Raw genomic sequence first — 72,089 nt, 5'->3', positions numbered from 1 at the left:
TAACTGAGAGGCTGGTTGAGAAGATACAATGAAATGTACTAATCAGAACACTATGCATTCAGTATGTAGCAGTCAATCAATAAGGGCAACTTGTTATAATTAATATATTAACAGGCCATTGTATAGTTTTAATACACGGGCTTCACAGGCTGAAATTTGACTTGAGGCATTAGCTCCTACAACTAATTAGCTGAGTGTACTGGGAGGTATTTTCATAATTCCCAGGGCCTTTAACGCTTCATTTTTAATGATATTTAGCTGAAAGCATTCTGGGATTAAACAGACAATATTCCTATGTTATGAACTAAATAAACACAGATATCATTACCTTCACGTATCCTAGCTTGATGTATTCCTTTTTTCAACTTTATTGAAATATAACTGGCATATAATTGTAAGTTTAGGATGTATAGTGTCTTGATTGGATACTATTATATTATATATTACAAGGTGATTACCACCATAGAGTTAACTCACACTTTCATCATGTCACACATGATTTAAAAGATATCTTTTTTTGTGGTGAGAGCATTGAAGACCTACTCTCTTAGCAACTTTGAAGTGTATAATACAGTATTGTTAACTATAGACACCAGGCTGTATATTAAATCTCCAGAATTTATTCATCTTCTAACTGAAAGTTTGCACCCCTTGACCAACATCTCCCCATCTCCCCCACCCGCAGTCCCTAGTAACCATCATTCTACTGTCTATTTCTAGAGTTTGGTTTATTTAGATTCCACATATAAGTGATATCATATTATATGGTATTTGTCTTTTTCTGACTTACGTAGATAAACACCCAGGCGTGGGATTGCTGGGTCACATGGTAGTTCTATAGCTAGATTTTTTAGGAACCTCCATACTGTCCTCCATAGTGGTTGTACCGCTTCCTTCCCTTTCATGCAGCTATTCTCAGTTTGGTTCTACTCTGTTGCTGAAGTTTCCCATGTGGACCCCTGACCTCTTCCAGAGTTGTTTTTGTACATGGATAGCTGTCTAATTGTTGATCGTTGTGGGGTTACAAAGGCTGGGTTACTCCTACTTTACAATCTCAGTGATGTCATTGGCTTCATACCAGTTAATGACAAATTAATCTCAAAATTCCTCCTCCAGGGACCTCTGCATCAGGAGGACTGCATTAGTAGAATGTGGAATGTTGCAAGGGATCATTCCCCTACTACTCACTTTATTAAATGGAAAAAAATTAACAGGCCCATAGCACATATACTTAAATCTCTGTGAATACAAACTGATCTAAAGAAAATAAATTCTGGAACAGGATGCGCTCTTCCCAATGAGAAAAATCAGGATTCCCCTAGGGATTTTTGCTGTATTGAGGGACAGAAAGGCTGTGGCTGTCAATGGTGCGACCTTGGTGGTGTAAGAAAAATTACGTTGGCTTTTTCAAACTGCCTATCCTGAAACAACATGGTGAGGTCTGCAGAAATACCAAATCAGAGCCAATTTCTTCCCATATGCCAGTTCTTCTCAACAGGGAAACTTGGCTGAGACAGTTGTGGTGTAATGAGTTTAGGACAATGTTGAGAAGCAGAGAGCTATCTCCAGTGTCCTGTGGTGCTTAGAGACCAATGTCCTGATAAAGATGAGGCTGCATGGTAGGCAGGCTCTAATGTGCTCCCAATAACCTCCCGCTCCTCTATTCATGCTACGGTGGAAACTCATGTCTTGAGTGTGTCATGGGACTAGAGATTTGTTTTCAAAGCTTTCAATAGGGCAAAACTAATGGGATATCACTTTTGAGATTAGGGTGCAAAAAGACTGCCTCTCCTCTTTCTGACCCTTGTTTCTCCATCTCCTTGTCTGCTTCATTTGATGGAAACCAACTGGCAAGTGTGAGCTTCCCCATGAGAGATCCATGAGGCAAAGAATGGAAGAAGGCCTCTGGTCCACAGCTCACAGGGAACTCCATCTTTCCAAAGGCTACATGAGCAGGCTTGAAAATAATTCTTCTTCCAGTGAAACTTGGAGAGGACTGCAGCTCTAGCTGACACCTTGATTGGCACCTGTTAGATACTCTGGTTTCTTCAAGAGAAGTAGCAACTTAAAAATAAGTGTATAAAGTCCATAGTTTTCTAATATACCAACATCCATCAATTAAAGAGAAAAATTACAACTTGAGCCATCATTTAAATGAGCAAAAATCCCCTAAAAAGGGGACTAGAACATTCCTCTTAGAGACATAAACCCTAACTGAGAAAAGAGAAGTAACTTCAGAGCTCATTACACAATTATCCTTAATTTATTGGATTGACACAATGGATTTGGAGATGTCAAAGTCAAAAAGTCATACATGAAATTTTTAAAAAGAGGCTGCACGTTAAGTTAGGATGCTTGAAGTTGGAATGCAATTCAATCTGTACATTGAAAGAGTACAGATGAGCATTCTCTTGAGGAGAGGAAGACTCCAGAATGCTCAAAACACATTTTGTTTTCTTCTTTTGTTAATATTAGGAGGTCCTTAGAGACTGGGATAACATGGACCAACTTTGTTAATGAGGAGCTCTGTGCATTGAGTTTTTAAGGCAATGTAGGAGTAAGTAATAATTAGCCAGTGTCTCCAGCCTTTCAGGGTACCATTCTCAGGCAGGTTTTATATGTATCTTCTCCTCCCAGAGTCATTATCTGCATAAGGGGATTCATGCCTATGTACGTCTTCCTCAGTTCTGAGGACAGAGCCTTTGCCCTCATTATTCATCAGGCAGAAGAGGGCAGTGGATCCAAACTCCTAGGTCATGATGCAGCAAAGATACAACATGGACCAGTGAGTACCCAGGGAGGTGGTGGATGGGGGAGGGACTGTTGGGAGTTGTTTCCTCATCAAGACAAGGAGAGTGGGTGGGGTAGTTGGGTGGGAGGACACTGGTATGCTAGTTTCAGCTCAGTAGCTGATGAAATCTATGTTCTGTTTTTCTCCTGGGGATTTCAGAACTTGCATTCAGAATTCTTCTCTCCTCCATCACCCATTCTAGCATCCATAAGCATCATCCACAAGAGAGAAGGCAGTATATCTCTTTGAACCATCCTTTAAGCACTACAAGATCATCTTGGAGGAGTTTCCACTGTGGCACGGTGGGTTAAGAATCCAGCTTCAGTGGCTGAGGTCACTGTGGAGGCACGGATTCGATCCCTGGGCTGGCTCAGAGGGTTAAAAGCAGCTGTGGCCCATATTCATTCCCTGGCCCAGGAATTCCCATATACCACCAGGTGGCCATAAAAAACTATGATGTTACATGTCATCATTATGATCATGTTGGTGATTAAGAGGGTAGCCATAATATCACAAGCTTCATCAAGGTTTTCCTGTGACAGGCTCTTAGCTATGTGCTCTGTAGCCTTCAAATTTCCATCTACACAATTACCAACAAGATAGAGGTACACACATTATTGTTTTTTTTGTTTTTTTTTTTTACACTTGAGCAGAGTATTCTCATTTAAATTGGTCTTGGGGTAAAAAGGAGTGAACTCAGGTTTGGATCTGAGCAGTGAGAGTATTCACAGGGTACAGGAGAGTGCCTTTCTGTACCGTTTAGTTTCATGTGGACCCTTGAAAAGTGGCTAGTCCAAACTGAGGTAGGTTTTGCAGGCTTTATATATGTGCATAAATCGGGTTTGACATAACTCTTTCATTGTACTACATAGGTGTCATGGATGTTTCTCCCTATAATCACAGTGATCTAGTTCTTTGTTGTAACAAAGGCATGGGCAATGGTGGCAGCAGTGGTGTTTAATGTTTTTGGTCTTTTTATGATGCAGATGACAGAAAATACACAATACCAGTTTTTTTCTTCTCTTCTTTTCTCTCCCACCTCCTCTCTCTTTCCCCTTCTCCCTCTATCACAATCCTCTGCCTTCCACCCTCATGAGCAACCACATAAGGTACCTATATCTTCCACAGGATATCCTCTTTCCCCTGAGCACCCATGTTGGCCACTTCATGCTTGAAACACATAGCCAGTCAGTCCCCTGACCCTAGTGTCAGCCATAGGTTTATTTGAAGATGTACAGACAGGTCTGGACTGAGATACATTACCCAGGGCCACATTAAGGGAAGACACAATCCCAAACTCTTGCCTCAAATGGCCAAATAATTAGTGAAACTCCTATGCTAGATTAGCTACACCTCTAAGAGAGGATTGGAAGGGCTCAATGTATGCAGCTCAGTGCAGCATAGTCTGAAGGACAAGCTTGCCAGGAGGCAGTTGCCAATGTGTGTGTTTGCCATCAGGCAACAAAGCGAGTGAGCAAGCTGCAGCATGAGCAGAAAGACCTCTGAGGGTGGTGGTCATTGTCCCAGTGCCTCACTTGTTACACTGGACACTCTGCAGAAATAGCACAGACTCCCATGCCAGATTTGGCTTGGATGGTGTGATGTACAATGCCACACATACAAGAGGGTGTAATAGGTTTTACTCCTCAGCTGAAGATCTTCCTGTCTGGGGAGTGCAGGGAAGGTCCTCTAAGTGAGTTTGCAATGGCTGAAGAGTTCATGAAAAGTAGCCTGTTTGAGGGTTAAAAAAATTTTTTTTAATTGTGGCAAGAGTGTAATTTCTGAGTGAGAGTTCCTGCCTGTGTGCTCAAGGTGGCTTGGTTTGAATTTTCCAGCGTCACCAAAGGAAGGGGGACCTGGAACTTATAAACTTGCCCACAATTTGAGCCGGAGGGGAAGAGAGAAATGTATAGCTTAATGCTACTGTATAGATTGTCTAGGGAACTATATCCAATCTCTTGGGATAGAACAGACGGAAGATAATATGAGAAAAAGAATGTATATATATGTATGACTGGGTCATTTTGATGTACGGCAGAAATTGATGCAACATTATAAATCAATCATACTATAATTTTAAAAAATTAAAAATGGCAACTGCCCCCAAACACCAAAAGAGCAACAGCGGCAACAATGGCAAAAAAGACACACAAAAAATATGGCTTAAAATCTGCCAGCAACCAAATATCACATACAGAAAATAGACCCACATGCTTTATTGCATAGTTCTTAGGGTTTTATAAATGGTTCAAATCAAGGAAGTTAATTATACCTCATTTGGATAAAATACAGTATATATGACTGTCTATTACTGGCCTTCAATTAGGATTTTTTTTTTCTTCAGAGGAACGGATATTTCTTTTATTTTATTTTTTTTTATTTTATTTTCCCACTGTACAGCAAGGGGGTCAGGTTATACTTACATGTATACATTACAATTACAGTTTTCCCCCAACATTTCTTCTGTTGCAACATGAGTATCTAGACATAGTTCTCAATGCTATTCAGCAGGATCTCCTTGTAAATCTATTCTAGGTTGTGTCTGATAAGCCCAAGCTCCCGATCCCTCCCACTCCCTCCCCCTCCCATCAGGCAACCACAAGTCTCTTCTCCAAGTCCATGATTTTCTCTTCTGAGGAGATGTTCATTTGTGCTGGATATTAGATTCCAGTTATAAGTGATATCATATGGTATTTGTCTTTGTCTTTCTGGCTCATTTCACTCAGGATGAGATTCTCTAATTCCATCCATGTTGCTGCAAATGGCATGATGTCATCCTTTTCTATGGCTGAGTAGTATTCCATTGTGTATATATACCACTTCTTCCGAATCCAATCCTCTGTCGATGGACATTTGGGTTGTTTCCATGTCCTGGCTATTGTGAATAGTGCTGCAATGAACATGCGGGTGCATGTGTCTCTTTTAAGTAGAGTTTTTTCCGGATAGATGCCCAAGAGTGGGATTGCAGGGTCATATGGAAGTTCTATGTATAGATTTCTAAGGTATCTCCAAACTGTTCTCCATAGTGGCTGTACCAGTTTACATTCCCACCAGCAGTGCAGGAGGGTTCCCTTTTCTCCACAGCCCCTCCAGCACTTGTTATTTGTGGATTTATTAATGAGGGCCATTCTGACTGGTGTGAGGTGGTATCTCATGGTAGTTTTGATTTGCATTTCTCTTATAATCAGCGATGTTGAGCATTTTTTCATGTGTTTGTTGGCCATCTGTATATCTTCTTTGGAGAAATGTCTATTCAGGTCTTTTGCCCATTTTTCCATTGATTGATTGGTGTTTTTGCTGTTGAGTTGTATAAGTTGCTTATATATTCTAGAGATTAAGCCCTTGTCAGTTGCATCATTTGAAACTATTTTCTCCCATTCTGTAAGTTGTCTTTTTGTTTTCTTTTGGGTTTTCTTTGCTGTGCAAAAGCTTTTCAGTTTGATGAGGTCCCATGGGTTTATTTTTGTTCTAATTTCTATTGCTTTGGGAGACTGCCCTGAGAAAATATTCATGATGTTGATGTCCGAGAGTGTTTTGCCTATGTTTTCTTCTAGGAGGTTGATGGTGTCCTGTCGTATATTTAAGTCTTTCAGCCATTTGGAGTTTATTTTGGTGCATGGTGTGAGGGTGTGTTCTAGTTTCATTGCTTTGCATGCAGCTATCCAGGTTTCCCAGCAATGCTTGCTGAATAGACTTTCCTTTTCCCATTTGATGTTCTTGCCTCCCTTGTCAAAGATTAATTGACCATAGGTGTCAGGGTTTATTTCTGGATTCTCTATTCTCTATTCTGTTCCATTGGTCTGTCTGTCTGTTTTGATACCAGTACCACACTGTTTTGATGACTGTGGCTTTGTAGTATTTCTTGAAGTCTGGGAGAGTGATGCCTCCTGCTTGGTTTTTGTTTCTCAGGATTGCTTTGGTGATTCTGGGTCTTTTGTGGTTCCATATAAATGTTTGGATTGTTTGTTCTAGTTCTGTGAAAACTGTCCTGGGTAATTTGATAGGGATTGCATTGACTCTGTAGATTGCTTTGGGTAGGATGGCCATTTTTACAATATTGATTTTCCCAATCCAGGAACATGGAATATCTTTCCATTTCTTTACATCTTCTTTGATTTCTTTGATTAAAGTTTTATAGTTCTCGGCATATAGGTCCTTTACCTGTTTGGTCAGTTGTATTCCGATGTATTTGATTTTGTGAGGTACAATTTTAAAAGGTATCGTATTTTTGAATTCCTTTTCTAATGTTTCATTGCTGGTATACAGAAATGCAACTGACTTCTGAATGTTAATCTTCTATCCTGCCACTTTGCTGCATTTATTAATCAGTTCTAGGAATTTGGGGGTTGAGTCCTTAGGGTTTTCTAGATATAGTATCATGTCATCTGCATACAGTGACAGTTTGATCTCTTCTCTTCCTATATGGATGCTTTTGATTTCTTTTGTTTGTCTAATTGCTGTGGGTAGGACTTCCAAAACGATGTTGAAGAACAGTGGTGAAAGTGGGCATCCCTGTCTTGTTTCAGATTTGAGTGAGAAGGCTTTCCGTTTTTCCCCATTGAGGATTATATTTGCTGTGGGTTTATCATAAATGGCTTTGATTCTATTCAGGAATGTTCCCTCTATACCCACTTTGGCGAGGGTCTTGATCATGAATGGATGTTGTACTTTGTCAAATGCTTTTTCTGCATCAATTGAGATGATCATATGATTTTTGAGTTTTTTTTGTTAATGTGGTGTATGATGCTGATTGATTTGCGTATGTTGAACCATCCTTGTGAACCTGGGATGAACCCTACCTGCTCATGGTGTATAATTTTTTTGATATGTTGTTGGATTCGGTTGGCTAAGATTTTGTTGAGAATTTTTGGATCTATATTCATCAAAGATATTGGGCGATAGTTTTCTTTTTTTGGTGGTATCTCTCTCTGGTTTTGGAATGAGGGTGATGGTGGCCTCATAGAATGTCTTTGGGAGTATTCCTTCTTCTTCAACCTTTTGGAAGAGTTTAAGGAGGATGGGCACCAATTCCTCTTTATATGTTTGATAGAATTCACCTGTGAAGCCATCTGGTCCTGGACTTTTATTTGTAGGGAGTGATTTTATGACCTCTTCAATTTCATTTCTAGTGATGGGTCTGTTCAGTTGGTCTGTTTCTGCTTGATTCAGTTTTGGCAGGCTGTAAGATTCTAGGAAATTGTCCATTTCTTCCAGATTGTCAAACTTGTTGCCATATAGTTGTTCATAGTATTCTCTTATGGTTTTCTGTATTTCTGCTGTATCCGTTGTGATTTCTCCTTTTTCATTTATAATTTTGGTGATTTGGGTTCTTTCTCTCCTCTTTTTAGTGAGTCTGGCCAGGGGTTTATCAATTTTGTTCACCTTTTCAAAGAACCAGCTCTTGGTTTTATTAATTTTCTCTATTGTTTTTTGAGTCTCTATTTTATGGATTTCTTCTTTGATCTTTATAATTTCCTTCCTTCTGCTGACTTTAGGCCTTTTTTGTTCTTCTTTTTCTAATTCATTTAGGTGGAGGGTTAAGTTGTCAATTTGGGGTCTTTCTTCTTTTGTGAGAAAGGCCTGTATTGCTATAAATTTCCCTCTGAGCACTGCTTTTGCAGCATCCCATAGATTTTGAGAGGTTGTGTCTTCATTATCATTTGTTTCAAGGTAGTTTTTAATTTCCTTCTTGATTTCCTCATTGACCCATTGGTTTTTTAGTAGCATGTTGTTTAGTCTGCATGTAGCAGGTTTTTTCACTTTCCTTTTCCCATGGTTGGTTTCTAATTTCATGGCATTGTGGTCCGAGAAGATACTTGAGATAATTTCTATGCTCCTAAATTTATTGAGATTCACTTTATGTCCCAATATGTGGTCGATTCTTGAGAATGTTCCATGAGCATTTGAGAAGAATGTGTATTCTGCTTTTTTTGGATGTAGTGTCCTGAAGATATCAATGAAGTCTACCTTTTCTATTGTTTCCTTTAGGATCTCTGTTGCTTTATTGGTTTTCTGTCTAGAGGATCTGTCTTTTGATGTGATGGGGGCATTTAGGTCTCCTACTATGATTGTATTCTCATCAATATCTCCCTTTATGTCTGTTAATATTTGTTGTATGTATCTGGGTGCTCCTATATTTGGGGCATATATGTTGATGATAGTAACATCCTCTCCTTGGATGGATCCCTTAATCATTAAATAGTGTCCTTCCTTGTCTTTCTTTATGTCTTTTGTTTTAAAGTCTATTTTGTCTGATATGAGCGTTGCGGCTCCTGCTTTTCTGTCATGTCTATTGGCGTGAAATACTTTTCCCCAGCCTTTCACTTTCAATCTATATGTATCTTTTGTCCTCAGGTGAGTTTCTTGTAGGCAGCATATTGAAGGTTTTTGCCTTTTTATCCACTCAGCCATTCTGTGTCTTTTGATTGGGGCATTCAGTCCATTGACATTTAAGGTGATAATTGATAGATGATTATTTATTGCCATTTGAACCTCGTCTTCCAGTTGATTCTATGGTTCTCCATTCTTCCTTTTTTTTTTTTTTTTTTTTTTGGTTGGATGGTCTCCTGTTATTATCTGCTTGAGTGTATTTCTTTTTTCATTTTTTGCAAATGCAATATTTGGTTTTGGCTTGTGGTTGCCCTGTTTTTGAAGTATGCTAACCCCTTCCCATAATTGTGTGTTTTAGCCTGATGGTCCTGTAAGTTCAAACACTTCATTACTATATTAAAATTAAGAAGAGAAACATACATACAAACAAAAAGGGTTATTTACTTCCTAACATCCCTTGCCCACATTTTATGGTTTTGATGACTCTTTTATTTTTTTCTTTTTAATTTTATTTTGTTTGAAGCATGTTCATGATTAAATCTGTATGCTGGCTTATTTGAGTGACTGCTCTCTGATTGCAGTTTCCTCAGTCCTAGTTCTTCCTCTTCTTCTTCTTCTTTTCTTTTTTCTTTCTTTTCTTTTTTCTTCCCTTTCCTTCCTTTCTTTTTGGTTTAGAGAAGCCCTTTCAATATTTCCTTTAACCTGGGTTTTGTGTTGCTGTATTCTTTAAGGTTTTGTTTGTTGGGAAAAATTTTTATTTCCCCTTCTATTTTAAATGATATTCTTGCTGGATAGAGTATTCTAGGTTGAATATTTTTTCCTTTTAGCACTTTAAATATCTCTTGCCATTCCCTCCTGGCCTGTCGTGTTTCTGTAGAGAAATCAGCTGATATTCTTATGGGGGTTCCCTTGTAGGTAACATTCTGTTTTTCTCTTGCTGCCTTGAGGATCCTCTCTTTATCACTAACTTTTGCCATTTTTATTATGATGTGTCTTGGTGTGGGTCTGTTTGGGTTCAGTTTGTTTGGGGCCCTCTGTGCTACTTGTGTCTTGAACCCACTATCCTTTAGATTTGGGAAGTTTCCATCGATAATTTCTTCAAATATATTTTCCATTCCCTTCTCTTTTTCTACTCCTTCTGGAATTCCTATTATGCGTAGATTGGCCTGCTTTATATTATCCCATAGGTCTCTTATATTTCTTTCCAGTTTTTTGATTCGGTTTTCTGTCTATTGACCGGATTGAGTGATTTCCATTATTCTATCTTCCATATCACTGATTCGTTCTTCTGCATCATTCATTCTGGTTTTTACTGCCCCTAGTTCAGTTTGCATCTCTGCAACTGAATGTTCTAGTTTTTCTTGGCTCCTCCTTATAGTTTCTAGCTCCTTTCTGAGGGTATCTGCATTACTGTTCATATCTTCTCTTCATTCCTTCAGTATTTTAACTGTTTCTCTTTTGAATTCCAGGTCTGTCTGACTGCAGAGATCTGTTTCATTGTTGACTGTTTTAGGTGAGTTCTCCTGTTGGTTTGACTGGGGGTGGTTTCTCAGCTTCTTCATCTTGCTTGTTGTTTTCTTTCTCCTGAGGGAGTTGTACTCTCCATGATCGGGCAGTGTTTGCCTTGTCACTGCCGTGGAATATTTCCTGAGGGCTGGCATTGTTGGTCAATCTTTTTAGAGGCAGTGTGGCTTTTCTGGAGTGTTGATTGGGCTAACAGTGTTTCTTTGAAGCAAAGGATGGCTTCCTGAAGGCAGACAGGACTGGGAGGTCCACCCCACAATGGAGGCAGATTTCACTTGGTCATGCAGAGCTTGCTCTGGTGTTTTTAGGCTGTGGGGTTCTTGCAAGGAGTTGGCAGTGTTGGGCAGCTGCTCCTCAGGGGTTCATCACCCCCTGGGGGAAGGAGCAGCTATCTGGGTCACTGAGAACCTAAGAGGCTCTTCCCTAGGGCAGCCCATCTCAGAAGGACAGCCTGAGAATGTAGGCGGATCTTTTCACAGTCTGGCTGAGCTTGTTGCAGCTTTTCTGGGGTGCAGGGGCTCTTCCAGGGGGCTGGTGGTGCTGAGCAGTTATTTCACGGGTTGGGGCACCCCCTGGGGGCTTCGGCGGGTAGCAGGGCCATTGGAGACCCAAGAGGCTCCTCCCCAGGGCAGCCCAACTCAGAAAAACCGTCTGAGATCTTTTCCCATCTCAGCCAGGCTTGTTGCAGTTTTTCTGGGCTGCAGGGGTTCCTGCCTGGGGCTGGCAGTCCTATGCAGCTGGTCCACTAGAGCATCCCCTGGGGGCTTGGGCGGTAGCAGGGCCATTGGAAACGCAAGAGGCACCTCCCCAGGGCATCCTGATTCAGAAAAATCATCTGATAATTAGGCCGATCTATTCACAGCCTGGCTAAGCTTGTTCTAGCTTTTCTGGGCTGCAGGCCTTTTCCAGGGGGCTGGTGGTGTTTGGTGCTGCTCTGTGGAAGTGTAGCCCCTCCAAAGGGCAAGCAGGCCTGTGCAGGGACAGCCCCTGCGGTTGTAGGCTTCAGGCAATTGTTGAGGCCAGCCCTCCTGGATGGCAGGCAGCCCCAGGTTCAGTTTAGAGCGTAGGGGGTGGCGGGGGTGGGGGGAGGGGATGCACTGGGAAGCACAGCTTTCAGCTAGCTAGTGGGCCTGTAAGCTTGCTGTCGTGTGGGGGGTATTCTATGGGGACCCACCCCTTCTTCTCTCCCCTCCTCAGCACAGGCGCAGACCAGGCTCTTCTCCCAGGTTCCCTCTGATGCGGCTTTCCACTTCCCCGCTCCTAGAGTATTGCTCCCTTCCTCTGCAACAGTTTTGTTTTCTAGTCTCCCAGGCAGTGTCTGCCCCATCAAATGGTTTCTAGACCTCCCAAGCAGTTTCCGCTCTTCCCCGCCCCCCTAGCCCGGGGACTAATCTCTGGAGCCGAGGTCTTGATACCCAGCCTCCCCCCAGGCGTCACCCGGCCCTTTCTTGGGGATTAACCTTCGGCGGCGAGGTCACGGTGCCCAGCCCACACCCAGGCGTCTCAATTTTTGGTGACTCTGCCCGTAGTTCAGATGGTCCGTTGGGTTCTTGATCGGCTTTTCCATACTCCAACTTACTGCTACACTCTTCTCTGCATCTGGAGATTCCTCCGGTTCGTTTGATCTTTCCCCCAGTAGGTGACTTTCCAGGGCGCGGGATCACTTTCTCCTCCGCAGTTCCCTTTCGGGAGCGCCCGTCCTGCTCAGATTCACCTTCTCTCACTCTCCTCTTTTCTCCCGTTCTGCCCAATAATGTCACGAACATCTTGCCGTTATTGGAGTTTAGGTTCCTCTGCCAGTGATTGGTTGCTGTTCTGTGTGAGTCATTTATCCTGTATATGTGCTTTTTTTTGTTGTGTTTGTGGGATAGGGTGAGTGTGTCCCCCTACTCCTCCGCCATCTTGTCCTCTCTCAGAAAGGATACTTCTTATTCCTCTGGTTTTCTTGAAAGGATTGGAACTGGTATTTCAGTGTTCTTATGGTGTTGTTTTAGGTTTTAAAGTTTTATTGAAGTATAGTTGATCTACGAAGTTGTAATAATTTCTGACATACAACAAAGTGATTCAGCTATACATGTACACACATCTGTTCTCTTTCAAATTCTTTTCCCACATTGGTAATCACAGAATATTTGGTTGAATTCTCTGTCCCTGTTGGCCATTCATTACTTATGGAGGGTTTTTTTGGGTCTCTAAATATCCTTACTCCTCCTCTAAGTTCTTTAGCTTATTTTTTTTCAATATGATACATATACTAACAGATGAATGGAGAAAAAACCTGGGAAAAAAGAATTTCATAGAAGGGTGTGTTTGTTATGACAAAGAAATATTGCTAAAGGGCTGTGGTCCTCAATTGAATATTTTATTTATGAACTGCTTGGCTCTCAAGCAGAGACACACTGATGGGTACATGTATACTTGTTTCCTTTTATATCAACTCTCATTTATTTTTCAGAAAGTGCCTCTGCTCCATGAAACCACAGAATTTCACCGGTGTCTTGGAATTCCTCCTCCTGGGGCTCTCAGAGGATCCAGAACTGCAGCTTCTAACTTTCCTCCTGTTCCTGTCCATGTACCTGGTCACCGTGCTGGGGAATCTACTGATCATCCTGACCATCAGCTCTGACTCCCACCTCCACACCCCCATGTACTTCTTCCTCTCCATTCTGTCCATGGCTGACCTCAGCTTTACCTCTACCACAGTCCCAAAGATGCTTTTGGACATTCAGACTCACAGCAGAGTCATCTCCTATGTGGGATGCCTGATTCAGTTGACTCTCTTTAAACTTTTCAGGTGTTTGGACAGTGCGCTTCTGTGTGTGATGGCTTATGATCGGTTTGTAGCTATCTGTTACCCCTGCACTACCAGGTCATCATGAACCCCCGCCTCTGTAGCCTGCTGGTCCTGGGGTCTCTTCTGTTCAGCCTTTTGGACTCCCAGCTGCACTGTGCGATGATGTCACATCTTACCTTTTGTACCAAAGTGGAAATTCCTCATTTCTTCTGTGACCCTCCTCAACTCCTCAAGCTTGCCTGTGATGATACCTCCACCCATAAAGTAATGATGTACTCCATTGGTGCCATCTTTGGTGGAATTCCCCTTTCAGGGATCTTTTTCACTTATTCACAAATACTTTCCTCCATTCTGAGAGGCCCCTCATCAGGTGGGAGGTACAAAGCCTTCTCCACCTGTGGCTCTCACCTGGCTGTTGTTTGCTTATTTTATGGAACAGGCCTTGGGGTGTACCTCAGCTCAGCTGTCTCACATTCTCCCAGAAATGATGCAGCGGCCTCAGTGGTGTACACAGTGGTCACCCCCATGCTGAACCCCTTCATCTACAGCCTGAGGAACAGGGAAATCAAGAGGGCCTTACAGAAGCTCTTAAATAGAACAACCTAATTTCAATACTTGCCAAGTTTTTTTTTTTAATTTATTTTTTTTTTAAATTTTATTTTCCCACTGTACAGCAAGGGGGTCAGGTTATACTTACATGTATACATTACAATTACAGTTTTTCCCCCACCATTTCTTCTGTTGCAACATGAGTATCTAGACATAGTTCTCAATGGTATTCAGCGGGATCTCCTTGTAAATCTATTCTAGGTTGTGTCTGATAAGCCCAAGCTCCCGATCCCTCCCACTCCCTCCCCCTCCCATCAGGCAGCCACAAGTCTCTTCTCCAAGTCCATGATTTTCTCTTTTGAGGAGATGTTCATTTGTGCTGGATATTAGATTCCAGATATAAGTGATATCATATGGTATTTGTCTTTGTCTTTCTGACTCATTTCACTCAGGATGAGATTCTCTAGTTCCATCCATGTTGCTGCAAATGGCATGATGTCATCCTTTTTTTATGGCTGAGTAGTATTCCATTGTGTATATATACCACTTCTTCCGAATCCAATCCTCTGTCGATGGACATTTGGGTTGTTTCCATGTCCTGGCTATTGTGAATAGTGCTGCAATGAACATGCGGGTGCATGTGTCTCTTTTAAGTAGAGTTTTTTCCGGATAGATGCCCAAGAGTGGGATTGCAGGGTCATATGGAAGTTCTATGTATAGATTTCTAAGGTATCTCCAAACTGTTCTCCATAGTGGCTGTACCAGTTTACATTCTCACCAGCAGTGCAGGAGGGTTCCCTTTTCTCCACAGCCCCTCCAGCACTTGTTATTTGTGGATTTATTAATGAGGGCCATTCTGACTGGTGTGAGGTGATATCTCATGGTAGTTTTGATTTGCATTTCTCTTATAATCAGCGATGTTGAGCATTTTTTCATGTGTTTGCTGGCCATCTGTATATCTTCTTTGGAGAAATGTCTATTCAGGTCTTTTGCCCATTTTTCCATTGATTGATTGGTTTTTTTGCTGTTGAGTTGTATAAGTTGCTTATATATTCTAGAGATTAAGCCCTTGTCAGTTGCATCATTTGAAACCATTTTCTCCCATTCTGTAAGTTGTCTTTTTGTTTTCTTTTGGGTTTCCTTTGCTGTGCAAAAGCTTTTCAGTTTGATGAGGTCCCATGGGTTTATTTTTGCTCTAATTTCTATTGCTTTGGGAGACTGACCTGAGAAAATAGTCATGATGTTGATGTCAGAGAGTGTTTTGCCTATGTTTTCTTCTAGGAGTTTGATGGTGTCCTGTCTTATATTTAAGTCTTTCAGCCATTTGGAGTTTATTTTTGTGCATGGTGTGAGGGTGTGTTCTAGTTTCATTGCTTTGCATGCAGCTGTCCAGGTTTCCCAGCAATGCTTGCTGAATAGACTTTCCTTTTCCCATTTGATGTTCCTGCCTCCCTTGTCAAAGATTAATTGACCATAGGTGTCAGGGTTTATTTCTGGATTCTCTATTCTGTTCCATTGGTCTGTGTGTCTGTTTTGATACCAGTACCACACTGTTTTGATGACTGTGGCTTTGTAGTATTTCGTGAAGTCTGGGAGAGTGATGCCTCCTGCTTGGTTTTTGTTTCTCAGGATTGCTTTGGCGATTCTGGGTCTTTTGTGGTTCCATATAAATGTTTGGATTGTTTGTTCTAGTTCTGTGAAAACTGTCCTGGGTAATTGGATAGGGATTGCATTGACTCTGTAGATTGCTTTGGGTAGTATGGCCATTTTTACAATATTGATTTTCCCAATCCAGGAACATGGAATATCTTTCCATTTCTTTACATCTTCTTTGATTTCTTTGATTAAAGTTTTATAGTCCTCGGCATATAGGTCCTTTACCTCTTTGGTCAGGTGTATTCCGAGGTATTTGATTTTGTGAGGTACAATTTTAAAAGGTATCGTATTTTTGAATTCCTTTTCTAATGTTTCATTGCTGGTATACAGAAATGCAACTGACTTCTGAATGTTAATCTTCTATCCTGCCACTTTGCTGCATTTATTAATCAGTTCTAGGAATTTGGGGGTTGAGTCCTTAGGGTTTTCTAGGTATAGTATCATGTCATCTGCATACAGTGACAGTTTGATCTCTTCTCTTCCTATATGGATGCCTTTGATTTCTTTGGTTTGTCTAATTGCTGTGGGTAGGACTTCCAAAACGATGTTGAAGAACAGTGGTGAGAGTGGGCATCCCTGTCTTGTTCCAGATTGCAGTGAGAAGGCTTTCCGTTTTTCCCCATTGAGGATTATATTTGCTGTGGGTTTATCATAAATGGCTTTGATTCTATTCAGGAATGTTCCCTCTATACCCACTTTGGCGAGGGTCTTGATCATGAATGGATGTTGAACTTTGTCAATTGCTTTTTCTGCATCAATTGAGATGATCATATGATTTTTGAGTTTTTTTTGTTAATGTGGTGTATGATGCTGATTGATTTGCGTATGTTGAACCATCCTTGTGAACCTGGGATGAACCCTACCTGGTCATGGTGTATAATTTTTTTGATATGTTGTTGGATTCGGTTGGCTAAGATTTTGTTGAGAATTTTTGCATCTATATTCATCAAAGATATTGGGCGATAGTTTTCTTTTTTTGGTGGTATCTCTCTCTGGTTTTGGAATGAGGGTGATGGTGGCCTCATAGAATGTCTTTGGGAGTATTCCTTCTTCTTCAACCTTTTGAAAGAGTTTAAGGAGGATGGGCACCAATTCCTCTTTATATGTTTGAGAGAATTCACCTGTGAAGCCATCTGGTCCTGGACTTTTATTTGTAGGGAGTGATTTTATGACTTCTTCAATTTCATTTCTAGTGATGGGTCTGTTCAGTTGGTCTGTTTCTGCTTGATCCAGTTTTGGCAGGCTGTAAGATTCTAGAAAATTGTCCATTTCTTCCAGATTGTCAAACTTGTTGCCATACAGTTGTTCATAGTATTCTCTTATGGTTTTCTGTATTTCTGCTGTATCTGTTGTGATTTCTCCTTTTTCATTTATAATTTTGGTGATTTGGGTTCTTTCTCTCCTCTTTTTAGTGAGTCTGGCCAGGGGTTTATCAATTTTGTTCACCTTTTCAAAGAACCAGCTCTTGGTTTTATTAATTTTCTCTATTGTTTTTTGAGTCTCTATTTTATGGATTTCTTCTTTGATCTTTATAATTTCCTTCCTTCTGCTGACTTTAGGCCTTTTTTGTTCTTCTTTTTCTAATTCATTTAGGTGGAGGGTTAAGTTGTCAATTTGGGGTCTTTCTTCTTTTGTGAGAAAGGCCTGTATTGCTATAAATTTCCCTCTGAGCACTGCTTTTGCAGCATCCCATAGATTTTGAGAGGTTGTGTCTTCATTATCATTTGTTTCAAGGTAGTTTTTAATTTCCTTCTTGATTTCCTCATTGACCCATTGGTTTTTTAGTAGCATGTTGTTGAGTCTCCATGGAGTAGGTTTTTTCTCTTTCCTTTTCCCATGGTTGGTTTCTAATTTCATGGCATTGTGGTCCGAGAAGATACTTGAGATAATTTCTATGCTCCTAAATTTATTGAGATTCACTTTATGTCCCAATATGTGGTCGATTCTTGAGAATGTTCCATGAGCATTTGAGAAGAATGTGTATTCTGCTTTTTTTGGATGTAGTGTCCTGAAGATATCAATGAAGTCTACCTTTTCTATTGTTTCCTTTAGGATCTCTGTTGCTTTATTGGTTTTCTGTCTAGAGGATCTGTCTTTTGATGTGATGGGGGCATTTAGGTCTCCTACTATGATTGTATTCTCATCAATATCTCCCTTTATGTCTGTTAATATTTGTTGTATGTATCTGGGTGCTCCTATGTTTGGGGCATATATGTTGATGATAGTAACATCCTCTCCTTGGATGGATCCCTTAATCATTAAATAGTGTCCTTCCTTGTCTTTCTTTATGTCTTTTGTTTTAAAGTCTATTTTGTCTGATATGAGCGTTGCGGCTCCTGCTTTTCTGTCGTGTCTATTGGCATGAAATACTTTTCCCCACCCTTTCACTTTCAATCTATATGTATCTTTTGTCCTCAGGTGAGTTTCTTGTAGGCAGCATATTGAAGGTTTTTGCCTTTTTATCCACTCAGCCATTCTGTGTCTTTTGATTGGGGCATTCAGTCCATTGACATTTAAGGTGATAATTGATAGATGATTATTTATTGCCATTTGAACCTCGTCTTCCAGTTGATTCTATGGTTCTCCATTCTTCCTTTCTTTTTTTTTTTTTTTTTTTTTTGGTTGGATGGTCTCCTGTTATTATCTGCTTGAGTGTATTTCTTTTTTCATTTTTTGCAAATGCAATATTTGGTTTTGGCTTGTGGTTGCCCTGTTTTTGAAGTATGCTAACCCCTTCCCATAATTGTGTGTTTTAGCCTGATGGTCCTGTAAGTTCAAACACTTCATTACTATATTAAAATTAAGAAGAGAAACATACATACAAACAAAAAGGGTTATTTACTTCCTAACATCCCTTGCCCACATTTTATGGTTTTGATGACTCTTTTATTTTTTTCTTTTTAATTTTATTTTGTTTGAAGCATGTTCATGATTAAATCTGTATGCTGGCTTATTTGAGTGACTGCTCTCTGATTGCGGTTTCCTCAGTCCTAGTTCTTCCTCTTCTTCTTCTTCTTTTCTTTTTTCTTTCTTTTCTTTTTTCTTCCCTTTCCTTCCTTTCTTTTTGGTTTAGAGAAGCCCTTTCAATATTTCCTTTAACCTGGGTTTTGTGTTGCTGTATTCTTTAAGGTTTTGTTTGTTGGGAAAAATTTTTATTTCCCCTTCTATTTTAAATGATATTCTTGCTGGATAGAGTATTCTAGGTTGAATATTTTTTCCTTTTAGCACTTTAAATATCTCTTGCCATTCCCTCCTGGCCTGTAGTGTTTCTGTAGAGAAATCAGCTGATATTCTTATGGGGGTTCCCTTGTAGGTAACATTCTGTTTTTCTCTTGCTGCCTTGAGGATCCTCTCTTTATCACTAACTTTTGCCATTTTTATTATGATGTGTCTTGGTGTGGGTCTGTTTGGGTTCAGTTTGTTTGGGGCCCTCTGTGCTACTTGTGTCTTGAACCCACTATCCTTTAGATTTGGGAAGTTTCCATCGATAATTTCTTCAAATATATTTTCCATCCCCTTCTCTTTTTCTACTCCTTCTGGAATTCCTATTATGCGTAGATTGGCCTGCTTTATATTATCCCATCGGTCTCTTATATTGCTTTCCAGTTTTTTGATTCGGTTTTCTGTCTATTGACCGGATTGAGTGATTTCCATTATTCTATCTTCCATATCACTGATTCGTTCTTCTGCATAATTCATTCTGGTTTTTACTGCCCCTAGTTCAGTTTGCATCTCTGCAAATGAATGTTCTAGTTTTTCTTGGCTCCTCCTTATATTTTCTAGTTCCTTTCTGAGGGTATCTGCATTACTGTTCATATCTTCTCTTCATTCCTTCTGTATTTTAACTGTTTCTCTTTTGAATTCCAGGTCTGTGTGACTGCAGAGATCTGTTTTATTGTTGACTGTTTTAGGTGAGTTCTCCTGTTGGTTTGACTGGGGGTGGTTTCTCAGCTTCTTCATCTTGCTTGTTGTTTTCTTTCTCCTGAGGGAGTTGTACTCTCCGTGATCGGGTAGTGTTTGCCTTGTCACTGCCGTGGAATATTTCCTGAGGGCTGGCGTTGTTGGTCAATCTTTTTAGAGGCAGTGTGGCTTTTCTGGAGTGTTGATGGGGCTAACAGTGTTTCTTTGAAGCAAAGGATGGCTTCCTGAGGGCAGACAGGACTGGGAGGTCCACCCCACAATGGTAGCAGATTTCACTTGGTCATGCAGAGCTTGCTCTGGTGTTTTTAGGCTGTGGGGTTCTTGCAAGGGGTTGGCAGTGTTGGGCAGCTGCTCCTCAGGGGTTCATCACCCCCTGGGGGCAGGAGCAGCTATCTGGGTCACTGAGAACCTAAGAGGCTCTTCCCTAGGGCAGCCCATCTCAGAAGGACAGCCTGAGAATGTAGGCGGATCTTTTCACAGTCTGGCCGAGGTTGTTGCAGCTTTTCTGGGGTGCAGGGGCTCTTCCAGGGGGCTGGTGGTGCTGAGCATTTATTTCACGGGAGTGGGGCACCCCCTGGGGGCTTCGGCGGGTAGCAGGGCCTTTGGAGACTCAAGAGGCTCCTCCCCAGGGCAGCCCGATTCAGAAAGACCATCTGAGATCTTTTCCCGATTCGGCCAGGCTTGTTGCAGCTTTTCTGGGCTGTAGGGGGTTCTGCCTGGAGCTGGCAGTCCTATGCAGCTGGTCCACTAGGTCTCAGCATTCCCTGGGGGCTTGGGCGGGTAGCAGGGCCCTTGGAGACTCAAGAGGCACCTCCCCAGGGCAGCCCGTCTCAGAAAAACCATCGGAGAATTAGGCCGATCTATTCACGGCCTGGCTAGGCTTGTTCTAGCTTTTCTGGGCTGCAGGCCTTTTCCAGGGGGCTGGTGGTGTTTGGTGCTGCTCTGTGGAAGTGTAGCCCCTCCAAAGGGCAAGCAGGCCTGTGCAGGGAGAGCCCCTGCAGTGGTAGGCTTCAGGCAATTGTTGAGGCCAGCCCTCCTGGATGGCAGGCAGCCCCAGGTTCAGTGAGAGCGTAGGGGGTGGCAGGGGTGGGGGGAGGGAATGCACTGGGAAGCACAGCTTTCTGCTAGCTAGCGGGCCTGTAAGCTTGCTGTGGCATGGGGGGTATTCTATGGGAACCCACCCCTTCTTCTCTCCCCTCCTCAGCACAGGCGCAGACCAGGCTCTTCTCCCAGGTTCCCTCTGATGCGGCTTTCCACTTCCCCGCCCCTAGAGTATTGCTCCCTTCCTCTGAGACAGCTTTGTTTTCTAGTCTCCCAGGCAGTCTCTGCCCCGTCAAATGGTTTCTAGACCTCCCAAGCAGTTTCCGCTCTTCCCCGCCCCCCTAGCCCGGGGACTAATCTCTGGAGCCGAGGTCTCGGTGCCCAGCCCCCACCCAGGCATCCCCAGGCCCTTTCCCGGAGACTAACCTCTGGAGCCGAGGATTCGGTGCCCAACCCCCACCCAGGCGTCTCAATTTTTGGTGACTGTGCCTGTAGTTCAGATGGTCCGTTGGGTTCTTGATCCGTTTTTCCGTACTCCGACTTACTGCTACACTCTTCTCTGCATCTGGGGATTCCTCCGGTTCATTTGATCTTTCGCCCGGTAGGTGACTTTCCAGGGTGCGGGATCCCTTTCTCCTCCGCAGTTCCCTTTTGGGAGCGCCCATCCCGCTGGGATTCACCTCTCACTCTCTTTTCTCCCATTCTGCCCAATAATGTCATGAACTTCTTGCCGTTATTGGAGTTTAGGTTCCTCTGCCAGCAATTGGTTGCTGTTCTGTGTGAGTCATTTCTTCTGTAGATGTGCTTTTTTTGTTGTGTTTGTGGGAGAGGGCGAGCGTGTCCCCCTACTCCTCCGCCATCTTGCCCTCTCTCCCCAAGTTTTTTTTTTTTTCATCTGCTGTTTAAAAATAATTGCACACAAAACATCTGTCATTGGCAGATATGTTTGTTGGGTTGCATAAGTTTTGTAGCTCACATTATTTATTCATCATATTTATAATAACTTAATGTCACCTATATGGGCATTTGTTTGATGGGATTAAGAGACATTCTTGATTTATTTAAAGTTTAATTTTATTGAGGTAAAGTTGATTTACCATGTTGTATTAGTTTTAAGTGGGTGAGAATAATATATACACGCTACTGTATAAAAAGATGATTAATGAAAACCTACTGTGTAGCATAGGAAAATCTACTCAATAGTTTGGAGTAACCTATATCAGAAAAATGAATTGGTATTTTTACATATTCTGGATCTTATGTATGTTAAAATCACTGCATGAGCGGATTCCATTACATCTATGGAATCTTCTGCATTTGCTACCTATGACCCAGCATTCTGTAGAAGTTCACAACTCTTTTAAAATGTATATAGAATTTTCTTTTTCTTTTCTTCCTTTTTACAGCCATACGTACCTCATATGGAAGTTCTCAAGGCTAGAGTGAATCAGAGCTACTGCATCAGCCTATGCCACAGCCACAGAACACTGGATCTGAGCTGCATTTGTGACCTCCCCTGCAGCTTAGAGCAACACTGGATCCTTAACCTCCTGATTGAGACCAGGGATTGAACCCATATCTTCACAGTGGCCATGTGTCCTTAACCTGCTGAGCCACAGTGAAAATTCTGTATATAAAATTTTCAATCATTTGAACTACCCAAGTCTATTTTCTATAAAACTTTGGCTTCAATCAAATCTATTGATGAAGGCATATGGGAGAATATATGTCACTTGTTCTCAATCTTGGCTTCATATTGAACGTATCTGATAAACTTTAAAAATCCTCTTGCCTGAGTCCCACCACCGAGCATTAAAATTTACTTGGATTGGATTTTATTTTTTTTAATTTTTCCTATTTTTTTGTCTTTTTGTCTTTTTAGGGCCGCACCTGAAGCATATGGAGGTTCCCAGGCCAGGGGTCCAATCGCAGCTGTAGCTGCCGGCCTCTGCCTCAGCCACAGCAATGCAAGTCTGAGCCACATCTGCGTTCTACACCACATTTCACTGCAACACCACATGCCCAACTCACTGAGTGAAGCCAGGGATTGAACTCAAAACCCCATGGTTCCTAGCTGGATTTGTTTCCACTGTGCCTTGATGGGAACTCCATGGATTGGCTTTTAAAAACCTTTTCATTCTAAAGTAAAATGTAAGGGATCAATCATCACATCACTAGTTTTTCTTCCAAGATTGGAGAGGATGCTCTTTCTTTAGTTGAACTCTTAATGGAATTGGCTCTCATCCACAGGCCACTGTGCAGAGAAAACACATCTAAAACAGCAGAATTATATTTGGTGAGGAGAGCCATGACACTTAGGATCAGCAAGGAACATGAAAACTGGCTGGTGGAGGAAGAAGCCAAGTCACCCTACAGCTCAGATGCTTTTTGATGCTTATGTTTATTGACTGTAATTTGGGCAAGATTGTAGGTGTTATTTAGTTTCTCCTTTCTTCTTCTATTTCTGCTCCATTTTTATCATCCTTTCCCTATCCTCCCTTCCCCTTTCCCTCCCTTTCTCTTCCATTCCCATTTCCCCTTTTTCTTCTTCTTCCTCTTCTCCCTCCTCCTCTTTTTCCTCCTTCTCCTCTCCTCCTCTTCCTTTCTTCCTTCTTCTTTTCCTTCTTCTCTTCTTCTTCTTCCTCTCCTTCTTCGTCTCCTTTTCCTTCTTCTTCCAAACATCAAATTAAACATATTTCAGACATACAAAACAAATTTATGATTACAAAAGGGAGGTGTGGGGGAGAGGAGGGATAATTTGGGAGGTTAGGATTAACAGATACACATGGCTACATATAAAATAGTTAAACAAGGATCTATTGCACAGCACTGCAAATGCTATTGAATCTCTTATAATAACCATAAGGGAAAAGAAGCTGGAAAACCATATATATCTATCATTATGTTTAACTGAATCACTGTGTTGTACACCTTAAACTAATATATGAATTACAAAAAAAGAAAACAAAGATTTAATTAGATTAGAGAGCAAAAAGGGCATGACTGATTTTTTTTTTGGCTGTGTCTGTGGCATGTAGAATTTCCTGGGCCAGGGACTGAGCATGTACCACAGCAGGTATCTGAGCTACTGCAGTGACAATACCGGATATTTAACCCACTGCACCACAAGGGAAGTCCAGAGCATGACCAAGTGAGTCTATGTGAAGCCAATGTTGAGGATTATTGAATTCTGTCAGACTTCTCATTCAAAGATAGCTTGTATGTCTTGGGCCCTTTACTGTTCTTAATTAGATCCTGAAGATCTTAAAGTAATCGGAATTCATAAATAAGATAGAGTATTTACCTTAGCAAGACCAATGTGATTTTTCTCAGTATTTCTGATAATATTTTTTCATATATCTTCTCTCTCCATATGAGCTGGTCATATGAGCTGGTTATTCAGGTACTGTTTTTCTCCTCCAAAATTACCCTTTAATATTTAAGTTGTGATATTATGGTGGGGATGGAGCATTTTTAGACTGCTGTTCTGAATTTCCATCTCATTTCTCTTAGTTCCTTCTCATTCATGTTTGGGAAATGTCATCCTGCCCTATCGCCCAACTTTTCCCCATACCCCTTAACCTATGGCATTGTCGCCACTTCCTTCAGTGACCACTCTGTGTTACAATGTCTTTTCTTGTGTGCCTTTCATTTCTTAATAATTATTTGACAAAGTACCAATATTAAATTATCACCATTAAAATAAATAGCACGATCTCCCTTCTCTTGATTGAACCCTGACTATTAAATCATAATATGGGGGATAAAGCTACATTGTGAGAGGCAACTGAAAATTTCAAAGTGAGCTTAGCCTATAAAAATAAGGGTGATTGTAATGATATTGCTTAGTTTTGGATATGAAGTTGAAGTTTAAATACTGGTATATCCAGTTAGTGTGTGGTTCTAATTATGCCTGTAGATAATTGTCACCCTAGTCCTTATGTATAATCTTATCTTAATTTTTATTACTCAAGGACAGCAAAGGATCACACCCTCAGCAAAGCAGAAACCTTTCCTTTCACTAGTAACCACTTCATTGGGATTCACTTTATAACAATGCATCTTTCTTTTCCATCATGATCACGGATTTGGGGTCACTCTGTTTTCTGCTACATACCTAGGTATCCATGGTCATCTCAACCTTCCCTTTAGAGATACTACACATTGTTTCTGAGAGAGCAATCTGGGCTTTTTGAAGATCTATCCAGGAACAGGTTTAAATTACTTGACCTTTAAAATATTTTCTTGGAGTAGAGTTGGCTTAAGTGTTGTGTTAGTTTCAGGTGTATAGCAAAATGAATCAGATATATCAATATCTATATCTATATCTATCTATCAATTCCTTTTCAGATTCTTTTCCCATGTAGGTCAGCACAGTAATTTACCCTGCCTTTTACCAAGGACCTAAATTACCTATGAATTTCACTAACAATGACCTAGTCCCTGATTGAAACCTCCCACTAAGAAATGACTTCTCTTAAATATTAGATTTTTCTTCCCCGAGCATTTTAAAATGTCTCAGCCCTCACACCTTCTTCTCCAATCCTCTCTTTACTTCTGCTATTTGGTCATTTGGGCTCCTAAAATGTTCTTTTGCCACTTATGCACACACACATAATTAGCATCCTTTCTCTCATATCCAGCTATATTGAGTAAATAATCAAGTTCTTTATATCCATTAATTAGAAACCAATCTCTGAGTTCCTCATATAGAGAGATCAGAGCCAGGTGGGCTGTAAAGAGAAGACATAGAGGTTGCCAGAAATCATGATTTCCATGCACTTCACTTTATCTCACTCTATAGGACAAAAGCCACATTTTTATAAAAAGACATCAAGGAGTTCCTGTTGTGGTTCAGAGGGTTACAGACCTCATGTTGTCTCCATGAGGATGTGGGTTCAATTCCTCCTCACTCGGTGGGATAAGGATCTGCAAGCTGCAGCATAAGTCACAGATGTGGCTTGGGTCTGGCATTGCAGTTCCAATTCAACTCCTGGCCTGGGAACTTCCATTTACCACAGTTTCAGCCATAAAAAGAATAAAGAAGACTTCAGGAGTCAAATACAAAGATCCTAAGAAGTATACATTTGTAGAGAGATGTGCCCTTTCTAGTTGAACAGAAAGCAGAAACCTCTAGAGACTCTTGTTGGATTGGTCCTGAAATGGCTTGGTTTCTGTTGCAAAGAGAAAACAACTCTGTTGTTTTTTTCTTTAAGAGTTTAAATGTCTCTTTCAACATATAGCTCTAATCGAGAAAACATAAACAAGCATATTATGAACTCTCTACATCTCTACACCCCCTCCCACATGCAAAAAAACTTACTAAAATACACAAAAAGAGTAGGTAATTTCAAAATTAAAATTTACTTGAATTGTGATGGCACAAAAAGTTTAAATTCTAAATGAGTCCAACTACTGTGAAGACTTTGAACTTCAGGACATGAGGATGGCCCCACAATTATCATCACCATGCAAATATTCCAGGATCACTGCTGATCAGTTTTACTGAGACAGCAGTGAACATCTCAGCATCTCCATGTTATTCTATAGGTGGTTCGCCTTGAGATAAGCAAGAAATCTTTCCAAGGTATGTGACAATTATTTCCAACATGGAAAGGCTTGGGAGACTTCTCTATTTAAGAGAAACCAGGGAGACTTCTTATGACATGGCCAGGGGCAGCATGGTGGGATCTACAGAAATACCTACAATAGAACAAATTCTTTCATGTATAAGTTATTCTCCAGTAAAGTTTTTTTTTGAGAAGTTGGTGTTATGAAGCATTGGGAACTATACTATATTTGCCTCTTTTTTTTTTTTTTTTTTTTTTTTTTTGGCCACACACATGGCATGCAGAAGTTCACAGGCCAAGGATCACACTTGTGCCACAGCCGTGACAGTGCTGGTTTCTTTTCTTTTCTTCTTTTCTTTTTTTTTTTGTCTTTTTGTTGTTTTAGGGCTGCACCCATGGCATATGGAGGTTCTCAGGCTAGGGTTCAAATCAGAGCTATTGCTGTCTGCCTAAGCCAGAGCCACAACAAAGCCAGATACAAGCCACGTCTGTGACTACACCATGGCTCATGGCAATGCCAGATCCTTAACCCACTGAGTGAGGCAAGGGACCGAACCCACAACTCCATAGTTCCTAGTTAGATTGGGTTCCACTGCACCATGATGGGAACTCCCAGACTGTGCTGGTTTCTTAACCTGCTGAGCCACTAGGGAACTCCAAAGAGCTGGGTACTATGTTGAAAAGCAGAGAGACATCTCTATAGTCTGGTGCTTAGAGCCCAAATTCCTGATAGAGGATGAAATCTTTGTGATGAGCAGCTTCTAAGATGCTCCCAATTAGCTCTTTCACCTGTTTTTCTTTTCAGGGCTGCACATGTGGCATATGGAAGTTCCCAGGCTGGGGGTCAAATAAGAGCTGCAGCTGCCAGCCTATGCCACAGCCACTGTAGTGCCAGATCCAAGCCATGCCTGTGAACTATGCCACAGCTCATGGCAATGCCAGATCCTTTAACCCACTGAGAGAGCCCAGGGATTGAACCCACCTCCTCATGGATACAGCTTAGGTTCACAACCCGCTGAGCCACAACAGGAACACCCACATCTGTATTAATGACCTTTTATAGACAAAGTTTTGGGGGTGTTGACTAGAGCTAGTGACTTCCATGCAACGAAATGTATTTGGAAAATTATTCATGTGTTATTCCAACATTAGTGAGTAAATAATCAGACTTTCGCCTGCTAGCCCTCTTCTGCTTTCAGCTCTCACATGTTTCAGATGTCCAGTAGATTAAGTCCATGTGGCAAGAAACTGAGGGATGCCTATGGCCAACTGCCCAAGAGGAACTGGATCCTGCCTTTGCCATATGAGCAAACTTGAAATCATATCCTCTTCTAGTCAAGCATTGATATGGTGGCAGTTCCCACCTACATTTTACTTATTTATTGTTTATTTTATGGAAGAATAGTTGATGTACAGTGTTGTGGTAGCTTCAAGTGCACAGCAAAGTGATTCAGTTATACATATACATATATCCATTCCTTTTCGGATTCTTTCCTTTTATAGGTTATTACAAAATATTGAGTATAGTTCCACATGTTATATAGTAGGTCCTCACTGGTTATTTATTTTATATATGGTAGTATGCATATTTTAACAAACTCCTAATTTAACTCCCATCCCCTTTAGTAAAGATAAGGTTGTTTTCTCTGTGAGTCTACTTCTGTTTTGTAAATATGATCATTTTTATCCTTTTTTTTTAGATTCAACATAGAAATGATATCATATGGTACATGTCTTTGTCTGTCATGTTTCACTCAGTATAAAAATCTCTAGGTTGAATCCTACCCAAAGCAATCTACAGATTCAATGCAATCCCTATCAAATTACCCATGACAGTTTTCACAGAACTAGAACAAACAATCCAAACATTTATATGGAGCCACAAAAGACCCAGAATCGCCAAAGCAATCCTGAGAAACAAAAACCAAGCAGGAGGCATAACTCTCCCAGACTTCAGGAAATACTACAAAGCCACAGTCATCAAAACAGTGTGGTACTGGTATCAAAACAGACAGACAGACCAATGGAACAGAATAGAGAATCCAGAAATAAACCCTGACACCTATGGTCAATTAATCTTTGACAAGGGAGGCAGGAACATCAAATGGGAAAAGGAAAGTCTATGCAGCAAGCATTGCTGGGAAACCTGGACAGCTGCATGCAAAGCAATGAAACTAGAACACACCCTCACACCATGCACAAAAATAAACTCCAAATGGCTGAAAGACTTAAATATATGACAGGACACCATCAAACTCCTAGAAGAAAACACAGGGAAAACACTCTCTGACATCAACATCATGAATATTTTCTCAGGTCAGTCTCCCAAAGCAATAGAAATTAGAGCAAAAATAAACCCATGGGACCTCATCAAACTGAAAAGCTTTTGCACAGCAAAGGAAACCAAAAAGAAAACAAAAAGACAACTTACAGAATGGGAGAAAATAGTTTCAAATGATGCAACTGACAAGGGCTTAATCTCTAGAATATACAAGCAACTTATACAACTCAACAGCAAAAAAGCCAATCAATCAATGGAAAAATGGGCAAAAGACCTGAATAGACATTTCTCCAAGGAAGATATACAGATGGCCAACGAACACATGAAAAAATGCTCAACATCACTGATTATAAGAGAAATGCAAATCAAAACTACCATGTCAGAGTGGCCCTCATTAATAAATCCACAAATAACAAGTGCTGGAGGGGCTGTGGAGAAAAGGGAACCCTCCTGCACTGCTGGTGAGAATGTAAACTGGTACAGCCACTATGGAGAACAGTTTGGAAATACCTTAGAAATCTATACATAGAACTTCCATATGACCCCGCAATCCCACTCTTGGGCATCTATCCGGACAAAGCTCTACTTAAAAGAGACACATGCACCCGCATGTTCATTGCAGCCCTATTCACAATAGCCAGGACATGGAAACAACCCAAATGTCCATCGACAGAGGATTGGATTCGGAAGAAGTGGTATATATACACAATGGAATACTACTCAGCCATAAAAAAGGATGACATCATGCCATTTGCAGCAACATGGATGGAACTAGCGAATCTCATCCTGAGTGAAATGAGCCAGAAAGACAAAGACAAATACCATACGATATCACTTATAACTGGAATCTAATATCCAGCACAAATGAACATCTCCTCAGAAGAGAAAATCATGGACTTGGAGAAGAGACTTGTGGTTGCCTGATGGGAGGGGGAGGGAGTGGGAGGGATCGGGAGCTTGGGCTTATCAGACACAACCTAGAATAGATTTATAAGGAGATCCTGCTGAATAGCATTGAGAACTATGTCTAGATACTCATGTTGCAACAGAACAAAGGGTGGGGGAAAAACTGTAACTGCAATGTATACATCTAAGGATGACCTGACCCCCTTGCTGTACAGTGGGAAAATAATAATAAAAAAATAAATAAATAAATTAGATTAATGTAAAAAAAAATAAAAAAAATAAAATAAAAATCTCTAGGTTGAGCCATGTTGCTGCAAATAGCATTATTTCATTATTTTTTATGGCTGAGTAATATTCCATTGCATGTGTGCGTGTGTGTGTATACACACACACACACACTATATATATATATACACCACAATTTATCTACTGATTACATTTAGGTTGCTTCCATGGCTACTGTAAATAGAGCTGCTATGAACATATGGGTGCATGTATATTTTCAAATTATGGTTTTCTCTGGATAAATGCCCAGGAATGGGACTTCATGATCACACGCTAACACTCTTTTTAGTTTTTTAAAGAAGCTCCATACTGTTCTCCATATTACTGGCCTACATTTTGAATGTATACCTCTGTGAGACTTCCTGAAGTATTTAATCAAACAGTTACCTCCCTGATAAGTATATGAAAATAGGAAGTTGTCTAATGTACCAATATATATCAACTCAGCAGAAAAATGAAAAAATGGGCTGTCATTCAAAATAGCAAGAAATATCCACCTCCAATGCCCACATCTATTTCCACTGCTAAAATACACGTTGTCAACCAGGACAATCAAAAGAAAAATAGGAAGTTCTCCTTGGAGATGTAAATCTTAACTGAAAAAAAAAAGAAAATATATCTAATTCTGAATATAAAAGACCTAATTCTCTCTAAATTTCATTATTAGTTAATGGATTTGCAGATTTAAGGCATATTTAACTTATTTATTTATTTATTTATCTTTTAAAATGATTTTTATCTTTTCCATCATAGCTGGTTTACAGTGTTCTGTCAATTTGCTACTCTACAGAAAAGTGACCCAGTCACACATGCATATATACATTCTTTTTCTCACATTATCCTCCATCATGCTCCATCATAAGTGATTAAATGTAGTTCCCAGTGCTATACAGCAGGACCTCATTGCTTATCCATTCCAAAGGCACTAGTTTGCATCTACTAAACCCAAATTCATTATATGTTTTTAATTGATAGAATATGAGTTATTTTTATAAGAATCCCTATAATTTGGAAGTCAGAAGTGAGTCATACATTTGAGCTTTCTCCTAAGATGAGGAAGGTTCCAAACTCTTCCAAGGATAGCCCCTTTTCTCCTTTCCTGCTTTCGCTAATATCAGCAAGTCCTCAGAGGCTGGGAGGACCTGGACCTATTTGGCTAATTATGAGCTTCTGAGCATTGAGCCCCCAAGGTCCCACAAAGGTAAATAATCACTTTTGCCTTCCAGCTCCTCAGTTTCTGGTTCCAGTCCAGTGGGATTCATACCTATATGTTCTCTTCCCAGAGTCATCCATTGCCTGCATCAGAGGACCCATGCTAGTCCTGAGAACAGTGCTTGAGTTTTCATTGCTTACGAGGCAAGAGAGGGGTTTTGGGATCATCAGTCTTTGCTCATGCCCCAGCAGAGATGCAGAGCAGCCGGTGAGTGCCCAGGGAGAAACTGGATGGAAGACAGGCTGGAGGAGCATTTTTTTCCCTTTATCACTGAGATAAGCAGGACAGCTATAGGGGAGGGAATCAGTATCCAATGTTTCAGCTAGAGATCTATGAGGTTTAAATCCTGGTTCTGTTGGGGGTGCAGGAACTCTCACAAACAATGTTATTTTTTTTTTTTATTTTCCCACTGTACAGCAAGGGGGTTAGGTTATCATTACATGTATACATTACAATTACATTTTTCCCCCACCCTTTGTTCTGTTGCAACATGAGTATCTACACATAGTTCTCAATGCTATTCAGCAGGATCTCCTTGTAAATCTATTCTAAGTTGTGTCTGAAAAGCCCAAGCTCCCAATCCCTCCCACTCCCTCCCCCTCCCACCAGTAAGCTACAAGTCTCTTCTCCAAGTCCATGATTTTCTTTTCTGAGGAGATGTTCATTTGTGCTGGCCATCGACAGATGATTGGATTCGGAAGATGTGGTATATATACACAATGGAATACTACTCAGCCATAAAAAAGAATGACATAATGCCATTTGCAGCATCATGGATGGAACTAGAGAATATCATACTGAGTGAAATGAGCCAGAAAGACAAAGACAAATACCATATGTTATCACAAACAATGTTATTTTCATCCTGCACTGATTCTAGCACCTGTAGACATCTCTCCCACCACAGCAGGAAATATTTCCTTCTATACTGTCTGCTAATCACCAAAATGATCATGAAGGTGATGATGACAATGATGGAAATGATGACATTGATCACAATATCATGAACATTTTATGTAGGGTTTCCTAGTGCCAGACTCTGAGATAAGTATTTTTTTTTTCTTTTTATGGCTGCACCTGCAGCATATGGAAGTTCCCTGTCTAGGAATCAAGTCAGAGCCACAGCTGCAAGCTGGGCCATAGCCACAGCAACACCAGATCAGAGCTGCACATGCGACCTGCTAGATCCTTAACCCACCAAGTGAGGCCAGGAATCGATCCTGCATCCTCGTGGACACTGTGCCATGTTCTTAACCCTCTGAACCACAATGGGAACACTGAGATAGGATTTTTTAAGGTTACTTGTTAACTTTTTTCTATATAACCTCCCCGAAAAAAGAACAACCTTCACTATCATTATTTTACAGGTAAGGACAGGAAAACATTTATATGTACTAGTATGTAAATATAGTCTTGGATAGAAAGGGGTGGAGTCAGATTTGAATGCAAAATTCAGACTCCATTCACAGGGCATCTAGACATATTTTCATCTGTCAGTCCAACTTGATATTTCTCTTTTCTGTCACTGCTGCCAGAGACCCACTGTTTACTATGCTCTTCCTTTCGGGATTCCTATAAGACCACATTGGCGAGTAGAAGGTGTCACCTGCTGCATAAGTTATAGGAAGTGGAGTTCCCATTGTGCCTTAGCGATAATGAACCAGACTAGTATCCATGAGGATGGGGGTACAACCCCTGGTCTTCCCCATTGGGTTAAGGGTCTGGCGTTGCTGCGAACTCTGCTGTAGGTCGCAGACACTGCTTGGATCTGGAGTTGCTGTGGCTGTGCTATAGGTCATCAGCTGCAGTTCTGATTTGACCCCTAGACTGGGAATGTTTCCATATGTTGCAGGTGTGTCCCTCAAAGAAAAAAAAAAGTCATAGGAAGTTATCCGAGACCATAGGTGGAAGTCACAGAACTTGTTGACACACAGTGATCCAGGACAGTTCTCTCTCTTTCTTTGCCCTGTTCCTTGATTTTGTTTTACTATCTACTTCCTCCTTCATGCTTATAATTTATTTCCCTTCAGTCTCTAAAGGAGACATAAAATCAGAGTGTTGGGTTACATTCTTAGTCAGGAAACAGGAAGTAGTTAAAAGATATACCTTAGGAAACAGAGCTCTGAACCTCGGCTTAGACTCTCTGAAGTGGAAGGAAACAATGGACATGGTCAGTGCATGGGCTTCAGAGACACTCCATTTAATTTTAAATCCCTCTGTTCTATTCATTATCTGTGTGACCCAAGACAAGTTCTTAGGATCTCTGAGCCTCAGCTTTATCATCTGAATTGATCTCCAGTCCATATAACTGTAATGATTAAGCATTAAACATAATAAGTACTGAATATGTGAGTAACTATGAGATGGATGCTTGCAGTAAGTATATTTTTGGCATTATCATTATCGTTATTATTAAATGCCATGTATTTCAGTAATACAAAGTTTTAGTTTTCTTCAGAGCCCTGAGAAAACACTTTATTTTTGTCCTTACAAGGTGGTTTCTGAGTGGCTGGAGGGAAACAACTGAATCACTTTCATGTATTTTTTAGCTATAATTTCTTTATCCATAATTGACTCAAATAAGCAACTATCCAAATGCCTCTCTATAAAAATAGACAGACTATGGTAACCATAATATAAAGGAACAAACTGTTAATACACTTGATAAAACTGAGGGATCTCAAAGGCATTACGATCACAAAACCATAATGACTTAATCATACCTCTTGTCTCAGAAGATTATGACCTGCATGGTTCTTTGTAAAATCAACTGTACCTCAAACATACCAAATTTTAAAAATTTAAAAATTGATAGTTTATAATTGCTTACTACTACTTTAGTACATTTTAGAACATCATTTTGGATGGATATTTATTATTATTTTTTTACAATCTTATTTTAATGCTTTTGGATAACTCAAAATCTAAATCTGAGATCAGTTTGTTTCAATATTTGCTTTAACAGGTATCACAACTGAAGAACATAATTCATAAATATGTATAGGGCCAAATAAAGGTAAGAAAAAATCACATTCATTTCTGCTTCCAGAGAGCCTATATCTGGCTTGGCACAGAGTAAGCTGCAAGCAAAACTATTTTTACTAAATATTGAATAGACCTCCTTGTTTCATCTGAAAGAGAGCTTAGGCAGTGTGACTTCCACATGGAGGGTAGTTTCTTCCTTCTAGAGATGTCCCACAGCACTGGACAAACAATAAAACAGTGCTTTGGTGTATCTCTGTCAGAGATTTTCTGAGGAAATCTATCATTTTCTACTTAATGGAATATAAAATATTCATTTAAAAACATGATATTTTCTTTATAAAGAAAGGGAGAGTGAGAGAGAGAATTTTATTGTGTGAATTAAGACACACTTTAAGATTTCTACATGTTTCATGAATGAATTCCCTGGAACATAATGGGCTTCTATCTCTCTACAGTACAATAAAATAAAAGGTCCTTAAATAATTTCTTAGGATTGCATTTCATTGATAAACCCATTCTTCCAACTATGATTCAAACTCTGATTTAAGTTTTTTAGTTTTTATTAGAGAAGGGTTGATTTACAGAGTTGTGTCAATTTATTAGATTATAGTTGATTGACAGAGTCATGTCATAGTGCAGGATGCAAAATTCATACACAGAAATCTATTGCACTTACCATTGCATCAAAAAGAATAAAATCCTAGGAATAAAACACAAACAGATGGAAAGATATACCATGATCTTGGATTGGAAGAATCAATACTGTCAAAATGACCAAGGCAATCTATAGATTCAGTGCAATCCCTATCAAATTACTAATGACATTCTTCAGAGAATAAGAACAAAATATTTTAAAATTTGCATGAAATAAAAGAAATTAAAAAATAAAATACTTAAAAAAAAGAAATACAAATGACACCAAGTAGCCAAAGCAATATTGAAAAAGAAAAACAGAAATGGAGGAATCAGGCGCTTTGACTTTAGCCTATACTACAAAGCTACAATCATCAAAACAATATGGTATTGGCACAAAAAAAAAAACCCAGAAATAAAGAACAATGAAACAGGATAGAAAGCCCAGAAATGAAATGATCCATTTGATAGTAATCAATAAAGTTAATATTTACTGTTGTGATTTAAAATAAAAGCAGAAATGAACACAAGCACCTATGTCAACTAATTTATGACAAAGGAGGCAAGAGCATAGAGTGGAGGAAAGACAGTCTCTTCAGTAAGTAGTGCTGGGAAAAATGGACAGCTGCATGTAAAAGAACGACATTAGAACATTTTCACACCATACCAAAAAAAAAAATACCCTCAAAGTGAATTAATTACCTAAATGTAAGGCCAGATACTATAAAACACTTTGAGATATAGGCAGAATGCTCTTTGACATAAATCACAACATCTTTTTTGATCCACCTCCTAGAGTAATGGCAATAAAAAACAAGAATAAATCAAACCAAATTTGCTTATAAATTTCTTAACCGTACATAAGAAGGTTGGCTTTGATGAGAAATCAACCATTCACAAACGTTTGGGATTACAGACATATTTAAGAATGGTTGGAGTTCCCATCATGGTGCAGTGGTTAACGAATCCAACTAGGAACCATGAGGTTGCAGGTTTGATCCCTGCCCTTGCTCAGTGGGTTAAGGATCCGGTGTTGCCATGAGCTGTGGTGTAGGTTACAGATGCAGCTCAGATCCCACATTGCTGTGGCTCTGGCGTAGGCTGGCGGCTACAGCTCTGATTAGACCCCTAGCCTGGGAACATCCCATAAGCCACGGGAGCGGCCCAAGAAATGGCAAAAAGACAAAAAAAAAAAAAAAAGGAATTGTTATCAAGCCTCTGAAAACAAAAACAGCAAAAAGCAAACTCAACCTCAGACATTTCCCTGAGATAGTACAGACTGATGAAAATCACCAAAAAATGAAAAGTAGGTACAGAATATTCATTAAAAGTTAAATAATGTTTAATCGCTGGTGCACTGTAAATCAATACCATCTTTAATTAGTGATGCATGATTTTGTGCCTATAACAAAAGCAAATTTATGAAAATATGAAGTGCAGCAAGAACAAATATTTATATGTTTGAATTATATTTTAGTGGTTGGACCAGATGGCCTACATATTTAAGTGAGTACTGGTCTCCATAAAAGATGGCTGTCATAACCAAATTATGAAAACAAAACATGAAAATAATTGCCATATAAAAATACAGAGTATGACTGTTTGATTTTAATTTAGGATCCTTAATGTAGTTTTATCTCTCCAAGTGTTACACTCCAAATCAAGAGAATTTGTATAAGATTAGGTACTTTAATTTTTTTAATTTATTAATTTATTTCCCACTTTATTAAATTTATTAGGGTATATTTACTTACACTGTTGAGTCAATTTCTGCTGTGCAGTATAGTGACCCAGTCATAATATACATATATTCTTTTTCTCATATTGTCTGCAATCATGATCTATCCCAATGACAGGATACAGTAGTTCCCTGTGCTACATGGAAGGACCTCATTGCTTATTCATTCTAAATACCTTATAGTGCTTCATAGTTTCATTTAATTGGAACAATTTTCTCTTGAAGAGAATATTCATTCTATTTTTCAAATTGAGGACTGATATTTTACTGTGTTCAAGAATTTATTATCTCAAGAATTCCTTTCTTCTATAACATTCTTCAGCCTAACATCTCTAACATGACTGTGTACAGAAAAAGGTGAATAACCCAGACATGAAGAAGAAAATTCTTTTAAGAACTCAAATAGAAATATTCATGAAGGTCCTGAGGTGTATGGTCCTCAAGTATGAATATTTTACTGGTAGCGTTCTTGAATCAAAAATGTATACACTTATCTGGGTGTCTTGTTTTGTTTAGTCCAGCCATCTCTCTAGATTTTTTTTTTCAGCTGCACCTGTAGCATGTGGAATTAACTGGGCTAGGCATAGAATCTGTGGCATAATAGTCGCCCAATATACCAGAGAGACAATGCTAGATCCTAAACCCACTGCACTGCAAGAGAACTCCAACTATCTCTTCTTCTTCAAAAGGTGTCTCTTCTACATGGAACTACAGAATCTTACACATGTCTCAGAATTCCTCCTCATGGGACTCTCAGAAGATCCAGTACTTCAGCCCTTCATACTTGGGCTCTTCCTCTGCATGTACCTGGTCACCATACTTGGAAACCTGCTCATTATCCTGGCTGTCAGTGCTGATTCCCACCTCCACACCCCCATGTACTTCTTCCTTTCCAATCTGTCTTTGGCTGACATTGGTTTTATCACCACCACAGTCCCAAAGATGCTGGTGAATATCCAGGCACACAGCAAATCCATCACTTATGCAGGCTGCCTCACTCAGGTGTCCTTTTTTTTCCTCTTTGGCTGTTTGGACAGTCTACTCCTGGCCGTGATGGCCTATGACCGGTTAGTGGCCATTTGTTACCCCCTGCACTACCTGGTTATCATAAAGCCCCACGTATGTGGTTTGTTGGTCCTGGTGTCATTTTTCATTAGCCTTTTGGACTCCCAGATTCACTTCTTGATGATTTCACAGCTTACCTTCTGCACAAATGTGAAAATCCCTAATTTCTTTTGTGATGCTCCTCAACTTCTCCATCTTGCCTGTTCTGACACCTCCATTGATGACATATTAATCTATTTTACTGGTGCCATTTTTGGTGGGATTCCCATCTCAGGGATCCTTTATTCTTATACTCAAATTGTTTCCTCCATTCTGAGAATTCCATCAACAGGTGGGAAGTACAAAGTCTTTTCTACCTGTGGCTCTCACCTGTCAGTTGTTTGTTTATTTTATGGAACAGCTCTTGGGGTGTACCTCAGTTCAGCTGTCTCCCCTTCCCCCCAGAAGAGTTTAGTGGCCTCAGCGATGTACACCATGGTCACCCCCATGTTAAACCCCTTCATCTACAGCCTGAGGAACAAAGATATCAAGAATGCCTTGTGGAGGATTATCAACAGAATAGCCTAATTTCAGTATCTGTCTTATCCTTTTGGTTCACAGGACAGGAAAATGCAGCAAAATCCAATATGCACAACAAGAAATTTTGAATATGAACTCACATGTTATGTATGGACCCATATCGCCCTTTGTCATTTGTTTATACAGCTGTTACTCTCAGTATAACTCTAATGAAATTGGGGGGTTATTTTTGATTTACTACTTAAGTCGGTTACTCCAGGATTATGTATAGTACATCAGTACACTTGTCTCACTTTCCTTGTGCATTATCCAGAACTCTTAGTCATGAGCACTCTCATTTCTCTCACTGCAAAAGAATCATAGCTCTCTCTTTCTTGTTATGGATATCTTCTATATTTTCCTATATGTTTCCCCATTTGTTCAGTGAATCTAAACCTTACCTTTAGAACAAAGACATCTATGAATATTTACCCCTTAATAAATTTGAGAAGATTCTTGAGTAGGTACAGTGGATATTTAATTTCTTATCTAAACTTTTGGAAAGTAGGCACTATTACTATTTAGTTTGGATAATCAGTTATCAATTGGGACCTTCCTGTGTAAAATGCAGATGCTTAATGCCCAAGGAGTTGATGGGAGAGGATCTATCAGAGCAGAGAGGTTTTTCCAATTTTCCTGATAAATATCCTTTCTATTCCACTCAAAGTTTCCTCAATCACATTACATAGATAATTTAAGGTTGTACATTCTAAGTCAACTATCCTCCAATATTTTTTTTTTTTTTTTTTTTTCTATTCCATTGGTCTTTTATTTTATTTTTTTTTATTTTTATTTTTATTTTTTTTTTTAATTTTATTTTCCCACTGTACAGCAAGGGGGTCAGGTTATCCTTACATGTATACATTACAATTACAGTTTTTCCCCCACCATTTCTTCTGTTGCAACATGAGTATCTAGACATAGTTCTCAATGCTATTCAGCGGGATCTCCTTGTAAATCTATTCTAGGTTGTGTCTGATAAACCCAAGCTCCAGATCCCTCCCACTCCCTCCCCCTCCCATCAGGCAGCCACAAGTCTATTCTCCAATATTCTCTTATATTTCATTGGAATATAAGAACAGATTAAAATATTAGTAGACTGTTGAGTCCAGAGTATAAGAAGCTTGGAAGTCGCCTCTCATTATAACATAAGTAAAAAGTAGAACAATTTAACTTGTTGAGATGTCATAACATATAACATTCTATTAGTTTCAGGCATACAACATAAATATTTAATATTTCTATATGTTGTGAATCAACACATTAAATCTAGTTAACATCCATCCCCACACATAGCTGAAATTTCTTTGTTCTCTTTGTGATGCGTGAAACTATGTCTTTATGTTACCACATTTTTTTCTTCTATGCCTTTAATCTTTCAATAAATATTGAATCAATGACTTTCATTATATTATCTTCATTAAAATAACAAGAATGGTTTCTTTTTTCTTTAACTCTGAATGATAAACCATAGCATGGGGAATAAAGGTATGTTGTGAGATTCTGAATTTAGAAGACTGCAAATTGTGCTCAGGAAACAAAAAGGGATTGTAATGGCATGTCTTTACCTAGGGTGTACAATTAAGTTTAGTGGGATGCTTTCATATTTCCAGTTACCACGTGGCTCTAAAGGTGCCTGTGGATTGTTAAGACATGCAAGTCATTATGAATAAACTTAACTTTATCTTAATTTTTGATATTCAAGGATAACAAAAATCATGTTCTTAACAATTAGGAAAAGAACCTCATTAGGATCTCAATTTGTATCCATGCTCTTTGTTTAATTTTATTTTCATTAGAATTTAGTAGATTTACAGTGTTATGCCAGTTTCTTCTGTATAGAATTTTGACCAAGTCATATATATAGATTCCTTTTCTCATATTATCTTCCATCATAGTCTATCCCAAGACACTGAATAAAGTTCCCTGGGTTATAGAGTAGGACCTCATTGCTTATCAGTTCTAAATGTAATAGTTTTCAACAACTAAACCCAAACTCCCAGTCCATCCCAATCCCTCTCCCCTTCCCCTTGGCAACCACAAGTCTGTTCTCTATGTCTGTGAGACTATTTCTGTTTTACAGATAGGATCATTTGTGTCATATTTTAGATTCTACATATAAGTGATATAACATGAGTTTTGTCCTTCTCTTTCTGATTTACTTCACTTAGTATAATCATCTCATTGCATCCATGTTGCTGCAAATGGCATTATTTTGTTCTTTTTTATGGCTGAGCAGTATCCTGCTATGATCAGTGTTCTTTGGCTCCTTTCTGGTACATACCCAGGTACCTGTGCATATCAATCTTTCCATTAGAGCTCCTACCTATAGTTTCTGAGGTACTATTCTGGTTTTCTGAAAAGCTATCCAATAACTGGTTTAGTTACTCTGATTTTCCCACTAAGCTAAATCACCTACCAACTTCACTGACAGTGAACTCTGATGCTCAAACTGGACTATGAGAGGAGATCTTACAATTTTATTTTTGCAAATGAGAACTTGAGTAATTTGAGAGCTGATACTTAATATCTTTTGTCTATATATTCAAAAACAGTATAGCCAGAGTGGAGAATAAGTATAACTTTATATTGTATAGTTTTGAAGAAAATATTATTTTTATTCAAGAAAATTTATTCTTGAATAAATATTCATGTAAAATTTTTATTCTTTTATTTTGCAAGAAAAGTGAAGACATTTAATTTTTTATATTGTGATATATTTGATAATACTGAGTTATAGGTTCCAATATTGTATCAATTTCTGCTGTACAAAGTGACTCAGTTACACATACATATTATACACATTCTTTTAATATTCTTTTCCGTCATGGTCTATCCTAGGAGATTGGATCCAATTCCCTGATCTCTACAGTAGGACCTAGATTTTTATCCATTCTAAACATAATAGTTTGCATCTACTAACCCCAAACTCCCAGTCCTGCCCTCTCCTCCCCCTCCCCTGACAAATATCAATACATTCAGTATATCCTTTCTTCCACGGACCATTAGACCTTAAATAGAGTGCTGTACAAATACTTTAGAGAAGAAACATATAGTTTGTGTTTACTATAATGAAATTCAATGGCATCCTTTTTCCCCATGTAATAGTATGCCTAAGATTTTAAAGGAAAGGTGACTATTATAAGTTCTACGAGTACAAAGAAAAAATGGTGAGGAAAGAAATTTCTCAGTTGGAGATCTAAAAAGATAATAGGAGAAGGTAGTTTTCTATGTCCCTCAAGGATACTCATCATGTGAGGGAAAATTAGTAAAAGAGCACAAAGCTTATCCTCATTTTTGGCACAAAGGTAAATGTCTTTGGTTTTTATACATGTCCTCTAAAATTCAGCTTTGGAAGTGACTTTCATATCAGATCCCCTCATCCCATCAATAAAGGATTTCAGTTTAGGATTAGATTTTGCCTACTTCCCAAGCACTCTAAAATTTCCCCAAAATCACTTCCTTTTCTATAACCCTTCTCTACCCTCCTGCCATTTTGTACCCCCAAAATTCCTCCTGCCATTTAAACACACATATAATTGGAGGCAAGATGGCAGAAGAGTAGGGGGATGCACTTGCCCTCTCCCACAAACACAACAACAACAACAACAAATCTACACAAATCTACACGTAAAACGACTCACACAGAACAGCAACTGAATGCTGGAAGAAGAAATTAAACCTCCAAAAATGGCAAGAGTCTCTTGACATAACTGGGTAAAACAAGAGAAAAGAGGAGAGAGAGAGAAGGGGAATCAGGACTGGACTGGTACTCCTAAGAGGGAACTGTGAAGGAGAAATGGAACCCTCAAACCTGGAACGTCGCCTAACTGACAGAAAGATCAACCCAGTTGGAGGGATCTCCAGATGCTGATAAAAATGCAGCAGCAGGTCTGAGATCTGAAAAGCAGAGTGAGAGCTGCACAGATCATCGGAACCATGGCACAGGCCCTAAAGACTGAGATGTTCGGGTGGGGACTGGGCACTGGGACCTAGGCCCCAGAGTTTAGTCCCTGGGTGCGGGCTGGGGTTGGCAGTGTGGAGATAGCCTGAGGGATTAGGAAACAGTGTGTCATGGGTGGAGGGAGCAATGCTCTAACAGCTGGGGAGTGGAAAGCCACAACAGAGGGAACCCGGGAGAAGGTCTGGGGCTGCAGGAGAGACAAGGCACCAGTGTTGGGGTGAGGAGAGGAGGAGAATACTCCTTGCACCCCAGCATGCATGCTTACCTGCCAGCTAGCAGAGAGCAGAGCTTCCCAGCACATCCTCCCTCCCCCACCCCACATGTGCCTGGCCAAAAGCCACTTGCCATCAATTGAGGGAAACCAACCACCACCATGGCTTTCCCTGGCCCAGCCTGCCCACACACAGGACGTGCCCCACTACTGTGGAGCAAGCCTGCCCGCCCTGCCTGCCCTCAGGAAGCACTCAACACCTGCAGAGCAAGCTGCCCAGCACCGCCCACCCTCAGGAAGAGCTCCATGGCTCAGGAGTACCAGGGCAGGCCCTACCCTGCCATGAGAAGTTCACCTCCACCACAGTGCATACCTGCCAGTCCAGCCCAACCTCACTCTTGGGAAGTGCTCCTTTGCCTCAGAGTGACCCTGCTAGTCCCACACGTGGGAAACACCCTCTGCCACAGAGTGCCATGGCTAGCCCTGCACATCCTTGGGATATGCCCTGCTGCCTCAAAGCAGGCCCACCAACACTGCCCACCCTCAGGAAGCACTTCGCAGCAGCACCAGGGTAAATCCTGCCCAGCCATGGGGCGTGCACCTCCACCACGAAAAAGAAAAATACAAGCGATATGAAGAAGCTCAGAAACCATTCCCAGTTAAAGCAGCAGCAGAACTCATCCAAAGCAGTCAGCAATGAAACAGAAACCTGCAGTCTGGCTGACTTGGAGTTCAAAAGGGAGACAGTGAAAATACTGAAGAAATTAAGAGAAGATATGAACAGTAATGCAGACTCCCTCAGAAAGGAACTAAAAAATGTAAGTAGAAGCCAAGAACTAGAAAATTCATTTGTAGCAATAAAAATGGATATAAAGGCCGTAAAAATCAGAATGAATAATGCAGAGGAATGAATTAATGACGTGGAAGATAGAATAATGGATGTCACCCAAACAGGACAACAGACAGAAAACCAAGTGAAAAAACATGAGAGCAATATAAGAGACCTATGGGATAATATAAAGCAGGCCAATCTACACATAATAGGAATGCCAGAAGGAAAAGAAGAAGAAAAGGGGATGGAACATTCTCAAGAATTGACCACATATTGGGACACAAAGCCAACGTAAACAAATGTAAGAGTATAGAAATTATTTCAAGTATCTTCTCTGACCACAATGGAATGAAACTAGAAATCAACTACAGGAAAAGAAATGAGAAAAAAACCTATTACATGGAGACTTAACAAAACCAATGGGTCAATGAGGAAGTAAAGAAAGAAATTAAAAAAATACCTTGAGACAAATGGTAATGAAGACACAACCTCTCAAAATCTGTTGGATGCCACAAAAGCAGTGCTCAGAGGTGTCCCAAGTCATGTTTCCTTGAAAACTCCATCTTGTCCTTCTTTACTTTATCCCATCTTCCTGCTTTGAAAAACAGTCACAGTACTGGTAAATGACTTAAGCTTAAGAACAAAGACCTAAAGGCATAAGTGACTTAAGCTTAAGAACTGTTATGTGCCTAGAGGTCAGAGTAAGAGCTTAACCCTTTACCACCTAAGTGGCTTTTTAAATAGTATAAGAGTAAACAAACCCTGTATCATCCACCCATAGCCACTCCTCACTTGATCTCACAATAAAAGCAGTGTGGTTTCTTGAGGCAGGGCTCTTGGTCCCTGAGACCTTGAGTCCCCTGGTTCCCACCTTTACTTAAGATAAATGTCTCTGTGTCTTCTTTTATGTTAACTCTTTTTCCTTAAGTTCCACAGCACCCATTCTTCAGCCCCATCCTGCTGAGCTGACCCCAGCACAGAGGGAAATTCAGAGCAATGCAGGCCTTCCTCAAAAAAGGAGAAAGATCTCAAATTGACAACTTAACCCACCACCTAAATGAATTAGAAAAGGAAGAACAAAAAAAAACCCAGTCAGCAGAACGAAGGAAATCATAAAGATCAAAGAGGAAATCAATAAAAATAGAGATTCAAAGAACAATAGAAACCAAATAAATAAAATCAAGAGCTAGTTCTTTGAAAAGGTAAACAAAATTGACAAACCTCTGGGTAGACTCACTAAGAAGAGGAGAGAAAGACCCAAATAAACAAAATAAGAAATGAAAAAGGAGAAATCACAATGGATACTGCTGAAATAAAAAAAAAAAAACATGATTGAATACTATGAACAACTCTATGCCATAAAATCTGACAATCTGGAAGAAATGGACAATTTTATAGAGTCTGACAGCCTGCCAAAACTGAATCAAGAAGAAACAGACCAACTGAACAGACCAATCACTAGAAATGAAATTGAAGAGGTCATAAAAACACTTCTTACATATAAAAGTCCAGCAGCAGATGGCTTCACAGGTGAATTCTACCAAACATAAAAAGATCAACAGGTGCCCATTCTCCTTAAATTTTTTCAAAAGTTTGAAGAAGAAGGAACACTCCCAAAGACATTCAATGATGCCACCATCACCCTCATTCCAAAATCAGGCAATGATACCACCAAAAAACAAAACTATAGGCCAATATCTTTGATGAATATAGACGCAAAAATATTCAACAAAAATTTAGCCAACTGAATCCAATGACATATAAAAAAGATAGTACACCATGACCAGGTGGGATTCATCCCAGGTTCACAAGGATGGTTCAACATATGCAAATCAGTCAACATCACCACATTAACAAAAGAAAAGTCAAAAACCACATGATCACCTCAATAGATGCAGAAAAAGCATCTGACAAGTCCAACATCCATTCATGATCAAAACTCTCACCAAAGTGGGTATAGAGGGAACATTCCTTAACATAATCAGAGCCATTTATGACAAACCCACAGCAAATACAATACTCAATGGAGAAAAGCTGAAAGTCTTCCCACTAAAACCTGAAACAAGACAAGGATGCCCACTCTCACCACTGATATTCAACATAGTATTGGAAGTCCTAGCCACAGCAATTAGACAAACCAAAGAAATAAAAGGCATCCAAATAGGAAGAGAAGAGGTAAGACTGTCACTGTATGCAGATGACAGGATGCTAAACATAGAAAACCCTAAGACTACTTGAACTGATCAATAAATTCAGCAAAGTAGCAGGATATAAGATTAACATTCAGAAATCAGTCACATTTCTGTATACTAACAATGAAATATTAGAAAAGGAATACAAAAATACAATACCTTTTACAATTGCAAACCAAAAAATCAAATACCTCGGAATACACCTGACCAAGGAGGTAAAGGACTTAGGTGCCAAGAACTATAAAACATTAATCAAGGAAATTAAAGAAGATGGAAAGAAATGGAAAGATATTCCATGGTCCTGGGTTGGAAAAGTTAATATCATAAAAATGGCCATACTACCCAAAGCAACCTACAGATTCAATGCAATCCCTATCAAATTACCCACAACATTTTTCACAGAACTAGAACAAACTATCCAAAAATTTGTATGGAACCAGAAAAGACCCAGAATTCCCAAAGCAACTCTGAAGAACAAAAAGCAAGCAGGAGTCATCTCTCTTACAGACTTCAGGCAATCTTACAAAGCCACAGGCATCAAGACAGTGGTACCTATACAAAAACAAACAAGCAGACCAATGGAGGAGAATAGAGAACCCAGAAATAAACCAAGACACCTATGGTCAATTAAACACTGACAAAGGAGGCAAGAACATGAAATGGGAAAAAGAAAGTCCTTTCAGCAAGAATTGCTGGGAATTCTGGACAGTTGCATGCAAAGCAATGAAACTAGAACACACCCTCACACCATGCACAAAAATAAACTCAAAATGGCTGAAAGACTTCAATATAAGAAAAGACACCATCAAACTCCTTGAAGAGAACATAGGCACAACATTCTCTGACATCAACCTTAAAAATATTTTCTCAGGTCAGTCTTCCAAAGCAACAGAAATAAGAGCAAAAATAAGCTAATGGGACCTAATCAAACTGACAAGGTTTTGCACAGCAAAAGAAACCAAAAAGAAAGCAAAAAGACAATTTACAGAATGGGAGAAAATAGCTTCAAATGATGCAACTGACAAGGGCTTAACTTCAAAAATACACAAACAACTTATTCAACACAACAGCAAAAGAGCCAACAACCGGATTGAAAGGTGGGCAAAAGACCTGAATAGACATTTCTCCAAGGAAGAGATATACAGATGGCCAACCAGCACATGAAACAATGCTCAACATCCCTGATTATTAGAGAAATGCTAATCAAAACTACAATGAGATACCACCTCACACCAGTCAGAATGGCCATCAGTAATAAATCCACAGATAACAAATGTTGGAGGGAGTGTGGAGAAAAGGGAACCCTCCTTCACTGTTGGTAGGAATGTAAACTGGTACAGCCACTATGGAGAACAGCATGCAGGAACCTTATAAATCTGTACATAGAACTACCATGTGATCCAGCAATCCCACTTTTGGGCACATAACCGGACAAAACCTTCCTTGAACAATACACATGCATGTGCATGTTCATTGCAGCACTATACACAATAGTGAAGACATGGAAATAACCCAAATGTCCACCAACAGATTACCAGATTAGGAAGATGTTTTATATATACACAGTGGAATATTACTCAGCCATGAAAAGAGTGAAATAATGCCCTTTGCAGCAACATGGGTGGAACTAGAGCCTCTAACACTGAGTGAACTAAGCCAGAAAGTGAAAGACAAATACCATATGATATCACTTATACCTGGCATCTATTTTAAGGCATAGACGAACTTTTCCACAGAAGATCATGGACTTGGAGGATAGACTTGTGGTTGCCAAAGGGGAGGGGGAGGAATTGGATGGATTGGGAGCTTGGGGTTAATAGATGCAAACTATTGCATTGGAATGGATTAGCAATGATATCCTGTGGTGTAGCTCTGGGAACTATGTCAGGTCACTTATGATGGAGCATGATAATGTGAGAAAAAAAGAATGCATACATGTATGTGTAACTGGGTCATCATGCTATTCAGTACAAAACTGACAGAACTGTGTAAACCGGCTATAATGGAAAAAAATCATAAAAAAATTTAAAAATAAAAAAATTAAGAGAAAGTCAAATACCATATGATATCACTAATTTGGGGATCTAAAATATGGCACTAGCAATCCTGTCTACAAAAGAGCAAAAGACTCCCAAACATAGCAAATGGACACGTGGCTTCCAAGTCAGGAGGTAGGGAATGAGTTGGATGGGGAGTTTGGGGGTGTTTTGGATGTAAACTATTACATTTGGAGTAGATGGGAGATGGGGACCTACTCTACAAAGGGTACTGTGTAGGTTTGGGTCACTTTGCTGTACCACAGTAACTGAAGAAACATTGTAAATCAACTACATATTTTTTTAAAAAATATCTCCATAATCACATTCTTCTTAGCATCAACATTCCTGCCAGAGACTGAACACTGTGCAATGCACAGCTTCAAAATGCTCCCAATAAACCCCACCACCAGTATTCATACCATTTATATACCCATCTCCTTATGTGTGTACTGGACACAGGGACTTGCTTCCAAAGAATAGAACTTGGAAATAAATATGGGCTATCCTTTCCAACGTGAATGTGTAGGAAGACTCAGCTTTCATCTTGCAGCCCGCTCCTACCGTCTCACCACCTCACCCATGAGGGAAGCCAGCTGCCATGTTTTCAGAGGTCCACTTGGTCAGAAACTACAGGACACCTCTGGCCTTCAAAGAATGCAATCCTCTCAACAGCCACGTAAGTGAACTTGGAATTAGATACTCTTCTGGTCAAGGAACGATAGGACTTCAGCCCTGGTTGACATTTGGAATGTAGACCTCTCTGAGCCCCCTTGAAGTATTAAAGCAAACTAGCAGGTTACCAGATCAATATGTCAAAATTCCCGGTTGTGTAATGTAGCGACATATATCAACTAGACAGGAAAATTAGTTAGAATTTTATATTAACTAGGCTTTGAAATGTAAAAATAGAACTAGAATTTGAACTATCATTTAAAGTAGCAAAACCAATAAATCTCCAGCAAACAAAAGGTAAAACCCCAAACCATGGCCACATAAACAAAAACAGGAAATTCCCAGAGACCTAAATCTTAACTAAGAAAATAGAAATGCTCTCCGAATCTCGGTATGGAAGACCTCAATCTCTGTAAATCACGTAACTAATTCAATGGATTTACAGATACAAAAGTCACAAAATTCTCTCTCTAAATGAAAAACAAAGACAAGCTGTCTGAATTTCAGGAGGAGATAAGCAGCTTTGAAGTCAGAGGGGAAGAGTAGAAGTCAGCCTCCTCCTGAGAACTTGAAAGGCCTATATCCTTCCTAATACACTCAATTTCCTCCTTTTCTCCCTCGGTTAAATCAGCAAATCCTCAGAGACGGAGAGACCAAGGACCAATTTGTCTAATTACCTGCTGTGTGCATTGAGGTTTCAAGGCTGCCACATTGTAAATAATCAGCCTGTGCTTCCCAGCTCTTCAGGTAGCTTCTCCAGTCCAATGGGTTCCATTCTGTGTGTGTGATCTTCCCAGAGTTTTTGTCTGCACCAGGAGGTCCACATCTATGTCTGCCTCCTGCCAGTCCCAAGAACAAAGCTGCCACCATCTGCCTTTCTCCATCCTGCTCCAGCAGAGACACAGCCCAGCTGAGGGAGAGCCAGGTGCAGGGGGAGACGGTTGTTTTCTCATTGTCAAGCCAGGGGGACATTTGAGAAAGCCAGGGGCAGGATAGCAAAAGGCAAAGATTCTGCTCACAAGCCAAGAATTTGATGTTGTTGGTTCTGGTGGGGATCCTAGAACACTTATTTAAATTTCTGTCTTCCTCCCACACTGCTCCAGCTTCTGCAGGCATATTTTCTATAAACTGAGAAGGAAAGAGGTCCCTCAAAACTATCCCTAAAGTGCTCCAGATGATCATGAAGGTGATGATGATGGAAATGTTGACAATAACCCAAATGTCACAGAACTTTATCTAGGGATTTCATGTTCCAGGTGCTGAGTTAAGATGTTTAATGAAGCGCTTTGTGCCTTTTCTCTGCACTATTACCCTCCAAACATGCATGAGCATCATTTTACAGTTGAGGATAGGGATAGAGTATTTTAAAGGAATGTTATCAAGGCTTGCAATAAAAATGGGGTTAAGTTGGATTTGATTGCAGACTGTGAAACTCCATTCATAGGGCACCTACCCAGTACTCTCTCCTGGTGACACAACCTGTGTTCAGAGAGTCCCTCTCTAACAATGAATTGACTTGAAAATCTCCTAAATTGGCATATGAAGGCCAATTTAGGGTTTGAGATCTGGCTTTCATCCTAATTGCTCAACTGTCAACTGATCATCAGAGGGGCTGGATTTGATTTAAGAAAAAAGACGTCACAAATGTTTAAGGATTGAGACATATTTCAGAAATTTGATCAACCCACTACAAACAAAAACAGCAAAAGGAAAACTCTGCCCCTTTAATCCCAGGCAAAGACCTCTGCTCACTGTGCTCTTCCCTTTGGGGGTTCATGAATGACCACAGTGGAGGGCATCGGTGGCATATGCTCTATCAACTACAGGAAGTAAGGCTCAGCTGAACACAGGGATCCCAGGAAGAATCAGCTCATGACAATTCAAGCAGTTCTTTTTTTCCCTTCTCTTACACTTTGCTTCACGGCCCACTTCCCCCTTTATTCTCTCTCTCTCTCTTTTTTTGGCAGATGTTTCTTATTTTATTTTCTCTGAAACATTTTAAGTAACTTTGGTATTAACTTGTTATGTATTTGGAATAATTAACTGATTACTTATTTATTTTTATCTCTACAGGAGTAAAGCGTCAAGGTGTTGGATTCTATCCTTATGTAAGAATTTAGAAAAAGCTGAAAAGTTTAACTTAGGAAGTTTGCAAGAGGCTTTTGAACCTCCACTGAAACTCTGACCAGTAGGGAAACACAGCAGACAAGTTCAGCGCATTGAACTCAGTGACGCACAATTTCGTTTTGAATCCTTCCCACCCTACTTGTTATCTGAATGACACAGGGCAAGTTTGAAGTATCTTTGAGCTTCAGGGTTGTTCTCTAAATTGATATCCAATTGATACCATTACATTGACTAAGAATGAAACAAAAGGGGTGCTAAGAATGTGAATTTATTTGAAATTGATACATTATAGTAATAGTAAAGTAAATTTTATACATTGTCATCAGCATCACATCATCTTTATCATCCTCAAGGTGAAGTACACTCAGTGAATCTATCTTGTGATCTGAGGCTTGGTTTTCCATAGATGCTTCAAAACATTTTATTTTGTCCTCATGCAAGTAGCTTCCAAATACCTGGAGGGAAATATCTGAGTCTCATTTATTTTGATCTTCTCAGATCCTCTTCTAGCCTAGCACAGAACAGGCTACCAGAACAAAAAATCTGTGTTAGATATTGTACAGACTCTTCCTTGGTTCTCAGAAAAATTTGGGCAATACATCTTCCACACACTGTGCACATTCTTGCCTATAGTTTCATTTCTTCCAGTGATGTCTTATAAGATTACACAAAAGATGAAACAGTGCTAGTATGCCTCTGTGTCACTTCCTGAGGGTCTTATCACTTTCTTTCTTCTTCTTCTTCTTCTTCTTCTTCTTCTTCTTCTTCTTTTTGCCTTTTTTAGGGCTGCACCAGCATATGGAAGTTCCCAGACTAGGGATCAAATCAGAGCTGTAGCCACTAGCCTATGCCAAAGGCAGATGTGAGCCACGTCTGTGACTTACACCACAACTCATCGCAATGCTAAATCCTTAACCCACTGAACAAGGCCAGGGATAAAACCTGCATCTACATGGATACTAGTCAGATTCATTTATGCTGAGCCATGATGGGAACTCCTCATTTTCCTTTTATTAGAATCTATAACATCCAGGGTTTTTTTTTTAAGTATTGAATCATTAAAATAAAACAGGGAGAGAGAAAGAAAGGGGTAGTTAATCTGATTTTGTGCCTGAGACACATTTTATGATTTCCACTCACTCTGAATGAGTTGTCTGGGACCTGATAGGCTTCTCTCTCTCTCTCCTTATAGGAGAATATAATAACATTAAATCTTTATTAGGATTGTATCTCATCAATGACTAACTCATCCAATAATGATTCAAATTCTGATTGACAAACCATGATTGAGAATTTATTCAGTGCTAAGATGTCTCTTAGGAGCCACTCCTGCCATCAGGATGAGCCACCATCCATTATGCCCTAATGGTCTATTGATTAGTTTGAACCGAAATTTCTTGAGAGGCAAATTTAGTTGCTTTTAGCATCCTTAATTAGAAGATATTTGAAAAAGAGAAAAATAGTTTTTATTCTCTCTGGTTCCTTCAAAAGTAGGGGGCAGATATATTCCTATGTTGTGGATGTGTTTTCACACAATATATTGTCCAGATGTCTTTGGCCACATGCCTCTAAAACAGATGTAATAAAGAAACAACTGAGTGCCTCAGGCATCAATAAAGAGGAGCTCACAGGAGTTTTCATCCTGGCTCAGTGGAAATGAATCTGACTAGCATCCGTTAGGATGCAGGTTTGATCCCTGGCCTTGCTCAGTGGCTTAAGGATCTGGTATTGCTGTGAGCTGTGGTGTAGGTGTAGGTTGCAGACATGGCTCAGATCCCAGGTGGATGTGGCTGTGGCATAGGCCTGTGGCTACACTCTCATGTGACCTCTAGTGTGGGAACCTCCATATGCCATGGGTGTGGCCCTAAAAAGACACACACAAAAAATGAAGAAGACACTCACAATGAAGAAATAGTGCTGAAGGTGCTGGGGTGTATGTTCTTGAACCATGAATAATTTCTGTGTGAATTGCTTAAATCTAAAGTATGAACACCAGGGGTTCCCACCATGGCTCAATGGGTTAACCACCAGACAGAGCACAAATCAGGATGTGGTGTTTATCCCTGGCCTTGCTCAGTGGGTTAAGGATCCAGCATTGTAGCAAGCTGCAGCACAGGTCACAGATACAGCTTAGATCCAGTGTTGCTATGGCTGGGGAATAGGCCCACAGCTGCAGCTCTGATTTGGTCACTAGCCTGGGAACTTCCATATGCTACAGGTGTGGCCATAAAATAAATAAATAAATAAGAAAATAATAAATAAATAAGGACACTTCTCTTGGTGCCTCAAAAATTGCTTCATTTATTCACCAATCTCTTCCTGTTTTAAATATTCCGCCTAGACATGGAACCACAGAATCATACCTATTTCTCAGAATTCCTCCTCCTGGGCATCTCAGATGATCCAGACCTACAGCCTCTTCTCTTTGAAATCTTTCTCTCCATGTATTTGGTGACTCTAATTGGGATCCTGCTCATCATCCTGACTGTCACTTCTGATTCCCACCTCCACACACCCATGTACTTCTTCCTTTCCAATCTGTCCTTGGCTGACATCAGTATCAGCACCACCACTGTCTCCAAGATGCTAGTGAACCTCCAGACACACAACAAAACTATCAGATATGCAGGCTGCCTAGCTCAGGTGACCTTTTATCCTTTTTTTGCCTGTTTGGAGAGTCTACTTCTGACAGTCATGGCCTATGACCGATTGGTGGCCATCTGTCACCCCCTACACTACCTGATGATCATGAACTCCCGCCTCTGTGGCTTGCTGGTCCTGGGGTCATTTTCCATTGGCCTCTTAAACTCCCAGCTGCACTACTGGATGATGTCACAGCTCACCTTCTGTGCTGATGTGAAAATCCCTCATTTCTTTTGTGAACTTTCTCAGCTCATTAGTCTTGCCAGTTCTGACACCTCCACCTATAACATATTCATCTACTTCATTGGTACCATCTTTGGTGGGATTCCACTCTTAGGGATCTTTTATTCTTATGCTCAAATTCTTTCCTCCATTCTGAGAGTCTCATCATCGGGAGGGAGGTATAAAGCCTTCTCCACCTGTGGCTCTCACCTGTCCGTTGTTTGCTTGCTGTATGGAACAGGCCTTGGGGTGTACCTCAGTTCAGCCATCTCCTCCTCCCCCAGGAAGGGTGCAGTGGCCTCGGTGATGTACACTGTGTTCACACCTGTGTTGAATCCCTTCATCTACAGCCTGAGGAACAGGGACATCAAGCGTGTCCTGTGGGGGATTATCAGCAGAATAGTCTAATCTCAATAACTGTGCTATCTTTATTTGGTTCTCAACTGGTAACAGCATGAAAATCAAATATGTACAACAATAAACTCAGAATCTGGAGTCACATAGTCTATGTGCAATTTTCTGGCTCTCTGCTTTTTCTTAACATGACGTTTCCTCTTCAAACAGTGCTGATGGAATTGTGCTATTATTTGCACTCCCCGTGAAAGTCATAGCCCATCCAAGGTTTAGCATAGCACATCACTTTCTACATGCACTACCCAGGACTCTCGATCATGTGTAGTTTTGTTTCTATCTTTGCAAAATAAGCACTGCTCTCCCTTCTTATTGTTTCTATACTTTTCATGTAATATTCCTCCCATTTCTTAAGATGGATCCAAACTCTATCTTAATAACTAAAACATCCAATGTATTTTGGCAAACTCTAAGAGACAGAGAGTGAAATGGTAGTTGTCAGAGTTTTGGGAGGGGGAATGGGCACTTAGTGTTTCATGGGGACAGAGTTTTCACCTGGGAAGGTGAAAAAGGTTCTAGAGGCGCATGGTAGTGGTGGATGCAAAACAATATGAAGGTACTTAACACAACTGAACTGCATACTAAGAAATAGTTAAGAGGGTAAATTTTGTGGTATTTTACTATGATAAAAATATATCTCCTGTAGGGAATTAGGGATATACTGCTCCAAATGTTGGGTGTTACTCAGTCATCAGCAATCACCTCCTAGAAGAACCTGCTTCAGCTACAGATCACCACCAGGCAGCCCACATTCAATGACTCTATCATGTGGGGATATAAGCCTTTGATCCCTTTGCCCCACCTCCAACCATCTCTCAGGAATCATACTGGCTCCAGAGCTTCCTGGTGGATTTCAGAGGCCTTTGATGGACTTCAACTTGGCTTGACTTTTTACACTCCCCTTCCTCCCTACAAAGAGTTTGCAAATACCACAAAATCCCAAGGAACAGTCTTCATAAGACGCCCCTCATTTCAGACACCAGCTACAATTTTGGGGTTTCTAGGGTCACCCTCACTACAGGTATGCTGGCAACAAAGTTGAGGGCTTTCTCTTATTCAATAATTCTCTAGAAGGACTCAAACTGAGGGGACTCCCTCAGGTTCATAATGCACTTGAATGACTCACGGAACTCAGAAAAGTTATGAATATAGGATTAGAGTTTCATTATAGCAAAAGGATACAAATTAGAACCAGACTAAAGAAAACCAACCCAGGACAGGATCTCAAACATCCCAGGGTAAAGCTTCTTCTGTCCTCTCTCCATGGAGTCCAGACTCATTTCTTCTTCCTGTTGAAAATTGCTGACAATATTCAAAAAAGTTTTATTAAGTAGGTAGCTCACCTGAGCTTCAGTGTCTAGACATTTTATAGAGGCTTCATTCCATAAACCTGATTGGTTTCATTTTTGTCCATATTGTTGAATTCACTTTTGAGCTTCGCTCCTCAGAGTTTGGGTTGATGTCACTTTGCCCAAAACTCTAATTCTAATGGTTTGTCTTTCTGGCTTGGCTTTCTATTAGCACGAATTCTCTGGTAGGGCCTAGAGTATCCACCGTGAATACTAATACACCTATCATTAAGGAAATTTCAAAGGTTTAAAAAGTTACCTCCCAGAGGAGTTCCCATTATGGCTCATTAGGTTAAGAACACAGCATTGTCTCTTTGGCAATGCAGGGTCAATCCCTGGCTTCCCTCAGTGGGTTATGTATCCGGTCTTGCCACAAGCTGTGGTGTAGATCACAGATGCAGCTCAGATCTGGCATTTCTGTGGATATGGTGTGGGCCAGCAGCTGCAGCTCTAATTTCACCTTTGGCATGGGAACTTCCATATGCCACAGATGTGGACATAACAATAAGAATAAAATATGCATATATATATACACTCATAAATAAAAATAATTGTTACCTTCTGGGGACTGGGTCAAAGCCATATCTCTCTTTAGCTTGGGAAAAAATTCATTCTTATACCCCTGCCCTTTCATAAGTGTTAAAAAATTCAAAATATTTGTAACACATTAATCCATAATTTCCCTTCCTTCCTGAACTACTAGATATTACATACAGTGATATATAAGCCCCTGAGATAATTAATGTTTGGTTTTCTTCTATTACTATCAATATTCAATAGGATCAAATGTTACCCAAATAATAGTCTGCATGCGATTGCATCACAAATTAAATGCTGGTTTTATAATTTCAAGAATAAGAAGGGACAAATAATCGTGATATAAATCTCTCAAATGGACATGTAATAAGAAAATACAAGGTGAGGATCTTTCTGCCTCCTTCAAGAAAATTCATCAGAGCAAAGACAGTGGATTGGAAAAATCACAAAACAACTCACTCACAAGCCTATCTTTGATTTTCATATACTATGAAGTCGCAGTTGAGCAATGATCCTAGTATTTGATCTCCACTTCCCACTATGAAATCATCACGGTTATTATAATTACAATTTTCTTATTTCTCCAGCATTCTTCAATTTCTAATTATTCACTTTTCCTTCCAATTCTTCTCTACACTCCTGCCATTTGGGCATTTGGCCTCCCTCTGACATTTATGCACAGACACATAATTAGACTTTTTCCTTCCATGTTCAACTTAATTGGGTATATATACTCCATTTTTACAAATCAGGTAATGAGAAACAAATATCTGAATTCCTCATGCATAGAACTCTGAGCCAGGAGGACTGCACAGGTAAGATGTGGAAGGTTGCAACAGACCACTCTCCCATATATCAAATTTCATAAGCCAAATTATACTAATGACATCAAGATTCCAGCATAAAGGTTCTAAAGGAAATATAGTCAAAGACATGCACTCTCTCTAATTGAGCAGTAATCAGATAATCCTGAACTTGGGTATTGAAAATGTGTGGTTTACTCTCACATCAATTGAAGGTGTGATTGAAAATGCGGTGACCAGAACCTGCACTGGATATGGACTGGGGACTCCTGTTTGCTCTTTGGTTGTCACTGTTCAGTAAGAGGGCAGGGTTTTCTCTCTAGTTGCCACTCCAGAAACCTGCAGATCTGTTTCTGAGTTGTGTTTCTGACCTGCAGTGCAAGGCAGGTGGGGTTGAAGCAGTCCCACTGGGAGAGGAGCCATTGAGTATCCTTATGCTGGAGTTAATCACATGTGAATGTGCTCTGTCATGTCACCTTTTCCCCATTGTGTGGTCTCACAAAATACACTGTTGTTGGTGTTGCTCTCAACCCCACCTTATCCATGCATATGTTGGTAAGTGGCCCTGGTGTCTCTCGGGTAATTTCACTAGGTCGCCAGTGCAGATGCACCGAGTTGAGGACTCAGGACAGCAGTATCCATGTACCTGGATATGCTGTGGAAGATATGGAGGCAGCTCAGACTCTGGCCTGGTCCAAGCCCCATATGTATGTACCCACAGAGCCCACAGCTGCTAAAGCCAGACCCATCTCAGCTTTGGCAGCACTCATCCATGTGGATATTCCACCAGCACTGAATTTGTCTATTTATCTATTTATCTATTTAGATAGGGTCACCCTTTCAGCATTCTGAAGTTCCAATCCTGGTGGTTGAATCAGAGCTGAAGCTGCCAACCTATACCACAGCCACAGTGAAGCCAGCTCTGAACCACATCTGCAAACTACACTGCAGCTCATGGCCACTCCAGAGCCTTAACCCACTAAATGAGGCCATGGATCAAACCAAAAACCTCATGGATACTACTCAGGTTCATCACCATTGAGCCACAAGGGGAGATCCACCAGCACAGAATTTATAAGGCTGTCAGTGGAGGTATAAAACCAGTGGTTCACACAATTGGGAGGAGAGATTTCAGCTCTTCCCCTTTAGTCTCAGAATATTTTATATGGATGCCTGTTCCTCTTCCCTCAGCTTGTGCTTGATGTTAGATGTGCTAATGCAGTGGCTCTTACCTCTTCCTGAGTTCTCAGTCATGTTGGCGTCTTGCATATGCCTCCAGAGCACATGATGGGAGCAGTGGGGGCTCACAATTGCTCCTGGAGCTGGGTGCTGCCTGGTGATGGATTCTGTGAGGGAGATGGCAGTGGCTTGTGCAACCCCTCCTAGAGCCCAGTGGCAGCCACAAGCTCTCAACTTGTCATGGGTGCTGTGTCTCCTAAGACAGTGGGTCACACATCCTCTCAGGGAAATGAGGAACAGATGTTGGCAGGTGTGGGACTCCTGGTCCTGGCAGTGAGCTGCACAAGCTCCAGGGAAGGTGGAGGCAATGGTCAGTGCTTTCTTTGGGCCCCTTGGCAGAGAAGGCAGTGGGCCATGCACACTCCCAGGGAGTTGTGGGCAGATATCATTGCACGGTTGTGGGAGGTTTAGGGGTGGTGGACCACATCCACTCCCAGGAATGCAAGGGGAGGGGTTGGTGCCTGGCTGTGGGGCCCTCTGGGGGAGTGGCAGCCATGGTCCATGCACATGTTCCCAGGAAGGTAGGGACAGGGAGTCTCTCAGTGGAAACAATGATCTACACCTTGCCTCTGGAGTTCTGGAGCCTGACATGTCATCAGTGGCAAGCACCCACCCTCTGAAGCTCATGCAAGTGGTGCCTTACAGGAGTTCCCATGGTGGCTCAGTGGGATATGAACCCAACTAGTACCCATGAGGATGAGGGTTCAATCCCTGGCCTTGCTCAGTGTGTTAAGGGTCCAGTGTTGCTTTCAGCTGCAGGGTATGACACAGATGTGGTTCAGGCTTGGAATTGGTGTTGCTGCATCTGTAGCATAGGCTGTCAACTGTAGCTCCCATTCATTCCCTGGCCTGGGAATTTCCATATGTCAGAGGCCCATTTTTAAAAAAAAATGAAAGAGAGAAAGGAAGAAAGGAAGAAAGGAAGGAAGGAAGGGAGGGAGGAAGGGAAGAAGGAAAAAAGAGAGAGAGAGAAAAAGAAAGAAAGAAAGAAAGAAAGAAAGAAAGAAAGAAAGAAAGAAAGAAAGAAAGAAAGAAAGAAAGAAAGAAAGAAAGAAGGAGGGAAGAAAAATAGAAAAATGATCAGAATCTTGAAGTGGAATATCTACATCTCTCTAAATTACATGGCACATTCAATGGATTTGCAGAAATAAAAATACATATGACTTTCTCTAATAAAAATGTGTCTACATTGAATGATAAGATACATAATGTAGAAAACAAAGGTGAGGAGGAGGGGTCAACTTCCCCTTGAGAAGGGGAAGGGCTTCAGTCCTTCCAAGTGCACTCACTTTCCAACTTTTCCTCCTCCATTATGTTAGCAAATCCTCAGAGACTGAGAAACTATGGACCAATTTGGCTAATTATGTGTTTGGTGCCTTGAGGTCTTGAGGTCATTACACTGCAAATAATCAGAATGTGCTTCTTAGCCCTTCATTTAGCCAGCTCCAGTCCAATGAGATCCATGTGTGTTTGTCTCATTTCCCATGGTTGTCTGAACCAGGAGGTCCATACCTGGGTCTGCCTTCCTGCCAGTCCTGAGAACAAAGCCTCAGCCTGCAACCAACATCAGGTAGGGGAGGGGCAGGACATGGGCCTTCCACAGTCCTTCTCCAGCAGAGACACAGCCCAGCCCAGGGTGAGCCAGGTGCCGTGGGAGACACTGCATTCAGGAGGGATTGGGAGAGCCTTGTTTTCTCATTATGAAGCCAGCAGACCATTGGGATAGCCAGGCAAGGATAGCAAAACACCAAGATTCACCTCAGACACATATGAAGTTGAGGTTTTGGGGATTGGTGGGGATCCCAGAAATTTTATTTAAATTTCTGCTTTCCCCTCACAGTGCTCCTCTCTTCCATTGGCATCTTTTCCACCTGTACAGGAAATAGGTGGTTCTAAACTCTCCCCTAAGTGCTCCACTTAATCATGAAAATGATGATGATGATGATGAAAATGAAGGCAGTAACCAAAATATCACAAGCCTTTACTTAAGGATTTCAAGTGCCAGGTGCTGAGATAAGGTTTTTATGTAGCTTGTCTCCTTTTATCTCTTATCACCACTTTACAGCTGAGCTTGAGACCGCTGTGATTTCAAGTGGTTTTATCAGGACCCTGCAGTAGCAAATGGGTAAAGTCAGATTTGAATGCAGACAGAGAAACTCCATTCATAGGCACCTACACAGTCCTCTCTCCTGCTGACATAGTCTGCATTCAGGGAACTGAATTTAGGAGAAATGTTATCCCTCTAGAAGGAAGAATTGACTTGAAAACCTCTCAAGTTGGCATACAAAGGGCCAACTTGGTGATTGAGACCTGGATTTCATCCTAAATTTCTCAAATGTTCATAAGAGGGTTGGGTTTGATAAGAAATCAATATTAGAAAAATGTTGAAGATTTGGGACATATTGAAGAAGATGTCTCAAGCCATAACCTACAAAAACACAGCAAAAAGCAAACTCTCTTCCCTTTCATCCCAGGCAGAGACCCCTGCTCACTGTGCTCTTCCCTTTAAGGGGTTCATGGAGGACCAGAGTGGAGGGCATGGGCAGCACCTGTCCCATCAACTACAGGAAGGATGGCTGAGCTGAAGGCAGGGATCCTAAAAAGCATCAGCTCATGACAATTCAGAGCAGTTCTCTCTCCTGTTTCTTCTACTGGACTTTGCTTCGCTGGCTACCGAAGCTGAAGTTCCATTTCAACACCTAGCCCCGGAAACTACACATGCTACAGGTGTGTCCATAAAAAGAAATACATATATATATGAAATCCGCCAAGGCCAAATGTTTGTATTTGAGTTACTTTTGAAAAAAAATTGACCAAAAACCCCACACATTTGAGTGAGCACTTATGTCCATTGAGGATGGATGTCATAGACAAGTAAAGATGAAAAACCCTTAAAGATAATTGGCATATACAGTAGACACATGAAAAGATGCTCAACATCACTTATTAGAGAAATGCACATCAAAACTGCAATGAGGGACCACCCCACACTGGTCTGTGTGGCCATCATTAACAAGTCTGCCAATAACAAAGGCTGGAAAGGAGGTAGAGAAAAGGGAACCCTCTGACACTGCTGGTGGGAATGTGAATTGGTACAATTACTATGAAGAAGAGTATAGAGGTACCTCAGAAAACTAAAAATAGAATTGCCATATGAAACAGCAATCCTACTCCTGGACATATATCTGGATAAAACTATAATTCACTAAGATACATGCACCCCTGTGTTCCTTGCAGCAACATTCACAATAGCCAAGACATGAAAACAACCAGGATGTCCATCAACAGAGGAATGGATTATGAAGATATGGTACATATATATGATGGAAAACTCCTCAGCCACCAAAAAAAAGAACAAAATAATGTCATTTGCAGCAACATGGATGCAACTAGACATTCTCATACTAAGTGAGGTAAGTCAGAAAAAGACAAATACCCTACAATATCACATAAATGTGCAATCTAAAATATGGCACAAGTGAGCCTATCTACAAAACAGAAACAGACTCACAGACATAGGGAACAGACTCATGGTTGTCAAGGTGGAGGGGGAAGGAGTGGGAGGGACTGGGAGTTTGGGGTGTGTAGATGCCAACTATTCTATTCAGAATGGATAAGCGATGAGGTCCTACTGTACAGCACAGGGAACTCTATCTAATCTCCTGGGCTATACCATGATGGAAAGTAATACAGAACATAATGCATATATACTTATGACTGGGTCACTTGGCTGTACAGCCGAAATTGTCACAACATTGTAAATATACTATAATTTCATTTACAGAGATAATTGCATAAAAAATGCTATCTGATTATAACCATTTGAGTTTAATTTATACTCCTGTGAGTGTGGTTTTAGCTCTTAGGAACTACATTGCAAATCAAGGTAATTTCTTGTACTGTATATGCAGAAGATGCAGTGTATTTCAGTGCTTTTTTTGTGTCATTTAATTAGAAAAATATTTTAAGTCACTGCTCTTTGATGGTGGTTTCCTGCATCCTAGTTCTTCCTCTTTTTTTTTTTTTTTTGAATTTAATGTAGTCCTTTCAGTATTTCTTTTAGAATGGGTTTTGTATTGCTATATTCTTTTAGCTTTTGTTTGTTGGAGAAATTTTTTATTTCCCCATCTATTTTAAATGATATTCTTGCTGGATAGAGTATCCTAGGTTGCATATTTTTTGGAAAATAGTATGGAGGTACCTTAGAAATCTATACGTAGAACTACCATATGATCCAGAAATCCCACTCTTGGGCATATATCTGGACAAAACGTTCCTTAAAAAAGATGCATGCAGGAGTTCCCCTCGTGGCGCAGTGGTTAATGAATCCGACTGGATACATGAGGTTGCGGGTTCGGTCCCTGCCCTTGCTCAGTGGGTTAACAATCCGGCGTTGCCGTGAGCTGTGGTGTAGGTTGCAGACACAGCTTGGATCCCAAGTTGCTGTGGCTCTGGCGTAGGCTGGTGGCTACAGCTCCAATTCGACCCCTAGCCTGGGAACCTCCATATGCTGCAGGAGCGGCCCAAGAAATAGCAAAAAGCGAAAAAAAAAAAAAAAGATGCATGCACCCATATGTTCATTGCAGCTCTATTCACAGGAGCCAAGACATGGGAACAACACACATGTCCATCAACAGATGATTGGATAAGGAAAATGTGGTATATATACACAATGGAATACTGTTCAGCCATAAAAAAGAACAAAATAATGCCATTTGCAGCAACATGGATGGAACTAGAGACTCTCATCCTGAGTGAAATCAGTCTGAAAGAGAAAGACCAATCCCTTATGATATCACTCATATCTGGAATCTAAAATACAGCACAAAGGAACCTTTCCAAAGAAAATAAAATCATAGACTTGGAGAATAGACTTATGGTTGCCCAGGGGGAGGGGAGGGAGTGGGAGGGATTGGGAGTTTAGGGTTAACAGATGCAAACTATTGCTTTTGGAATGGATTAACAATGAGAATCAAAAAAAAAAAAAGGTAATCATCAATAGAAATCAGGCTTTTATGTTCATGAAACTAAGAAAGTGACTTGAATAAATGACAATGAAATTTTCTTCATAAACAAAAATAAGAAAGAAAAATATTTTTAAAGACAGAAGAATTTTTTTTTGTCTTTTTGCCATTTCTTAGGGTGCTCCTGCAGCATATGGAGTTTCCAGGCTAGGGGTCTAATCAGAGCTGTAGCCGCCAGCCTACACCAGAGCCACAGCAATGTGGAATCCGAGCCACGTCTGCATCCTACACCACAGCTAACGGCAACACCAGATCCTTAATCTAACCTACTGAACAAGGCCAGGGATCGAACCTGCAACCTCATGGTTCCTAGTCGGATTCATTAACTACTGCACCGCAATGGGAACTCCATACTTTTTTTCCATATTACTCATTCGAAAGTTGGGGACAGATATTTTACTGTGTGCATGGATTTGCTATCTACAAATGTCCTTATTTCCCTAATATTCTTTCTCCTCATGCCTCTAAAATTATCTGTATAAAGAAAAAAGTCTATGTTCTTCTCATCAATGAAGAAGAGCTAACTATTGAGAGATAATGCTGAAGGCACTGTGGTGTATGGTCTTCAAGCATGAAAAACGTATTCATGAATTGCTAAATTCCAAAGTATGGATACTTATCTGGGTGCCCCAACATTGTTTGGTTTATTCAACCCTTTCTTCTTTTTCAAAAGGTGCCCCCTCAACATGGAACCACAGAATCATACACATTCCTCAGAATTCTTCCTCCTGAGCCTCTCAGATGATCCAGACCTAGAGCCCCTTCTCTTTGGGCTCCTCCTGTCCATGTACCTGGTGACCCTGCTTGGGAACCTGCTCATCATCCTGGCTGTCACCTCTGATTCCCACCTCCACACACCCATGTAGTTCTTCCTTTCCAATCTGTCCTTGGCTGACATCAGTATCAGCACCACCACTGTCCCCAAGATGCTAGTGAACCTCCAGACACACAGCAAATCCATCACCTATGCAGGCTGCCTAACACAAGTGATGCTTTTTGCTCTTTTTGCCTGTTTGGAGAGTCTACTTCTGACAGTCATGGCCTATGACCAATTGGTGGCCATTTGTCACCCCCTACACTACCTGGTCATAATGAACCCCCGCCTCTGTGGCTTCTTAGTCCTGCTGTCATTTTCCGTCAGCCTTTTGGACTCCCAGTTGCACTACCTGATGATGTCACAGCTCACCTTCTGTGCTGATGTGGAAATCCCTCATTTCTTTTGTGAACTTTCTCAGCTCCTCAGTCTTGCCTGTTCTGACATCTCCATCAATATTATATTAATGTATTTCATTGGTACAATCTTGGCTGGAATTCCATTCTCAGGGATCCTTTACTCTTATACTCAAATTCTTTTCTCCATTCTCAGAATCTCATCATCAGGAGGCAGGTATAACGTCTTCTCCACCTGTGGCTCCCACCTGTCCATTGTTTGCTTGTTTTTTGGAACAGGCCTTGGGGTGTACCTCAGCTCAGCTGTCTCATCTTCCTCCAGGAAAGGGGCAGTGGTCTCCATGATGTACACTGTGGTCATACCTATGCTGAATCCCTTCATCTACAGCCTAAGAAACAGGGACATCAAGCACGCCCTATGGAGGATTATCACCAGAGTAGGGTAATCTGAACACATGAGTGATTTGGGGGGTTCATAAGATTGGAAAAGGCAGGAATTCCCATTATGGCTCAGTGTAAACGTACCTGACTAGTACCCACGAGGATGCAGTTTCAATCCCTGGCCCCATTCAGTGGGTTAAAGATCCAGCCTTACCAGGAGCTCAGGTGTAGGTCACAGACTCACCTAGGATCTAGTGTTACTGTGGCTGTGGCACAGGCCACAATTTGACTCCTATCCTGAGAACTACCATATGCTTCACATGAATCCCTAAAAAGGAAAAAAAGGACTGGAAAAGGCAGTAAAATCAAACATATGCAACAAGAAATTCTGAATCTGCAGTCACCCACTGTATAAGTACCTATTTGTCCCTCTGCTTTCTGTTTACACAATGTTTTCCTGAGCTCCAATTTCAATCCCTCATCTGAGAACTGAAATCCCATATCAAACCAATGCACTCTAGCCAAAAAAATAAATAAATAAAAGAAGGCTTAGAGGAGCCCTACTAAATTTTTAAGTTAAACTTCAGAGTAGAACTAAAATATGATTTAAGAATAGCAGTGGAATGGATTAGGAGCTTGGGGTTAGTGGATGCTAACTACTGCTTTTGGAATGGATTAGCAATGAGATTCTGCTCTGTAGCACTGAGAACTATGTCTAGTTACTTATGACGGAGCATGATAATGCGAGAAAGAAGAATGTATAAATGTATGTGTAACTTGGTCAACATGCCATACAATAGAAAATAAAAACTGTGTTGGGGAAATAATGATTAAAAAAAGCAAAAAAAAAAAAAAGAATAACAATGTATTTGACTTCTGTCATCCTCCTGAATTTTCTCCTCCTCTAACTTCTAGAGCCAATAGTCAAATCCTAAGCCCTTCACACCTCCTCCTCCCTGATTTTGTCACAAATCTGACCAGAGTCCTCTAATCCCTCTGTTCATTCGATTTTTAAAGACATTGAAAGTGGGGGTGATCTCAGTGTTTAACATTGAGGATATGTCTGCCCTTCTGGGAAGAGGAGGTTTCTTATGAACTGAGGAATACTCTGAGGAACATTCTGAGGCTGGTTCATTGGAACAAAGAGATGTACTGATGACACCAGCTTGTGGAATGTGCTTTACCTTCATGCTTGCTGACATAACAACATAACACTCTTGCTTCCACTGTCAAAACTTCCTGGCATACTTTGGGGATAGACCATGATAGAAGATAACATAAGAAAGGGAATGTATGTATATGTATGACTGGGTCACTGTGCTGTGCAGCAGAAATTGATACAATACTCTAAGTCAACTATACTTCAAAAAATAAAATATGTGAGGAAGGAAACAAAACAGAACAAAACATTCACTAGCATATAGCTGTTCAACTGTTCAGCTGAAAGACCTATTCTTTCCCAGGTCATTCAGGGACCCCACGTTTTGTCATTTCAGGTCTTTTCTTCCTATTTTCCCTGTCTCCAAACTATTAAATTATCTGAACAGTGATGGCTCAGATGATTTGCTTTCCCCACTCTTCAAAACCAGTTCAGAAGTTCCCTGGTTGCTCAGAGGGCTAGGGATCTGATGTTGTCACTGCCATGGCCCAGAGCCTGCTGTGGCATGTATTTGATCCCTGGCCTGAAAACCTTAGCATGCTGCAGGTGCAGCCAAAAAAAAAGAAAGAAAGAAAGAAAGAAAAAAGAAAACCTTTCATATACACATTTTGCTCTTACAAGAGGGTCCTAAATGGCTTCTCAATATTCAGTTTCTTTCCATTTACACCACATTAACTTTTTAAGTGGAACCAAATCTTGTACCTCTTTGCTTGAATTCTTCCAATCAGGAGTTCCCACTGTGGTCCAGTGGGTAAAGGATCCAACTGCAGCAACTCGGGTTTTTGTAGAGGTGGTGGTTCAATCCCTGGCCTGGCCCAGTTGATCAGGTAGCGTAGGTCACAGCTGTGGCTTGGATTCTTTTCCTGGCCCAGTTACTAACATATGCTATGGATACAGCCAAACAAACACACAAAAATTTTTCCAACTGTTTTCTGATACTCCTAGAGTAAACTTTGAATTCCTTGCCAAGGTCAGCAAGACTGTTCATTATCTAGTCCCTGCTATCCCTTTCCAACTCCTTCACAAGTCCAGGGACCAGTATTATCATCATCAGCACCCCCCCAAGGAATTCATAAGTGTGCATGTTCTGGTCTCACCTTCTGAATTAGAACTGCTATAGGTAGAACCCAAATACTTGTGTTTTAGGAAGTGTTATCAGGTGATTCCACCACACCATAAACTTGAGGACCCACTTGCCTAGATATACGGGTTTTCTTGGAGTTCTTCAAACAGACCATGTTCTTTCCTGCCCCCAGACAAGCACACTTATTTCTCTCTGTCTAGAATTTTCTTCCCCTTTCCAACTCAACTTTTTACTTCAACGTCAGCCCTTAAATATGCTTTCCTTGGCCTCTCATCTAAATTCTCCTGGTGTTCTCTCCATCAGGTCAGTCCTCTCTTCCTCTTTTAATATTACTGCTTTCTGAGTGATCTCACACATGTTTAGTATTATGGAGACAATCTTTGCACAAGCTGCCTCAGCTATTCTTTTCCAGGTTAAACGGATGCATACCAAAAATAGGTTTTGCTCATCTTCCAGTCTGGTCTTGTGTGAGATGTGATAGTGTTGACTTAAAAAGGCCAGAAAATAGGCAATGTCATTGCCAAAACAATGTTTGGTAGAAATCTGTTATGAAATCTAGAAAGTTATTGATTGTACAAAAGAAAAACTGCATCATAGTCCAAGAGGTATGAATACTTTATCCAAAACTCTAGCAGTTGGAGTCAAGGTTATTGCAACAATGGAGAGATATTGAACTCATCTCCACTGAATCAAAAGGTGAGATGATTTTTTATTTTTTTACATCTGCATAAACGTTCTGGGGCATAGGGAAGTGCCCCAGGCTAGGGGTGAATTAGAAGCTGCAGCTGCAGCCTCTGCCAGAACTTGTGGCAACACCAGGTCCTTAACCCACTGAGGGAGGGAAAGGATGGAACCTGTATCCTCACTGAGGATAACATCAAGTCCTTAAGCTGATGAACCACAATGGAAGCTCCAAAAATGAGAGGATTTTTAAAGCTGAGGCTAGCTAATGGAAAAGCACCGGGAGATATTAGGGGAGGGAGGTTGGTTGATATGATTAGTCTGTCTGTGATTGCTACTTGCTGCCTATTGAATTTAGGCTCATACCATCCACAGAAGCTAGGAGATAGATGTATCACTTGATGATTATATTTCAAAGGGATAACTTTAAGAAAATCATTTCTGGTTTGTAAAAAGGACAAAAGGCTCTGAGAAGATTTATTCACATTTAAAATGAGCAAAGAAAGAGTTTGAAAGTTTTCTAACATGGAGTTTCCTTAGGCTGCAGTGGGTTAATGATCCAGCATTGTCACTGTTGTGGCTCAGGTCACTGTTGTGGTGCAGGTTCGAACCATGGCCGGGGAATTTCCGTACGCTACAGGCGTGGCTGAAAAGGAAAAAAATCCTCACATCAGTGCTCTAAGAAAATAGAGGTCAGGAGCAGAAATCAAGTAGAAATGTGTTTAAAGTTTAATCACATTTAGGGGAATGTAAAGGCAGTCTTTGTCAATATATATCCCAAACTTCCACTCTTGTTCCAACTTTGGAAGTCTTGTGTTTTTGAGTATGGGCTGCTCAGCCAACCTCCACACTGAAGCATAAGTTTTAATTTATGTTTACAAGTAACTTGAGTTCTAGACTCAAAGGGCAGCATTAACACTGGTAGCAAGGCAACAAGTCCAGAATGGCAACTGGGTTCCAGGATCCACAGGGATCTGTGGTGGTGACAGCAGGTCATAGATGAGCTGACCTCCAGAGCACTGGTAATACTACTCAGCCATAAAAAAAGAACAAATAAGCCATGTGCAGCAACATAGATGCAACTAGGGATTCTCATATTAAGTGTGGTAAGTCAGAAAGAGAAAGACAAATACCGTGTATGCCTTATATGTGGAATCTAAAATATGGCACCAATGAACCTCTCTATAGAACAGAAATAGACTCACAGAGGTTGAGAACAGACTTGTGGTTGCAAAGGGGGAGGGGGATGGAGTGGGAGGGACTGGGAGTTTGGGGTTGCTAGATGCAAACTTTTAAATTTAGAGTGGGTAAGCAGTGAAGTCCTACTGTATAGCACAGGGAACTCTAACCAATCTGTTGTGATGGAAGATGATGGAAGGTAACATGAGGAAAATAATGTATTGATATAAGAGACTGGGTCACTTTACCATACAGCACATATTGACATAACATTGTAAATCAACTATAATAATTTTTTCACAAAGTGAAAATAACACAAAAATGTGAAAGCAGCTCTCAGTTAGTGGAATCTTTCCACGGATCTGAAAAAAAAGGACATTAGTTTATTTGGTTGCTTTAGACAACCAAAAATATCAAGAACAGATCAGCAGAAGTTAGAATTGGCTCCCACAATGATTTTTTTCCCCAGTTTGCAGGCCCAAGCCTGGTTTCATACTCAAAGCCTCAAAATTAAAGGAATTAAAGTGGAGGCAGGTTCCCCTTTAGGAAGCCCATTGTTGTTCCTCAAAATGGTAACCTCTCTTGGGAACAATCCTTGGTGATAAGTTGATTCCAATAGATGCCAGCCCTGGAGTAGGCTTGGACTCTTCTTTACCATGATAAATATCTATGTATTTATATTTGCCTTTCCTGCCTGCAGTGCCTGGGCAAACACCACCATCCAAAACTAGGCACAATGTCCAATTTCTTTATGGTGAAGAAAATATGAAGACATCCAGGAATTCCCAGGTGGCTCAGCTGCTTAAGGATCTAGAGTTGTCACTTTTGTGGCTCAGGACACTGCTGTGGTACAGATTCCATCACTGGCCTGGGTAATTCTGCACGTCATGGGCATGGCCAAAAAAATCAAACAAATAAATATGTCCACTAGTCCTAACATATCCTTCATTACCTGAAGTTGATCAGCGTCCCATACCTAGAGACTGGCAATTCTATGATTCCATTCCCACTCTCCCTATTTGTAATCCAACACTATGTCCTGGCACCAGACTTGAAATTTTGTTCCCTTTCAGTCAGGTTTCATCACCATCTGGACTCTTGTGTTTCCAACTCAATAAATTCACCTGTAAAATTAGGCAACTAGACCCAAAGACTTATTAGCACCTGATCAGTTCTAATACTCTGGGGCTTTCCATTTTCCTATCTCCAGTGATACATTTTCATAGCTTATCTGCAAATGTACAAAACATATGGAAGAAAGTTCAACCTCACTAATAACCAAATAAATAACTCACCCCTCAGTGTATTTTCTATTTGGACATATGACAGGATCTGTTAAACTCTGAGATCTAGAATTTAAGCTCTATGAGGGTAAAGAATCCTGTCCTTTTTCCCCCCTTCACTGCTATGTTGCAGATACTTACAACAGCCTGGCACACCAATGGTGCTCAGTAAGGACTGTCACATAAACACATTTGATAAGAACTAACAAGTGTTGGTGTTGATAAAAGGTGGTGTATCTTTTTTTTATAGCTGTACCTGCACCATATAGAAGATCTTGGCCTAGGGGTCAAATCAGAACTGCAGCTGAGGCCTATGCCAACTCAGGATCCATATCCTCAGCTTGTGGCAAAGACAGATCCTTAAACCAGTGGGAAAGGCTAATGGCGAATAGTCAGATTCTTAACTCACTGAGCCACAACAGGTACTCCAATGCATTATTTCAGAATTTCTCATTCAACAATAATGAGTCTGTACTTGAAGTGGCTGGTATCAACATGCAGGACTGGAAATGCAAATCGAGGGGCCATAATGGATAAATAAAAGGAGGGGGTGTGGAGAGTAGAATTGAGGATAATCAAGCAATCATCATAAGAGGTTAAGACAACGTCCTCCCAAGGCCAAATTCTGACCAGTGCCACTAATGGAGTATCAGTGAGAAACAAAATTCAATGTGATTAAGAGGCACAATTTCTTGAGCCAACTTCTGCTACGATTGTCAACTCAAAACCCCTGGACCAGTGTTCCCATCACTGAACGCAGGGTATTCTCCCAAGTAGATTTTGTAGAGCCCTCTTGATGTCCCTGTTCCGCAGGCTGTAGATGAAGGGGTTCAGCATTGGGGTGACCACAGTGTACATCACCGAAGCAACCATACCTCTCCAGGAAGATGGCTCAGAGCTGAGATACACACCAAGACCTGTCCCATAGAACAAAGAAACCACAGACAGGTGAGATGCACAGGTAGAAAATGCCTTGTATTTCCCATGAGCTGATGAGATTCTCAGGATTGAGGAGACAATTCGGGTAGGAGCAAAGGATCCCTGAGAAGGGAACAATGCCAAGAAAGCCAGTCACCAGCTATAGCAGGATGTAATTGACAAGTGTGTCTGAGCAGGCAAGCATGAGGGCCTGAGAGAGTTCACAGTGAAAGTGTGGAATTGCCCAGCTGGAACAGAAGGACAGCCACAACATCAGCAGACTCTGGATCAGGGAGTATGACAAACTGATGACCCATGACAAAAGAACCATTAGACCACAGAGACGGGGGTTCATGATGACGGTGTAGTGCAGGGGGTGACAGATGGCCACAAACCTGTCATAGGCCATCACAGTGAGAAGAAAAGTATCCATACCTCCAAAAACCATGAAAAAATACACCTGTGTGATGCAGCCCGCATAGCTGATGGCTTTTCTCTGTGTCTGGATGTTCACCAGCATCTTTGGGATGGTGGTGGAAGTGAAACAGATGTCAGCCAAGGACAGGTTGGAGAGGAAGAAGTACATGGGGGTGTGGAGATGGGGGTCCGAGCTGATGGCCAGGATAATGAGCAGGTTCCCAAACACGGTGACCACAAACATGGACAGAAAGAGCCCAAATAAGATGGGTTGCTGCTCTGAGTCTTGAGACAGTCCCAGGAGTAAAAATTCTAAAACACTTGTTTGATTTCCTGGTTCCATGCTGCTGATGCCTCAGCTGGATGGCTGAGGAAGGGAAAGAACATGAAATCACCACTGAACAGAATCTAGAGTCTCTCTACTTCTTTAATTAGAGTGGGATGGAATGGGAGTTTGGGGTTAGTGGATGCAAACTATTAAATTTAGAATGGATATGCAATGAGGACTCACTGTATGGCAGAGGGAACTATGTCCAATCTCTTGGGATAAAACCTGATGGAAGATAACAGGAGAAAAAGAATGTATATTTATTGACTGCAGCACTTTGCTGTCCAGGAAAAATTGGCACAACTTCGTAAATCAACTATACTTTAATATAAAATAAAATAAATTTTTTCAGAGTATAGTTTTCACTTAGAAGGTTGTATTAGTTATATCCTGAAACTAATATAAACTAAATCAGTTATACATATACCTATATCCCTTCTTATTCAGATTCTTTTCCCATATAGGTTATTACATGGGATTGAGTAGATTTCCCTATGTTATACTCTAGGTCCTTGATATCGATCTATTTGTGGATCTTATGGTATATGTCAATTCCAACCCTCTCTACTTCTTTAATTTCTTGAAGAGACGGTTTGGGTATAAAAGCCTTAACATGACAAAATTTAGGAACCCTACATTCTGTTATTTGTGATATACAGGATTTTATAATGATGTTTCAACCACTGAACCTTGTCCTCTGGGATACTCATCCATCCTCTTTGTCTCTGGCTTAGAATCAAGTCTTCCAATGCTCTTCATGGGAGTGTAAATTGGTACAAGCACTGCTAAGGAAAAAATTGTGGAAATACCTCAAAAAACTAAATATAGAACCACGGTAAGGCCCAACAACCCCCCTCGTGGGCACATATCCAGACAAAACTTTCATTGAAGAAAATACATGCACCCGTATGTTCATTGCAGCTCTCTATATGCAATAGCCAAGACTCTGAAATACACATGTCCTCCAGTGTTCATGGAAACACTATATACAATAGCTGAGACATGGAAACAACCTAATTGTCCATCGACAGAGGAGTGGATAAAGATGTTGTACATATACACAACAGAATGTTACTCAGCCATTGAAAAGAAAGAAATAATGGCATTTGCAGCAACATGGATGGACCTAGAAATTATCACGCTAGGTGAAGTCAGTCAGACAGTGAGACACCAATATCAAATGCTATCACTTACATGTGAAATCTAAAAAAAGGACACAGTGAACTTCTTTGCAGAACAGATGCTGACTCACAGTTTGGAAACCACGATTTGAAAAAATCATGGTTTCCAAAGGAGACAGCTTGGCAGGTGGGGAAGTGGGCTGGGAGTTTGGGATGGAAATTCTATAAAATTGGGTTGTGATGATTGTTGTACACCTATAAAT

At 40.5% G+C, this 72,089-nt stretch overlaps 2 protein-coding genes and 3 pseudogenes across 2 annotated transcripts; 4 read left to right on the top strand and 1 right to left on the bottom strand.

The window, feature by feature from the left end:
* Positions 1 to 13,116: 13,116 nt before the first annotated feature.
* On the top strand, positions 13,117 to 14,045 carry LOC106508085 (olfactory receptor 7E178-like; annotated as a pseudogene).
* Positions 14,046 to 28,833: 14,788 nt separating this feature from the next.
* LOC100524668 (olfactory receptor 7E24-like) lies at positions 28,834 to 37,849 on the top strand. The gene is made up of 2 exons (XM_021082507.2): positions 28,834 to 28,854; positions 36,887 to 37,849. Exons 1-2 carry the CDS (start codon positions 28,834 to 28,836, stop codon positions 37,847 to 37,849), a joined length of 984 nt encoding a protein of 327 aa, XP_020938166.2.
* A 14,371-nt stretch (positions 37,850 to 52,220) lies between these two features.
* LOC110259179 (olfactory receptor 7E178-like) lies at positions 52,221 to 53,150 on the top strand. The gene has a single exon (XM_021082509.2). The coding sequence runs from the start codon at positions 52,221 to 52,223 to the stop codon at positions 53,148 to 53,150; it is 930 nt and encodes a 309-aa protein (XP_020938168.2).
* Positions 53,151 to 62,791: 9,641 nt separating this feature from the next.
* LOC110259180 (olfactory receptor 7E178-like) lies at positions 62,792 to 63,721 on the top strand (annotated as a pseudogene).
* A 6,068-nt stretch (positions 63,722 to 69,789) lies between these two features.
* On the bottom strand, positions 69,790 to 70,720 carry LOC110258548 (olfactory receptor 7A17-like; annotated as a pseudogene).
* Positions 70,721 to 72,089: the final 1,369 nt, after the last annotated feature.

This window comes from Sus scrofa, chromosome 2, assembly GCF_054392235.1.
Source record: "Sus scrofa isolate SSC_HxYL_T2T_F1_AM1 chromosome 2, Sscrofa_HxYL_maternal_Yorkshire_Landrace_v2.0, whole genome shotgun sequence".
In the NCBI taxonomy this organism is placed as follows: Eukaryota; Metazoa; Chordata; class Mammalia; order Artiodactyla; family Suidae; genus Sus; species Sus scrofa.
This window is presented reverse-complemented; position numbering and strand designations above follow the sequence as displayed.

Bases quoted from the DNA above. Each gene is read 5' to 3' on its own strand.
- LOC100524668 (XM_021082507.2), top strand. From the start codon at position 28,834: ATGTCAGAGTGGCCCTCATTA. The intron at 28,855-36,886 runs ATAAATCCACAA...GAGAACTCCAAC, and splicing joins TGTCAGAGTGGCCCTCATTA to TATCTCTTCTTCTTCAAAAG.
- LOC110259179 (XM_021082509.2), top strand. From the start codon at position 52,221: ATGGAACCACAGAATCATACCTATTTCTCAGAATTCCTCCTCCTGGGC.